Source organism: Erigeron canadensis, chromosome 3 (assembly GCF_010389155.1).
Source record: "Erigeron canadensis isolate Cc75 chromosome 3, C_canadensis_v1, whole genome shotgun sequence".
Taxonomy (NCBI): Eukaryota; Viridiplantae; Streptophyta; class Magnoliopsida; order Asterales; family Asteraceae; genus Erigeron; species Erigeron canadensis.
This window is the reverse complement of record NC_057763.1, coordinates 12,861,728-12,922,675: the sequence shown is the minus strand read 5'-3', so window position 1 is coordinate 12,922,675 and position 60,948 is coordinate 12,861,728. Positions and strand designations below refer to the sequence as shown.

The 60,948-nt window shown below is 37.0% G+C and overlaps 1 protein-coding gene across 1 annotated transcript; it reads left to right on the top strand.

Annotated features, from left to right (window-relative positions):
- Positions 1-1,901: 1,901 nt before the first annotated feature.
- On the top strand, positions 1,902-16,512 carry LOC122593599 (WD repeat-containing protein 11-like). The gene is made up of 20 exons (XM_043766029.1): positions 1,902-2,929; positions 3,121-3,589; positions 3,697-3,784; positions 3,906-4,087; positions 4,248-4,384; positions 4,483-4,549; positions 5,159-5,306; positions 5,410-5,509; positions 5,598-5,673; positions 5,767-5,949; positions 6,192-6,352; positions 6,637-6,739; positions 7,742-7,949; positions 8,057-8,343; positions 8,560-8,681; positions 8,772-8,916; positions 9,006-9,098; positions 9,855-9,928; positions 10,651-10,704; positions 16,089-16,512. The coding sequence occupies exons 1-20, from the start codon at positions 1,902-1,904 to the stop codon at positions 16,384-16,386; spliced, it is 4,023 nt and encodes a 1,340-aa protein (XP_043621964.1). The 3' UTR covers positions 16,387-16,512.
- The last annotated feature ends 44,436 nt before the right edge of the window (positions 16,513-60,948 follow it).

Here is a 60,948-nt window from a genome sequence, read left to right as displayed (position 1 = left end):
TAACTTTGTTTTCTTTACTTTTGCCAACCAGTAAATTTTTGACTCTTTCTATTTTCATCACGAAATTTTTTTAACTTTTTAAATTTTATCACTTAACTTTAATTCTTTTACTTTAAGCACGAAAGTTTTATCCTTTTAATTTTTTATCACATAAAATCTTTAATAACCATGAGTTGTAAATTTTACGTGTTGTTATCTTTTCTGGGGCAACGCCCGGGTTTAAAAACTAGTTTATATAAAATAAGAACATCCAAATATTAGAAAAATTAAAGTTGGGATTGGACTGGGATTAGATTTATATATTCTTATTTATTTTTAAAACTACCGTAATAATATATTATTTATTTAATGCTATATATAATTATATGGTAAGTTGAATATTTATCTTTAATAACTACTAAAAGAGAACCATTAATTCAAGACCTTTTATTAAATTTATTTCTTATTTTTTCATCCTTAGATCAAGATGATGACATCATCATTAACTTAATCTTTAATTAAATACTTTTTTAGTACTTCAAGTATGGATTAAACGTTCCAACAATACATACTATTAATTAATATTCTTCTAATCATGTCAAAATTAATATGTCTAGGTTTTTTATACCCTTTATATTCACATCATCATCAATTTTTTATTTTTTTTATTTTGATGATCCATCTTCCATTATAGTTTATTTTTCGTATTTGATTTTCTTACAAATAATTAATAACAAATAAATTTGTATTGGATTATGTTTAAATTAACCTTATGTTATAAAGTATACCTATACACACTTAATTATATATGATTAAGGTTGAAAAATAGGGTTGTTATTGTTTATAGTGTATCATTTGAATAAGCTCATGCAAGATATTGTGACAAAGAGTCATTATCGTGATATGAAAAATGTGTAAATATTATACATCAACTACGCATTAGCATAAAAAAATACATATTTGCTTCCATATCACTATAAACAATATCATGGCAGGTCAAGTTGTGTTCGCTAGAATGACTGACATCGATGCATCCAAGGAATCTTAGAACATCCGGGTTAAAGTTTTCTTTCTTTGGAAGCAAATGCATAAGTACAACCTAAAAATTGTCCCATTCGAGTGTCTCTTTAATGAAGGGGGCGTTTAGGGAAATCAATAACTTCGTTATGACTTCAATAAAGGAGATGAAAATTACATGCTTGTGGATCATAGGGCTTCTACAAAACCAATACTATTTGTGTATCAAATTATTTTGTGGATACCGTGAAATCCTTATAACTTGTTATACTATACGTATTTAATTGGGAAAAAGCGTACGTTGTAATCTTCAAAAATATAATCATTTGTGATACTTCATAAAACTAAAAAACACTTGTCAGGTGGATGAGAAATCACTACCAAACCTTAGTCTTTTAAATATTATTTATACCATGGTTGATTTATGAAAAAAACAACTGGTTTATTTTCATTATTCTTATTTCATTTATTATTCTGTCATATTTAATAGCTTTTAAGTATTTATTATATCACTGTGCTAGCTTTTTATACGTACATGTGTAATTTTTTTATAGGTTTTTTCCACGTTTCACGCGGGTTATAATCTAGTTTGATATTATATAGGTAATATAGAAATTGATACATGGAACTGAGAAGTCCGAATTGTATGTTTTTTCGATTTTCATGGTTCGGTTTTTCTCACCCCTTATATTAGGCTCACTCAAGCTGATTCAATATATCCTAGGGAGTGTCTAGAGTCTAGATCGATTATTCAATATATCTTCTGGAATCATAACCTTTTTCCTTCTTTAACTTAACCCTTTTCTAATAAATTCCTCCAGCCCACATTCACAATTATCACTTGATCATCACGTACTACCGGCCTGGGGATTAAAAAAAACAACCTAGCTTCACGTATATACACAATGTCATTAACCCAACGTCCACCCCCTGATCATCCCTCCGACTTCATGCTTCCAGGACCACCGTCCCGCAACAACGGTGGATCCGCGGACCTCATTTCAACCGGCCTCTTAGCCTACGCAGCCGGCAGCACTGTCCCAATCGTCGATACTCGTTCCATGCAGCTCGTATCCATCTTCCCTATCCCACCTCCTACCTCCACATCCAACACCATCACAACATCCTCATTATCACCTTTCATTACATCCGTCCGTTGGTGCCCAACGGCCCTTCGTCTAGACCTTCTTTCGCACGATCCTGCCGCGTCTCACTCTCACCTTCTTCTCGCTGCAGGTGACCGTCAAGGCCGTATTTGCCTTCTCGATCTTCGTCTTCTATCGACAACCCCAACGTTTTTAGAAACTGATCAGAATCTAAAACTTGGTATACAAGATCTTTGTTGGATACAATCTAGATCCGATTCGTGGGTGCTTGCTGCATTAGCCGGTCCTTCCGCATTGTCTTTGTATAATATATATACAAAACGTTGTTTCTATAGATACGACGCAGGACCTGAGATATTATCATGCATTCAACGTGATCCTTTTGATTCCCGCCATTTTTGTGTCTTGAGTTTGAAAGGGTATTTGTTATCAATCAAAGTCCATGGTGACGTTTCGGAATCTGATGTTGTATTGGAAGAATTGAGAATTAGTACCGATGTTTCGGAATTGACAAAGCTGGAGAGGGAAATTGGTTCCGGTTTGGGTCCTGGTTCCGGTTCTGGTTCTACGGTTAACAATACTCCGGCTTCAGCGTTGTTTCCAAGTTACGCGGTGAAAATAGCGTTTTCTCCTCATTGGAGGCATATTTTATATGTTGTTTTCCCAAGGGAATTGGTTGTGTTTGATTTGCAGTATGAAACGGCTTTGTCTCATGGTAAGTTACCAAGGAGGTGTGGCAAGTTTTTAGATGTGTTGCCGGATCCGAGCATGGTGCTTGTTTATTGTGCTCATTTTGATGGCAAGCTCACCGCTTGGCGGTATAAGGAGTAAGTAAATATTCTAAAACATGAATCATACACATGTGATTTGCTTATTTAATTCTGCCATTTTGTTAATTTGGGTTACTTAATTGGTATTCCCAAATTTCCCATACGAACAAACTAAGAATAAAACATGTTTTTGCCCTTTGACATTAAGTTGTATAAATATAAATGTTCTGTTATATACCTCATCGCAGAGGAGAACAGGTGCACGAGATGTGTATGATAGAAGAACTGGTGCCCTCAATTGATACGTCTGTGCCTTGTCCGTCGCTTCTATCAGTTGTAATCTCTCACTCAGATTCCACTCTACAGAATGTTGGCAGACATTTTACTGATGGACATGACAGTTCATCTGCTGACAAAGACTTCGATATGGATTTTGACAATCCTTTTGATTTTCGTGATGAATCAAACATCATTTCTAAAACGCATCTATTGTCCATCTCTGATGATGGAAAAATATGGAATTGGCGTTTAACTTCTGAAGGCCCGAAAGATAATCCAAAAGATACAACAAGTGTCACAGAAGTTAGCAAATCTAACACAGAAGTCCTTTCTTCACATGATTCTATGAAGGACGTGGCTAAACGAATTGATGATGTGAAAATTAGCAAGGGATTTGCATCAACCTCCAATGTTAGCCCAGACAAGATAAAACTTAAGGTTGATAGTCATAGTCTAGTATGGTTGTTCGAAACTTAGGTATAAACTAGTTTTGGGTTAATTCATCTGTTTACTCATGCATTTTGTCGATTGAAATCTTGACACAGATCAGCCTTATTGGGCAGCTTCAACTGCTTTCTTCAACGGTGACAATATTGGCTGTACCATCTCCTTCTTTGACAGCTACTTTGGCAAGTGAGTTGTGTGTTCTGTAACATTCTCTTTGAATCCATAATTCACAGTTCAGATTACTGCTTTTCTCATTAGATGCTAAGTATCAAATTCCTCATTTAGTCGCTGCAATCTTGTTGTGAAGGTGGGGGAAACCGTCCTGCTGTGGCTGTTCCACTTGTTGCTTTGGGAACTCAAAATGGTTCAATTGACGTTGTTGATGTTTCTGCAAATGCTATAGCTGCAAGTTTTTCTGTACATTGTAGTGTTGTAAGAGGGTTAAGGTGGCTTGGAAATACTAGACTTGTCTCGTTCTCATACACTCCGGTACCAAGCATACCCAAACCTGTCAATTCATCTTTAAATTTTTATATATTTCGGATGTCCTTATATTTTCATTTCTGTTCTAGGTCACACATTTATAATTTCTGCAAAATTACTTACAGTTTAATTAAGTTCTCAGCTAACGTCTATGTAATTAATACAGGGAACTGAGAAGTCTGGAGGATTTGTCAATAGGCTTGTTGTTACCTGCCTTAGGAGTGGCCATAATCGAAAATTCAGGGTCTTACAAAAGCCTGAGCGTGCCCCAATTAGAGCTCTTCGTGTGTCATCTTCTGGAAGGTTGTACAAGTTATGATGGAAGTGATAGTGGTTCTTTTTTTATAGACTGCATTTTTGCAGGAACTTATAGTGATACAGGCCCTTTAATTTATCTTCAGATATCTTTTGATCATGTTTCGTGATGCACCTGTGGAGGTTTGGGCAATGACAAAAACTCCAATTATGGTAAATTTGGCTGGTTATATTTCTTTGCTATCGTCATATGTTACTTTTGTGATTACATTCAATCTTAAAGGTGTTTTGGGGTTTGTATATCATCATGAGGTTGCAAGACTTCTCACCAAATATTTTGTACTTGAAATGGCACGATGTATTTGCAGAATAGTGAGTGCTTTTGTGCTGTGGCGAAGATACTAGCCAATTTTCAATACTGTTCTGTCATTCTGTTCTTAGTCAAATGTGAAGCATATGCATTTTTGAAAATCTTGGAAAACAAAAATCTGTCCAATTTTCATTTTCTGTCCATTTTACTTTTGGTCATAATTCTCACATTCTGCTGGAAGATTAACCATAACAAAGCCGACTGCAAAGTAATCTATGGTTGAAAATGCAACGATCTAAGTTATCAACTCATATATGTATACGTGTTCAGGACAAGTAAATGACCTTTCTAGCCGTAGTTAATTATACACTTTTCATTGTGTTAATACAAAGATTGCATTGCAATTCAACAAAAAGACCTATTTTGACTATTGTACTAGTAGCATGGTTGCAGAAAAAATATTTGAAGTTTCCCACCATTGTTCACTCCAGCATAGATTTTTCTTTTTTCAGCTTAGGTCATTAGCTCTTCCATTCACAGTTTTGGAGTGGACTCTTCCTACGGTTCCAAGACCGAGTCATAGTGGAGCATCTAAGCAACCTGCGGCTAATTCCCAAGATCACACATCTGTGGCATCTGATGAGGCCTCTACAGACTCTAGTGAGTATTTTTTTGGCAAGATTTTCGCTTCTTCATCTCTTGGTACTTTATCCCTTGTGTCTTTTGATGTAACAAGGTTTTCATGCACAAAAGTAACTTGCAGATGGAGCTCAAGAAGATTTGACGGAGAGTTTTTCATTTGCTCTTGTAAACGGTGCACTTGGGGTGTTTGAGGTTCATGGACGAAGGATCCGAGATTTCAGGTACATTGTCGCTTATGAAAGTTTATCATAGTTTTCACATATATGCTTATATTGTATAAGTTCTTGATAAGTATATTCTTTTATGCAGACCAAAGTGGCCTGATGCGTCATTTATTTCTTCCGAAGGACTGATTACAGCGATGTCTTATCGTACACCTCATGTGGTTAGTTTCTTTTCTAAGGTACCTTCAATAATAATTGTAACGGTTATACGGCTCTACATCTGAATTCTTAATTACAGAAATTATATGTGTCAGGTTATGGGGGACAAGTCAGGTAATGTTCGATGGTGGGATGTAGTAACCGGGCAATCTTCATCTTTCAACACTCACAGGGAAGGAATTAGAAGAATTAAATTCTCTCCTGTGGTCCCAGGAGATCGTAGCCTTGGACGTATTGCTGTATTGTTTAACGACAATACATTTTCTGTGTTTGATCTAGTAAGTGAGAAACTATTTGTATCAAGTCAAGCTGGTAACAGGATATGCAGAGTCTAAGGTATAGCAAAATCAGACATCTATGGTCTGCATTAAGCTTTTAAAATTGCAAACTTATTGCATTATCTGTTACCAATAAAAATCTCATTTTGACTACATATGAACCAACTTTGACATGCCTCCTGGGTCTTGGTCTGAAATAATAGTTGACCAAACATATTAAACTCCAATCTTTTGTTTTTCAGGATTCACAGGATCCATTAGCAAATTCCTTATTGCAGACTCAGTATCCAGGAACCCTTGTGCTGGAGCTTGACTGGTTACCTGTGCGAACGGATAAGAATGATCCTTTGGTATTATGTATTGCTGGAGCAGATAGTAGCTTTCGCCTTATTCAGGTTAACATGTATGCATCATACTTCAACGAGCTATCTAAATAATTTGCTCTGATTTTAAGGTTCTGTTTCAACATTTTGAAACTTCTAGAGGTCATTTGCTGTGCTTTCAATATAATTTTACAGTCTAATTAACCTCCCAAAGTCAACGTATCTAACATATACTGTACAAATATAGTTCATCTTGTAATGTAGGCGTACAAAAACAATTTTACTAGGTAAATACATTTGGCATGTTATAGAGTTTAGCAACGTTCTATTACATAGTCCCACTAATACTAATCCTTTCATTCAGTGATAAAAGAACTGGTTATGGAAGTCATCTTGGATGTGTGAAGGAACGATTTCGGCCAATGCCATTATGCGCTCCTGTATTGCTTCCGACATCACATGCCTTGGTTAGATTGGCTTTACACTTTCATTCTGAACTTTGAAATCACTAGTTTTAGTTGAACTCTAATTTTTTTAGCTTTTTTAAGAGGGATAAGTATCCTGAAATGTAAAAAACTTTAGACGAATGTCTATAGGAGAAATAACTAAAGTTTTGTGTATTGTATGTAAACAACTTTAAAAAATGTTTATTGTATGTAAGAAAACATACGTGACAACCATATAGAGGTGTCACTTGTCTGATTTTAATTGGTTAAATACATTTTCTTACACATAATAAACATTATTTTCGAGTTGTTTACATAAAATACATACAACTTTAGTTATTTCCTACTACCGACATTCGTTCAAAGTTTGTTACATTACAAGATACTTATACCTTTTTAAGATGTAGATAAACTCATTGCTCGTATAAAAAAAGGGTAAATGGAAGGAACCCTAGCCCCGATACCACAATTTGATACCCATCGACTCACTCTGTATGAGTCATATGATGCTGGTATAATACCTCCATCCTAATCCCTACATGATCGGGGCACCCCGAAGGATCGAACCCGCGTCTTTAAAACTTCACATGTGGGTCTAGGCTTCATTGGTAACAGGTACCTTAAAATAATTGTTTTTGTGCCAAGTGGGGATCGAACTTGGGACCTTAAGGTCACCAAGTGTTTCCCTAACAACTAGGCTAACTCCTTGTTCATTACTCATTATTGATATCGGATTATAATAATATTGAATGTGTTCATTGCAAAGTTAAGAGGTTTTGAAAATTAATATACATGCTAATTCATTGTCAATACCCAATCCCGTGATTGGCAGGGTATGGGGGAGGTGAAATGTAGACAATCATATCAGTTTTCTTGTTCTATGGCAGATAGTACTGTTATTATAATATAGTTTTCTGTTTTAACTAAAGTCCTTGGGTCTGCATTTCTTGTTACTGACATAAAAATTTGATACTATGTCATGAAAAAGTTTGAAAATGAAATTTCTTATTTTTTGGACAACAGGCATTGCGAATGATCTTGCAATATGGGGTAAAGCCTTCATGGTTTAACACAAGTAGTGCGATTCCAGATATTAAGGGGAATTCCCAGATATCACGAAGTTTATCATCGGTTGGAGATCTTCGTAACTATTTGATTGATGTATCACCTATTGGTGACTCTGTAGTACCAGAGTTACTTCTTAAAGCATTAGAGCCTTACAGAAGAGAAGGTAAAGGATTCATTGTATTGCATAGAGTTCTTTCTAGTGTGTATTCTTGAGAAATGTTCCTTTTATCTCGTTTTTCGTTCTCCTTTCTCTTGTGTGTTTTTGATCAGGTAGCGTACTTGATAATGAGAGGGTGCGACTCTATGCTACCATATTCAATAGAGGTTCTGCGGCAAGGTTTTCTTTTGCAGCTGCAATATTTGGTGAAACCTTAGAGGCTTCCTTTTGGTTGCAATTGCCTCGGGCATTGAGGCACTTGTTGAACATGTTGGCAAACAAGTCGCAGCAAAAAGCGCCTGTCAAATTGTCATCTACATCAATTGATGATACGGCTATATTAAGTAGGATGTTCTCCAAAGGAAGATCAACTACACGGTCATCAAGCACAAATTTAGTGGTAAGCTGTTGGTGTTTATGTATATGACACACACGAGTGCATGTTTTGAGCACGACATTATATACCATTAACTGAATATACTGTCTCCTTTTGCTTTAAATTTAGTGGTAAGTCGTTAGGATACTTCGTTTTCTTAGGAATGAAGATACAAATTTATGAAACAATAGTGCTAAGACAAGGGTTCACAATATTAATATCGGTATCTTTAATTGCCAGAATGATGGTCAACTTAGGATGATGGCTTTTGAGCAAGAAGAGTTGTGGGGTAATGCTAAAGAACGTATTAGATGGCATGAAATGTTGGAGGGTGAACAAGCCATTGAGAACCGCATACATGAGTGAGTTTCTCTATTTGTTCTATATTTGACTCGTAGTTAGTCTACCTGTCCACATCTTCTAATATTTAAATGATAATCAATGATAATCAGGCTTGTCACAGTTGGTAATTTGAATACTGCTGTCCATTTACTGCTTTCTACTCCTCCAGAGAGCTCGTTCTTCTATCCGAATGCTTTGCGTGCAGTTGCTCTTTCATCTGCAGTGTCAAGATCTCTAAATGAACTGGCAGTAAAGGTACGTAGCGCAAGGGTTCGTCACTTCTTTAACATCAAAGTTTCTCGCATTTAGAGTATTTTGATCTGGTTATTTGTTCTTTATTTTAGGTGGTTGCAGCTAATATGGTAAGGACTGACAGGTCTTTGTCCGGCACACATCTGTTATGCGCTGTAGGAAGATACCAAGAAGCTTGTTCACAGGTAGTGTTCTATTCTCCACTGGAATTTGTAATAAATTGCGAGTGACGTGGTTGTAGTTGGATTTTCACACAAAGTAACATAAAAATGACAAAAAGGCAATTGTCTAAACTTGATGCTTATTTTGTATTTTGGCACTTTTACCTGAATTATGGTTTACGTGCAACAAAACCTACCTGAATTAGTCTGTGTGGAGTTTTTGGCCTTATTAGTAATAGTAAGTTAAGAGGGTATATCTTGATCGATACTGAGGTGGAAATTCCTACCCTTTTACATCAAATTGGTCGATACGGTTGATGTTTCATCTTCAAGTGAGTTATACTAAAAAATAAAGTGGTCAAATAGGTTGTGGGGGTCAAATGGGTTGAAACTCATCCAAGTGTGTTAGTCCTCCTAGAGCTCTTTATTAAAAGATAAACTAACATTAAGTGTAATAATATAGTTTTCATATGTGTTTATGGATCAGCCCAACCCAAACCGATGTGACCGACACTAAATATAACCTATTTTGAAACGAGACACAACCCTCGACTACATTTTATACACATAACTTAAGTATATTAGTCTTATCATCTAGAGGTTAGCTGGTTTTGTAAGACCGGGTAATGTTCATATGTATAGGATGCAGAGTATGATTTAACAATAGTTTACTTCAACACAGACTATCTTAGGAAATTGATCAACATTTTTTACATGATAATTAGATTACACCTGTAAAAGTCAATCTTATTAAATAATTATATGTACGTATGTATTCAGCTTCAAGACGCAGGGTGTTGGACAGACGCTGCAACCTTGGCAGCAACACATTTGAAAGGAACTGATTATGCAAGGTACACCGTACAGATCTTCTTTTCACTACTTCATCTATTTGTTGAAGTGATTTAATGTTTTCTTTGTCTTTCTGCAATTGTTGGTATAAATTATAGTACCTGCTAGTCTGTATTTTATTTTGAAGGTGGTTGACTTGCATAGATTTATGGATAAGTTGTCTTATTTTTTACGCCTCTATCCGCCTCCTTAATCACATTGGTTAGAGGATACTCCCAAAGTAATTGATCAATTTTTGTGAGGCACATAAGATGTGCTTGAAAAATCTATTGGTATTAACTGATACATTCTTCCAGAATTAACAAGTGCACATCTGAAACTTTTATTGATAAAAACAATCAATTTTATTGGACAATGAAATCAACTAAATGATACAACCGAAATGAATAGCTGACTGAAAAACAAGAACACTTCTGGTATTTAAAGACTGGCTGAGTGATTAGGAAAGTTGTTAAAAGCTAACTGCTTTTCCCACCCATATGTGTGTCAATAACTACCAGACGTGTTACACTCCTGACTCTTTTTAACCACCAGACATGCGTCTCTAAAAATTCGTAACAACTAACCCAAAAAAGACGTGTGTGTGATTTAAGGCAACATTCCAATTAACATAATTTCTTTTACACAATACTGTTCTAATCAATTCGCTCAAAATGCGTATCCAACTTTTCATAAAATTGCCATATCTGGTTGGACATGTCTCAATTACTGTTATCTTCTATAGGGTACTGCAAAGATGGGCAGGACATGTCTTGCATAAGGAACATAACCTCTGGAGGTATGTTCAGTTCAAACCAATTACTAATTTTTTTTTTTTTCATATTCATCAAGTTGACCTGTTATAGATAAAACACAACCCATCTGAACCCATTCATCAGTAAATGGGTCAGAATAGTTAGAAAGTGTAGGGTTTGGAGAAGGACTAAGGGGGGTGAAGATTTCAGTGTTTGGATATCTTATAAATCGTGTAATGATCACTTTCCAAAACCATAATCTGGCCCAATAGTTTGTTATAGGTTTACGCAGGAGATTAAGGTGTTATATATATATATATACACATAGAGGAAAGTTATTTTTAGTAAGGTTTAAAAAAAGTACAAAAAGTACAAGGTATTTCCTTCTTTTTCTTCCTTCTTCCTTCCATCTCCGACCACCACCACCACCATGATCATCTCCGACCACCACCATGATCCTCCGGCGACGGCGACCATCTCCGGTGAGAGTTACACATGTGTATCTAACTTACACATGTGTAAGTACAACTTTTTTTTTAGCATTTTAGGGTCTAAAATTTCTAGATTTTTTCGTTCGCAAGACAACCACCACCAGCCACCATCATCTCCGACCACCCCAACCACGGCGCCGGCGCCGGCATCAAGGGCTTCGCCCGTACCGTAGCAAACCGTCACCATCTCTTGGATCGCCGCCCATCAAATCCATACGATTCCCATATGCGTCCCTTGACAGTCAACTTAGAACGGATGAGGGCCTCTGGCTCGTACCGTATCCACCCGAAAACGAACCTGATTCTCGCCGGAAAGTTAACTTACACATGTGTAAGTTGTAGTTACACATGTGTAAGTCTCGCTGGAGATGGTAGCCGTCGCCGGAGAATCATGGTGGTGGTCGGAGATGATCATGGTGGTGGTGGTCGGAGATGGAAGGAACAAGCATGTGTAAGTTAACTTAGACATGTACTTTTTATACTTTTTTAAATGTTTGTACTATAAATAACCTACCCCTATATATATATATATATATGAGGATGTAAAACAAGGCTGTTAGGTACCTAAGCTTAGGTGCCGGACACTCACATATGAATTTTTTAAACCATAAAAATCATGGGGGCCCGGACATTTATTCATTAAACAATAAATAATAAAATATTAGTATGTAAGGGGTTCCACACCTAAGTTTAAGTATCGGACAACCTTATATTTCCTATTTCCCTTTTCTATATATATATAATATATATATATATACCATTGTAGGATTCATAACGTGTTATATTAAAACCACTAAGTGTTTTTTTAATTATATTCATTAGAAAAATTATTTGGTAAATTTTTTATTATAATCACATCTATCATATTTAAACTAGGATACGTATAACTTAATATGTATTTGTAATAATGATCGTGTTTTACAAATCCTAAATTTTTTAGGAATCTTTATTATATTAAAACAAAGTTGCTCTAATAGCTTATTAACCAATTGAATCTTTCGATTTTCTTAAATTTTCAATCTTGACTTTTTTTTGACTTTTTATTAAATACAAATACAAATAAATATATATAACTACATATAGTCGACCACATCTAAACTAAAGATATTACATTAGATAAATATAAATTATAACTACAATTACGATCTATCCATTCCTAAAATATAAATCCACTTAATTTCTATTTGTATTGAACTACAATTATAGTTTATTCTATATTATATATTCTATAAGTATAAAAGATTTTTTATAATTAGTCAGTATGCTCCTAAAACTATAACTTATGAACAATCATGTCAAGCAAGCTTATGGTACGGTGAAACCCAATTTACATATGTCAAGCAAGCTTATGGTATGAAGAAGCCATTAGAGACAATGTTGGAATTAATCTTGCTATATTGATAAACATATCACAAGTATGAATATATAAACATTGTATTGAATTGATACTTGCAATTGTTGTTCATACAAACGAGACTTCCATCGGGTATATACCCTTTGGTCGTACACACACACACACACACTAGACAAACGACATACACATATATAGTTTTCCAACGGTGCTCTTGAACGGTTGTGACTGTTGTGAAGGGCTGCCGCCTTTGTTGACAGTTATCCAACTGCCACTGCCTAATTTTCGCTTCACAACCCTTACTTATCAATAATACATACTAGACTTTAACGTACTTTCGGACTTGACATATTTAACCCAAAGTTTAGGTTAATAATCAACACTCCCCCTTAAACTAAACTTTGGTTAAAGGCAGGTCTTCAACTTTCTTTGTCTTGCTCTTTACAACAAGGTTGGTTCTTCATCGCCATCAATGAGACTAGACTCATCTTTCTTGTTTTTCTTCTTGTCTTTCCACTACGAACATTCCTTTGTTGTCATGCTTGTTTCTTACTTGCCCTTTCTTACTTGTGCTACACATGTTTCAATTCTTGCACCACACAATTCGTCTTTCTTTCTTGCTTTTCCACGAAGGTCTTTCTTTCTTTGCCACATAAGTCTTCTTTCATGTTTTGCCACGAAGGTCTTGCTTGCTTTGCCACGAAGATCTTCTTGCTTGAAACGAATTGTTTCTCTTAATTGCTTGGTTAGAATCAAAGTTTGATTCTAACTTCTTGTTTTTGATCCTAAGATCAAATTCCTTGCTGTTTGGGCTACTTGCTACCCAATAAACTTGCTTTCTGGGCTACTTGCTACCCAGTACGAATGTTGACCAACTTGCTAATCAACAATCGCGCTTTAACCAAGTTGGTAATTAGGGCTTAACTTGCTTTGACCAAAAATATGGCCTTTGAACGCACCACACAGGCTTGTTCCTTGCTATGAACCGCAAAGGGTTCGGTTTAATGTACTATGAAACACAAAGGTTTCTCTTACTTTGATCAAAGTTGGTCTTTCTTACGTACTACGAAACACTAAAGTGTCTCTTTGACCAACAATGATCTTTCTTACTTACTTTGCAACAATAGTGTTTTTCTGACTTACTTACTTTGGAAACACTAGAGTTTTTCTTATTTACTTTGAAACGCGGGGTTTCGTTAAAACACTAGGTTTCATAAAACGATAGGTTTCATCTTACTTTGTGAACCACAAGGTTCGGTCTTACTCTGTGAACCAAAAAGGTTCGGTCTTACTTTGTGAACCACGAAGGTTCAGTCTTACTTCTTTGAACGAATTATTTAAAATCTGTTCGACTTGCTTTGAATCTCAAAAGATTCGATCTTCTTACTTTAATCAATCGGGAATTTTATCTTAAAAATACAAGGATGAAAATGAATCTGTATCTTGCAAAAATATAATTTTGATCTTTCCAAACTTTTGTATTGAAAAACTTATTAACAAATTACTTTATTTGTTATTCTACAAAGGATCAAAAATTAAAGAATTTTTTAATTTTTCTTATCTAGTTGTCATGATATTTTGCAATATAAAAGTGTACCACTTCCTTTGTTTGTGTGGTTGGAAATCGACAAGATGCAGTCTGCCTTTTTTTTTACTGGAAATCCAAACAAGCATCGTCTTCTACTCTTTCTTCTTATCCCCTTTCTCTTTCTAATCGATCAAAACAACTAATGATCCTTACTTTCCCTATTGATTGACGGTTATCTCTTCCTGTTATTATCGTCACCGAAAGAAAAAAGAAACCCCCAAATCCCTTTATTCTATCTGCGATTAGGGTAGACTTTCAATTCCCTCTTCCTGTTCTTACTGCAATCGATGGATTGTGGTTCATGTTTCTTTCTTTTCCGGCGACGGGGTGTGGTGTCTGGTTCACATACACGGCGGTGGTGGTTCTATTTTCTTCTTCTTATCGTTGATGATGAAGAATGAATCACACCCGCTTCTTTCTTTTCTTCATGCGGTTAATTCCCGGAATCGGCTTCGCTTTTCAATCGATGTTTTCCCCTGGATCGATTAACGTGCTCTGATGCCAATTGTTGGAATTAATCTTGCTATATTGATAAACATATCACAAGTATGAATATATAAACATTGTATTGAATTGATACTTGCAATTGTTGGTCATACAAACGAGACTTCCATCGGGTATATACCCTTTGGTCGTACACACACACACTAGACAAACGACATACACATATATAGTTTTCCAACGGTGCTCTTGAACGGTTGTGACTGTTTTGTTGACAGTTATCCAACTGCCACTGCCTAATTTTCGCTTCACAACCCTTACTTATCAATAATACATACTAGACTTTAACGTACTTTCGGACTTGACATATTTAACCCAAAGTTTAGGTTAATAATCAACAGACAACACAAACTTAAAAAATTATCATATTCATTATGTTGTTAGATGAGAAAAGGTCAACTACTCAAACTCAAATCAACCATCCCGTATGTTACAACTGTTCATTTACTACATTATTTTTGTTTTTATCATTGAGGTAAAACCTTAGTTGTATCACGGTCCTCCCATGAGGGTCTTGGGCCTAGAGAGACCCAAGTTCGAATCCTGATGGGGTAAGGTATACTCTTATTTATCGTCGTGTCATTTGACGGATTAATAGGAGGCTTTCCCTCTGTGATTTCCTGAAAATTCGAATAACATCTTGCCGGAAAGACGTAAGGCTCTGACCATTCGAACGTTAAAAAAAAGCATTATTTTGTTTTTTATTTCATAACATCCTTGATATTTGAATTGAAGTTATTCTTATGTATAATTTTAACTTTGAAATTAGAAGCTTTTATGACTTTAATGTAGGAATATCTAATATTAATAATATCGTCCCTGGACACAGGTCTAAAATCTAGTGTATATATATATATGGGATAAGTATCTTGTAATGTAACAAACTTTGAACGAATGTCTATAGTAGGAAATAACTAAAGTTGTGTGTATTGTATGTAAACAACTCAAAATGGGATAAGTATCTTGTAATGTTTATTGTATGTAACAAAATGTATTCAACCAATTAAATTCAGACAAGTGACATCTCTATATGGTTGCCACATATGTTTTCTTACATACAATAAACATTTTTTAAAGTTGTTTACATACAATACACAAAATTTTAGTTATTTCTTACTATAGACATTCGTCCAAAGTTTGTTACATTCCAGGATACTTATCCCTATATATATATATATATATATAGATTACCCAAAGTCTATAAGATATCGACAATTAAAAATAATGATTATAAGCAACTAAACCCCAGGGGAGTCAGAAGTCTGCCGATCAATAAGTATCATTCAACAGCCAACTTGCACTTGCTAGCTTGGGTCAGCGTACTACACTTGTTGACTGGAGTCAACAATGTCTCCGCTTGCTTAAACTGGCATTTTCCTTTTACTTTAGGGGTGCTGCAACTGAATTACCAATATAAAATGGCTCCCTCTTGACAATGAATTATTCTGTCTTTTCATGCTAAATCGCTACTAATGGGGACTTGAAGGCCAAATGCAGGGCCCTAATAATGTATGTAGCAGCTGGTTCATTGCAAGATGCAGTTGCAGCATTACGTGAAGCTCAGCAACCAGATACAGCTGCCATGTTCGTCATTGCTTGTCGAGAAGTTCATGCTGAATTTATAGACACCTTAGATCCTAATGAGGAGTCCTCTGTTGCAATCAAGGAGAAGTTGCAGGTTTTACGTGGATTAAACCCACAAAGTGAAGAAGTTATAGCAGTCAGTGAATTATACACAAAGTACCAACAGAAACTAGTTCATCTCTGCATGGACTCGCCACCATTTTCCGATTAAATCAAGTTGTTTTGAATAACTGAACCTTGGGGACAAATATTAAAGCTTCAGATAGATAACGACATACTACAGCAATGACACTATGCAAAGAAAAGTGTAATAAAGTTTGTTCAAGGTTCTGTAAAAACCGCCACAACATATATAAAATTCTCGTGTAAAGATTCAAAACAACCTTGTTTAATTATTCATTTGGATGGATTACAAAAAAAGTGATCATTTTATTCAACATGGTAAACTAACTAATGTACATGCTAAACATGTAAAGTAACTATAAATTAAGTACCATATATAAATTATTAATAAACATTTAAATAAGTATTTACAAAGAAAAGGAATGGCCCACTACCGTCTTTCACGGGTTTTTGGCCCCAATACCTTAACGGTGTATGAGGAAGGTTAAGATGTAGACAGACCTTACCTCTACTAATTAGGTAGAGAGGTTGCTTCCAGAGTCTACCTAAATGGTAGAAAAAAGACCTCCATTTTTTGCATGGGATGAGGATCAAACCTTTGACTTTTGTCTTTAGAGGTCTTACCACTTAGTCAAACCATTCAGTTTTTACAAGCTGGAATCTCAAAGTTGCCAACATTAGTCTGATAAATAAATGAGGTTGAGACCTTGAGCTAAGTAAGTGGAACCTCAATACTGTGTGAGTTATTTATTTATTTATTATTTATATATTTTTTTGATTAGTAATTTGGCAGTTTGTAGTCTTGTACAAAGTTGCAGGTACTGAAAGAACATTCGGTTTTTGTAACAACTTCGAAATGATCTATAGTTGATAAACACAATCTTTTTGTTGGGATCAGAATCTATGTCTCAGCTTCACATACAGAAACCGACTTGCAGAAAGCATGTGAATCATTGAAGAATGTCACAACTTCGAAATTAGTTTATTTCACCATTTCTCAACATGCTCGTTAGATTTTATTCATATACTTTGTTATGTGAGCTTTGAAATTTCAGTTTAAATATTACTGTTATGAGCTTTTGCTTTAGTACTTCATGTATTAATCTAATCTATGTGCTAAAGATCAAAATGAACCATCTGCTTCTTGAAGTTGCCGGTTTGTTAACAAATATATATATTCCTCCATGTGATTTTTCGAGCAGTTGTTCAGATTTCCTGGTCGGTTTCTTAACAAATATATATTCTACCACCTGATGTGTTTCGATTATGAATGCAGTGAAATTCAAGGTTAAGACACTATATAATAGAAAACTTTCTTTTATATTGTGTAATTTACATAAAAGAGCATCATGCATAAGATGCCTAAAAGAGCATATAAAGTAGGCAGACCATCATGCATAATAATAGCCTAAAAGAGCATAATAACTTTATTAACGCATATAAAGTAGACAGACCATCATGCATAATAATAGCCTGTTCCATATCCCATACCATTATAAGCAGCAGTTCCAGCACTAATCTTACTGAATGCCCCTTGGCCTTGCATTCCGTTGCTTCCATATTGTTGCCATACCTGCTGTTCCTGCATGAGCAAATTTTGCTTCTTCTCCATATCTGCCATCTGCACATATGTGGGTGGCGAAATTGCGAGGGATGCAGCAAAAGGGTCATATGGACCAACTGATTGTATTGTTCCATCAGGTGCAGGCAATGCTAACATGGGTGTTGTGGTTCTAGCCAATCCGGGCATGACGACACTACTGGAACTCCCACTGCCCAGCTGGTTATTGCTTACATGTTGTCTTATAGCCCCTTTAAGAGTAAGGAATCTAGACCACCTGCCATATCAGCCTTCTGTTTGGACAGATTACTACCAGATTCCACCAGTGCCAGTTCCCCGTCAGCTGAACCGATATCTGCAAGTGGTGTTTGCCAAGCAGATGTGACTTCCGGCTCTCCATTTGAAGAAAAAACTTCCCATGAGCCATTTGTATTGACGTTTCTAGGTGCAGAGAACAAAGCAAGTGCTAGTTTATTTCCATAAGCGTCTGCTGACATAACATCATCCTTCAGATTCAACACATTCAGTTGGCGGGGGTGCAGGCACTGTAGTCAGATGCATAAGTGATGGTGGTGGCGGTGGGTTGTGACTTTCCGATGGCGGAAGTGTCTTTATTTCCTATGTAGCACCAAAACGGATACGGCAAAGCGGCACGGGAACGATACTGTTTGTGCACCGAATCTGAGGTTAGAGTGGTGGATGATTTGAGGTGAATAAGGTTATTTATTGGCGGTTCCCAAATGGAAGAGTTTTGCCTGTTTACGCCAAGTGAGCTTATTCGTGATTTGTATGTGTTCTCCCATGTCTCTAGCGAGCTTCGTAGCCTTCTTTTTATAGGGGAAGACATTCTTGGAGGACAAGTAGACGACTTAGGGTTTCCTAAGTCTTAGGCAGGAATATAATTTCCTTAGTTATTGATTGGAAATGATAAGACCAAATCCCGATTTTGTAGGAGGGTGATCCTTATCGCATTATGTTATTTGTAAGATCCTTCGTGACGAATGTCCCTTCGTATCATAGAGTCAGGTCCTGCGTACCGCTGGGAAGGTACGTCATCAAGCCTCCCAGTCCAAGATGATGACGTGCGCCACACAGTTGTTGCGTTGGACTAAATATGTCCTTCGTCGTATTTTGCAGGGGTATTTCGTGTAAAATCATTAAACCGCCTTTAATTTATTTGATTTGAAAGGCAATTAAAGGGGTAGATGAGCGCGCATCCCTAGAAGACTGATGGACGGTTGCGATCTTCATGCAGTCTTATATATAAATCCAATTTTCGTCCTTTTCTGGCTTCCAAAAAATATCTTCTCTCTCTCCTAGGGTTTTCGATTTTTTCCTCTTCCGATTAACACAGTAGGTACGTGATTTTCTCCCTCTTTTTCCTTCATCTTTGTGTTTCTTTTTTTGATCATCATATTCCAATGTCAAAAGGAGGCATCGAGACGACTGAATCGACCGTAATATGGTCGCGATTGAACAAGTTTGTCGATAGGTTTTTTCCTGGAAAAATATCATCTTTCCTGATTCCCTCCAATGGTGATACTGTTCTTACTCCCCCTGATGGGTTTGTTGGTTTCTATATTAAGACCATGACTGAGGGTAATGTTAGGTACCCCTTTTCACCCTTTATGCTTTATGTACTTGATTTCTTTGATATCCACATTTCCACAATAACACCGCTAGGCTTGTCAAAAATAGTTGCATTTGAAGTAATGTGTAGGGCATATGGCAGTGAACCGTCGTTAGAGCTGTTTAGGTATTTTATCCAAACTTGTCCCTCTGGTGATTGGGTCACAGTGGGTAACCGTTCAAAAGCTGTGTGTTTTAAAAGGGGTGGTTTGGATATCCGTGATTGGAAAAGTGATTTTCTGTTTATGAAGGCATCTTTGTTTCCAATTGGCTATGAATCCGTGACTGATAGGAAGTTACTGTGTAAACATGAAAAATATGAAAATCCCTTTCCTGAATATGTGATTGATGATCTGTGTCGTGAAATTCAATTGCACCCTATTCAAGTCGTTTTATATCCTGATGTTGTGTTGTACAAAGCAAAGTTGATTGGTACATTGCCTGGTGGTGTAGATATTGTTGATGCATGTTGATGTGACAACAGCAACTTAGATTTGATATGTTGTTTAGATTAAGACATTATGTTAATTTATGTCGTATCTATATATGTAATTGATAGATTATGGACTTTATGTTATGGTAATGATCGATTACATGTTTTGGTGTTATATATATGTGTGTTATGTATGATGTTTGTTGTGTAATATACAAGTACAAACATAATATGTGTTAGGATTCCTTAAGATGAAATACTTAGGAATATAACTAAGTCTTGTATCTAACGAAGATAAGGTATATCTTCGTTAGAGGCAAACGAAGATAAACTTCGTTTGGTACAAACGAAGATTAACTTCGTTACATGGGCTGGGCAGCTAAGTTCGTAAGAACAAAGCCCAGCAAGCCCAGTTCGACTCAAAACATATATATACGAATGAATACTCTAAAATAAGGATCACGTTCGACATACAAGTACACCAGACACCTAAGTTCGTTCTATATCTTATAGAAACGAAGATAGCATAATACGGCTGATTATTTACTTGATAATTAGCGATATACCAGTTTACTAATCAAACTAGTTATCTCGTGAGGATTCCGCACTCACGACATAATCATAGACGATCTCGAGAGCGATCTATAGCTATCGAGGGACTCACAGATATAGATGGTAAGGATCTGGCATTTCGTTTTTGGTAGCCTTTGCTAATTTATTGACTCTGATCATTGTGTTTGTCATGTTTATGTAGATATGACTTTTAGGAAATTCGTCAGGTAAGGTGTAAAGGAGGTAACTGAGGTTCCTCGTATTGAAAGGCAGGGCAGTCTTGTTGGTGATGCTGGTTCTTCAGGTGTTCAGAATGATAACCCCGAGGTGTCAAGTGCTGTGGATCCCCCTATTCTTAATATTGACATGTCTGAAGTTGAAATTACTGGTGCTTCTGCTGCTAAAAGAAAGAAGACAGAAATCCCTCTCCCTCATTCTGTTGCTGGTCGTATGAAAAGAAGGAAATCTGGTGATGTTCCGAAAGAGCCTAAATTCCGTAAGCCCTCTGCTTCAAAGACAGGTGTGATCTTTAATGAGCACTTTATTATGTTTAGCATCCTGCTATATTGATATATATTTTTTCGTGTTGTCCTGCAGACCTTCATGATCAAGAGATCCTCACATGGCTGAGTGGTGAAGACATGAATGTTGAGGATGTTAAGAAGATTGACAACATGGACAATGAAACTTTTCTTCGTGTCTTCAAGAAGGATCGTCAGTTCCATACCTATCTGGATGCTGTGATTGCCAGGCGTTTTTCCAGGATGTCCATTGATCTAAGATCCAAGAATCTAGAGGTGCAGTCTCTGGTTTCCACCATTGAAGATTTGAAGGCTATTGATCCCTAAACCCTATTGATCCCTAGTGAACATTTGAGGCCTGCATGCCTTTGGCTTGGCGAATGTGCCTTTTCAGACTTATGTGAACAACTTGATATGCTGTTTTGAACAATTTTCTTTTTATGTCTGTAAATTTCTGGATAATGCTTCTTTTGGTGTTCTCTTTTGTCCACAATTTCCTAATTGTGGCTTATGGATATATTGCACTACTGCTTAATGCTTTATGCGCATCTTTTGAATATTGTGCAATTTTGTTTTTCGAATTATGTTGTTTGCTGTGGATGGATCCATGGATGTTTATTTCGACTATAGGTCCTTATATACATTTTAAATTCCATGACATGGGCGTCCCCATTTTGGAATAACTTTTGTGTATCACTTGCGCTCATGTGCCTCTTTTTTCTAGAGGAGGTATGAAAAAGGAAAAAAGGGAAGAAGCCTTTATTAGTAATAATGAGGCTACATACCATATCCTCTAGGCTTTGAAAAAGAAAATTGAATAATAATAAAAAAGAAAAAGGACTAATTTATTCTTCCAGATTTGCCTTGCCTCTGGACGCATCGTCATCCATGCAGATGTCCATAGTAAGGTCCTTCACTCCATGAGAGGTAGTGAGGACCATCTTGGCCTTCTCTAGACAGTTTGCTTTCCTTTGTAACCAAGGTCCCTATTCCTCCATTTGACTCATACTTGATCATTTCGTGTGCTACGGAGGGTATCATGCCAAAATTTTGGATTCCAGGTCTTCCTATAATGGCTTCGAAAGGCGATATTCCCTCTGTTACCAGAAAAGTAACCCTCTCTTTTCGTTCCCAACGCCCTTCTCCTATTGTCATTTGTATTGCTAGCTTTCCTAGTGGTTTATCTTTGTTCCCTGAGTACCCTTGGACTGAAGCTTCTGTCCTTTTAAAATTCATCCGTGCCACTGGGTGCAGTTTTCACAAATTACATGAGTGCATAATGTATCAAATCAAAGCCTTAATCAAGGTTCAATTCGTTTCTTACACACAATTGTAACCGAAATTGCACAATCAACAATCAAAGACATGATTCGCTTTGCTTTTGATAAGAACCGAAAGAGTAAACATATATATACATATAAAAACGAATTGGAGAGACTAAGAACAGAACTTACACAAGTTTTTGATGAAGATAATGATAATATTCACTTGCTTCTTGATCAAAGATTGAAGCCTTGATTGATTGAAAGCGTTTAGAACCAAAATCGAGAGAATGATTTAAGAGAGGATTTGAAAGACAAACTCTTTTCTCTTCTTGTCTATGAAATCTGGATTTTTGTGATGAAAAAGTGTTTTTCAAAGATAACCTTAGAGAGAAATCTTATGTATGTAAAACCTTTTTGATGGAATGAAATAACAAACTATATATAGGCATGAATATGGTGGAATTCAACCATGGGCGAACTCAACCAGGTCTAGCTCGACCAAGTCTACCTCAACCAGGTTGAGCTCGAACCATATCTGTAAAGTAGACTCTTTCACGAAATTGTGGCCGCTTCAATCGTCAAAAACGGAGTTACGGTTAAAAAGTTATGACAAAAACAAAATCAGTACGTTTTTCAGTTGCCGACTTGTTTAATTAATTACATATACCATTTTTTTGTAGGAACGACACAATTTAAAGCATGGTAAATGATATCCATTGATTCGCTTAATGTTTTGAAAGTTCATTTTAACTTTATTTGGCATTTCTATGAGGCAACTAGTCTTCTTCAATCATTTGCTCCAAGTCTAAAAAAGTTAAAAGCACTAGTACTCAATAAACATGTCTTGTCTTATTCATACTCTAATCCATATAGCCACACATCTAAAGACTTAAATTGATAGTTAATGACCTTCTATAAACAGAAAAGTATAGTCAGACGAACGCTCAGGTGACGGTTGTGACAGCATTACCCCGTTGAAAGAATTTCGTCCCGAAATTCAACTCGTACCCATCCCATTAAACAACTGGGGGGTAATTTGCCATGAAACAATCTTAACGTTCCCAAGTATACTTAGGTCCTCACTTTGAATTCCAACGAACCTTGACGAGTGTGTACTTGGTTTTCTTTAGTTTTCGCACATTGCGATCCACAATCTCTAACGGTTCTTCAACGAAATTCAACTTATCGTCAATCCTGATTTCGTCCATAGGTACATGACGATCTTCTTCAGCTAGACATTTTCAAAGATGCGACACATGAAACACGTCGTGAACTCCCTTAAGCTCTTCCGAAAGTCTCAACCGATAAGCTACCTCGCCAACTCTTTCTAGTATCTCAAAGGTCCAATAAAACTAGGTCCGAGTTTTCCACTATTGTCAAATCTAACCACTCCTTTCCAAGACGAAACCTTTAGGAGTACTCGATCCCCGACATTGAATTCCAAAGGTCTATTCCTGACGTCAACATATTTCTTTTGTCGTTCTTGTACTACTCTAAGTCGCTCTTTAATCTGGATTATTTTCTCGGCAATCTCCTTAATAAGTTCAGGCCCAACCAACTGGCTATCGCCATAGTCAGACCACGCAACAAGTGATCTACATTTCCGTCCATACAATGCATTAAAAGGAGCCATATTAATACTCGTGGTATAACTATTGTTGTAAGAGAATTCTATCAAATGTAGTGATCATCCCAGTTACCACCAAAGCATAAGACACACGCTCTCGACATGTCTTCTAAAGTCTTAATCGAACACTCGCTTTGACCAACGGTCTGAGGATGGTACGCCGTACTCATGTCTATCCTAATTCCGAAAGACCTCTGAAATCTTTGCCTAAAATGAGAATTGAAACGAGTATCATGTCTGAAATGATCGGAACTGGTATACCATGCTTCGACATGATTTCCTTTACATACTTCTTCACCAATTCCTCTGTGGAGACTTTTTCATGAATGACCAAGAAATGAGCAGACTTTATCAGTCTATCGACAATCACCCAAATCATATCCTGACCTTCCTTCGTCCTAGAAAATTTGGTAATAAAATTCATAGTCACATACTTCCACTTCCATTCAGGAATCTCTGGTTGTCCGAGTAACCCAACAGGCTTCCGGTGTTCCGCTTACACTCGTAAGTACGTCAAGCATTGCCTTACAAACACAACAACATCCTTTCTCATGCCAGTCCAACAATACAACTCACGTATGTCATGGTACATCTTGTAACTATCCGAATGTACCGAATACATTGAATTATATGCTTCATTCATAATTAATGACCGCATTTCACTAGTGAAAGGAACCCATAGTTTGTCCACAAAACACAAGCCGCCATCGTCTCTTTTTTCCAACCCATACCTCGTAATTCCTTCTTAACAAGTTCTTCATCATTAACAACCACTGACTGTGCTTCTATGATCTGATCTCTAGCACTCCTCTGCATACTCGTAACACGTACTCGTCTAGGCTTAACTCTTTCCTTACGTCTTAAAGCGTCGGCCACAACATTAGCTTTCCCCAGATGGTAACGAATGTTACAATCATAATCACTGAGTAACTCAAGCCATCTACGTTGTCTTATATTCAAATCTTGTTGTAGACTTTTGTGTTCATTATAAATTACATACTTGGTTCCATACAAATAATGTCTCTAGCACTTTAATGCAACAACCACTGCTCCTAAGTTTAATTCAGGAGTTGTGTAGTTTTTCTCATGGACCTGCAGTTGTCATGAGACGTATACAATCACCTTGCCTCTTTGCATGAGTACACAACCTAATCCTTTACATGATGCATCGCAGTATACTACAAAATCATCTGATACTTCAGGCAGACTCAAAATCTGTGCATTACACAACCTATCTTCCAAAATATGAACGCGTTTTCTTGTTTCTTGCCCCAAACATACGGTCTGTCTTTCTATATCAATTGCGTTAGCGGTAGCGTAATCTTAGAAAAATTTTCAATGAACTTCTATAATAGCCCGCCAGACCAAGGAACTGTCAAACCTCAGTCGGCGTCTCAGGCGTTCTCCAATTCTTAACTGAATGAACCTTGCTAGGATCTATATGTATTCCCTCCTTGCTCACAACATGTCTCAAAAGTGTACCTCATTCAGCCAGAATTCACATTTAGAGAACTTTCCATACAGTTTTTCTATCCTCAACAATTCCAGTACATTTCTCAAGTGTTCAGTATGTTCCTCTTTTGTCTTTGAGTAGTTCAAAATGTCGTCAATAAACACGATAACGAACTTGTCCAAATACAGTCAGCACACGTTGTTCTTCAAGTTTATGCACACTGCCGAAGTGATAGTTAATGCAAAGGGCATCACTGTAATTTCGAATTGTCTGTATCTTGTCCTAAAAGCGGTTTTTGGTATGTCATCCTCATGTACACGTAATTGGTGATACCCTGAACGTAAGTCAATCTTTGAGAAACACTTTGCACTTTGGAGCTGGTCGAATAGATCATCAATCCTAGGAAGGGGATAACAATTCTTCACTGTTAATACATTCAACTCACGATAGTCGATACACATACAAAATGAACCATCCTTCCCTTTGACGAATAAAACACGTGCTCTCCATGGTGACTGTCTAGGTCTAATAAATCCCTTGTCTTTAAGTTCTTTTAGTTGCACGACAAACTCTTGTGATTCAGTAATTGGTAGTCTATAAGGGGATTATTGCTACAGGAACTGTGTTAGGAACAAGGCTAATACAAGAATCAAATTGTCAAGATGGAGGTAAGCCAGGTAGCTCATCAGGGAAAACATCCTGATAGTCACGAACGACGGGGACATTAGTCAAGTTACCCTCTTTAACAGGCGCACTCATGATATGCCCCTCAAAAGGCTCAAACCACTCACACTGAACTTCTAGTATCTCGCCATTAGGTAGGAAAAGTGGGTTATTGTTAGGTCCAGATTTACTGGACTCGCTCCAGACGTAACTACTGGATCCCTCTGAAGATTTGTCCAAAAATTATGTGAAGACCAGTGAACAACTTACTTGTATAGAAATCTGGATTCCACCAGATTTGTTCACTGGACTTCACTCCAGTCAAGATCTCTCCACTGAAGAACATTCTCACTGAATTCGAAGACTGAAGTCTGAAGAAAGAAGTCTGAAAAATAGCGGAGCTCACTAGAAGACTTACCAGATCTTCTGACTGGAGTCCTTGTCAGTGTTCTAGACCTTACAAGTCTGAACACTGATTACGAGGAATTGACTTTATGCCTTTACATGCCTTTAACCGGAAAATCCATTTGTCTTTTGTTAAAAGCCTTACACGCATGTAAAGGTGGTTGGTTAGTTAGAAGACAAGTCACTATCATGTGACTTTATTCTTGTACCTTAATCAATGCTTTTAAGGAATTAATGTAATTTCCTTAAATGCATGTAACCATATTTGTACGGCAAAAAGAATATTATATTTATTCTTTTTGCTTATAAATATCAAGTCACTTCCTCTTCCAAATTATATACTTTTGCAATTTGGTGCTTTTGTTCAAATACTCTCGATCTAAACAGTCATACTTCACAACTTTAAGTATTTCGATCAAAGAGTTTATTTAGCAAAGATTAGATCACTTGTATTTCATAGGTTGTTTAGATACTTACTTTGTAATGTCTTGTTCCGCAACAACCTTGTATTTTATTTAACATCAATAAATAAAATACACTTGAAAATTACATTGTGTCTCACCATTTACTTATTTGTTTATCTTTATATTGCTTAAGTACGTATTACGTTATATATATTCTTACATTTATATTAATCGTAATACTAGTCCAATCTAGTGCTTACTTGACATTTAATACTAGTCATCTCTAGTGATTACTTGACTTGTTATTCAACACTTGTGGGTTAAACCATCGAGTGAGGGACTCCACAATTGGTATCAAAGCAGAAGGCTAACATACTTGCCTAGATCTGCATTCTCTCGATGGCCAACCCAGAGAATACACAAGGAAACCCTTTAAATGTTGGACCTCCACCCATAAATGAATTTGAACAAACCAATGACCATGCTAACAATAATCCACCACCACCACCTCCTATTACTGCTTCTCCACGCGTGCATGTGCACTACTCGAATACTCCTGTTCCCGAATTCATTGGGAATGGTGATGAATTTGGCACGTGGAAGGCTAGGATGTTATTACATGTTACTGGTATTGAGAGGAATATGCTTAAAATTTTAAATGAAGGACCCTATATTCCTAGAAGTCCTCTCAATCCACTTCTTGATCCAACTGGAGCAAGATCTGGGAGGGAAAAGAGAGAGGAACATTGGTCTGAAGAGGAAAGGAGACTTGTCAATATTGACACTACTTTAAAAGTCATGATCCTCGGGGCCGTTCCTGAAGCTCTAATTCCTACACTAGTGCTTTATCCGAGTGCCAAAAGCATGTGGGATGAACTAGTGAACCAGTATGAAGGCGGTGATGATACTATTGTTACCAGGAAAGTGACTTTAAATAAGAAGTACGAGTCATTTTTTGCCCTACCCAATGAATCATTAACTGGTACCTACACCAGATTTATGTCTATCATAAACCAGTTAAGAGGGCTTGGGGTAGAGAAGGACAAGGACATACTTCTTGAAAAATTTTGTGATATTCTTCCTTCAAAATGGTCTCATATGATCGTGGTCTTGAGACAAGGTAAAACCTTGCGTTCCCATACTCTCTCATCTTTGTATGGAGCCTTTAGATTCACTGAAGAGAATCAAGCCCAGAGAATTGAGGCAGAAAAAGATGCTATTAATCATGCTTCCAGTAGTTCCCCAGTGGTTAGTCATACTGAACCACCATGTGCAGTATTAATGTCTTCCAAGAATGTATTTTCTATGAAGAAGATGATGTCTGAATTAATGGATTCTAGAGTCATGAATAACATCTCTCCAGATTATGATGAAACTGACAGTGATGATCTAATGGCTATGATGGCTAAAACGTTTAACCGTTCCAAAGCCAGAGGTAACAGACCCACTGGATACAATACACCCAGTTCTTCCACTGATAAGACCAATTTCACATGCTTTAAGTGTGGCAGAAAAGGTCATTTCATGAAAGAGTGCAAGTCCAATCAGTTTGTCTCATAATCTGGTCCATCAACTTCTTAAGGCTCAAATTGCTCTCATGTCTGCAGAAAAAGATAATAATAAATGCATGGTGGCAAAAGAAGAATGGGTTCCCTCTGATGACTCATCAGCTGATGATGTAGAGGAAAGAGATTGTTGTTACATGGCTCTAGCTGATGAAGAGCATCTGCTGAAAGAAGATGTCACATCTGGAAGATGGGTGGACATTGTCATTAAAAAGGGCGATCGAAAGAAATATATTTGGAGTTCGAAGTTTCAGACGGACCCTCCATTACTTTTGGAAATGATGGTTCTGGAAAGACTGAGGGATATGGTGTTCTGAACAATGGTCAAGTCAAATTCAGACGAGTGGCTTATGTAATGGGTTGAGTATAATCTCATAAGTGTGAGCCAGTTGTGTGATGATGGCTACCAGGTTTTATTCAACATCTCTCAAGGCATCGTATTTAATAAGGATTGGAAGGTAGTATTGATTGCTCCCAGAAAAGGGATTGTGTACATAATGGATATGGAAAGCTCTCCTTCAGAGCAGTGTTTCTATACCAAGGCTGATGAAGACACAAACTGGCTATGGCATAAAAGGTTGTCCCATTTAAATTTCAAAAATATCAACAAGTTGTCCAGAAAACAACTTGCAGATGGGATACCTTCTGTGTCATTCAAAAAGGAAAGGCCATGTCCAGGATGTGAGATGGAGAAGTAGAAACACACCGGTTTCAAGACAAAACAAAATTTTAGCATATCTGAACCTCTTCATATGCTTCATATGGACCTCTTTGGTCCTGTGAATGTTCAGACTCGTGCTGGTAAGAAATATACCCTGGTAGTTGTTGATGAATACTCCATGTATTGATGGGTAATATTTCTTAGATCAAATAATGAAATTCCTGCTGAAATCATCGCTCTTATCAAGCAAATTGAACTCAAATACAAGCGAAAAGGGTGTCAGTTAAGAAGTGATAATGGAACAGAATTCCAGAATGCAACTCTGGAGAAATTCTGCACTGACACTGGCATCTCCCAGAATTTCTCATTAGCACATACACCAGAACAGAATGGAGTTGTAGAAAGAAAGAACAGAATGCTAATAGAAGCTGCCAGGAGTATGCTTGCTAAATCTGGTCTTCCTAAAATGTACTGGGCTCGCAGTTAAAATGTGGTCCGAATCAAACACCTACATCCGTTGCACTAGCGGTGTATGTATACAGGGTGTACCCGCGGCTAACCCTCCACACCCCTAGTACATCTAATGCAAGCTCCGATCGCGGTACTGGTATGCTCTCTAGTTATTGGTTCGGTATGTATACACCCTACCGTTGGCGGAAACATGAGGTGTCATGAAAAGTACAGCACGACATGGACTTACATAGATACTGCTATATGAAATAGAATATAATGAATATATTCCCAAAACATGAGTTCAAAGTCATGACAATGCTAGGAAAGATTATTACAAGTACATCCATAAAAGGAATAAACCAAGGCATGCAACCTTAAAGTCTGACAAAAGTAAAGGAGCTCTAGTCTCCAAAGTCCAGTCCTAGCATGAAAGTCCTTATCCCTGAATAGCTTGAGCACCTGAAAATTATACTAAAGCGTGTCAACACAAAGGTTGGTGAGTTCGTAGGTTTTTGTCAAAAAGTCTAGTCTAAGAAATAAGTCTTTTGTCGATTCTTTTAAGTCAAATAAGTATTTGTTCAATATATAATGAGTAGAGTTACGCCATATAAATCAAAGTACTCAAGTCTCAAGTCTCAAGTCTCAAAGTCTCAAGTCTCAAAGTCACAAGTCTCAAAGTCTTAGAGACCTCAAAGTCTCAATGTCTTAAAGTCTCAATGTCCCAAAGTCCGTCCTTACAGTACCTGCGTTAGTCCAAGTCTCAAGTCTCATGTCTAAGTTTCAAACTCATACAATAAGCACGTCCAAACCATAAATCACAACAACAAACACATAAAACACACACATATAAACAAAATCAAGCACGTCAAATAGCACAAGTAACTCTATACGCACAGGCTCCATATTGAACATAAACAGAAATCGACAAAACTGTTTGAAAAATAAGTATACTTTCCACCCCAAAAGTTGTAAAAAGATGGGCTACGAAACTCACCTGAAAAGTGTTATGAAAGTATAACGGACGAGCACGACAAGCATAATCAAAGTCCACGACAATCAACAACTACCAATAATACATGACAAGTCACAATGAAAGTCTTTGGTATTAATTCTTAGCCTATTAGAAATGCCTTTAAGTGCACATGTCTTTATTTAACTTCTAAAACGACGTTTGACAAAATTCGAATAGAGGTTTTAACTGAAAAGTTTTACTCGAATTTTAATCAAAACTAGACGAAACCGGAGATTTTAACTGAAAAGCTTACGAAACTGAAACGAGTAGAGGTTGAGCTCGACCAACTAAAGACCAAATATGTTATTTTAAAATCTTTTATTCATATGTTAGCCAATTGGACCAAAACTACACTTTTTGGAGAAAACTAGTCAAGTTTAAGAACCGATTAAGCGTGTATGGACACGAAAGGCCAAAGAAATCGATTATACGAGTAGGGAAGTGGTTGGAATCAACCATGACAGGTGTAGTTTGACCTGGAAAGATGTCAAAATGATTCTTTTCTAAGTCTTAAAGGTCCGAGAGTTAAAACAAGTCATTTTGGGTCAACCTAGGAACCTTACGAGTCGTTTAAGCGACAAAAGTCAACAGAGGGTCAACCTAGACCACCAGAGGTCGAGCTTGACCAGGTAGAGGTCGAGCTAGACCAGCCTAGGTCGAGCTAGTCCTGACCGGGGTCGGATTCACAAGCGATTTAAGCAAAAACGAACGATTTTGATGCGATTTTGTTAAAATAACGAGATCTAAGGCTAGCCAATTCATACCCATGAGTCTTGATTGCACAAAAGTGTCACAAATCAGTACAAAAAGGGTGGAGTTCAACCGATTTCATACATTATGTGATCGACAATAGCACAACCTTAATCTTGGATACAGAATCGACTAGTTTTAGAGTCTTTTAGCCAAGTAAAGGATATCTTCAATTTTTGTAGTTGAACAAAATCCAAATTACATGAGTGTATAATGTATCAAATCAAAGCCTTAATCAAGGTTCAATTCGTTACTTACACACAATTGTAACCGAAATTGCACAATCAACAATCAAAGACATGATTCGCTTAGCTTTTGATAAGAACCGAAAGAGCAAACATATATATACACATAAAAACAAATTGGAGAGATTAAGAACAGAACTTACACAAGTTTTTGATGAAGAGAATGATAATATTCACTTGTTTCTTGATCAAAGATTGAAGCCTTGATTGATAGAAAGCGTTTAGAACCGAAATCGAGAGAATGATTTAAGAGAGGATTTGAAAGACAAACTCTTTTCTCTTCTTGTCTATGAAATCTGGATTTTTGTGATAAAAAAGTGTTTTTCAAAGATAACCTTAGAGAGAAATCTTATGTGTGTAGAACCTTTTTGATGGAATGAAAGAACAAACTATATGTAGGCATGAATATGGTGGAATTCAACCACGGTCGAACTCAACCAGGTCTAACTCAACCAAGTCGACCTCAACCAGGTCGAGCTCGACCCATATCTGTAAAGTAGACTTTTACGAAATTGTGGCCGCTTCAATCGTCAAAAACGGAGTTACGGTTAAAAAGTTATGACAAAAACAAAATCAGTACGTTTTTCAGTTGCCGACTTGTTTAATTAATTACATATACCATTTTTTTGTAGGAACGACACAATTTAAAGCATGGCAAATGATATCCATTGATTCACTTGATGATTTGAAAGTTCATTTTAACTTTATTTGGCATTTCTATGAGGCAGCTAGTCTTCCTCAATCATTTGCTCTAATCCATATAGCCAGGTGACGGTTATCAATAAACATGTCTTGTCTTATTTATACTCTAATCCATATAGCCACACGTCTAAAAACTTAAATTGATAGTTAATGACTGTCTACAAACTGAAAAGTATAGTCAGACGAATGCTCAGGTGACGGTTGTCACAGCATTACCCCGTTAAAAGAATTTCGTCCCGGAATTCAACTCGTACCCATCCCATTAAACAACTGCGGGTATTTTGCCATGAAATGATCTTAACGTTACCAAGTATACTCAGGTACTCGCTTTGAATTCCAACGAATCTTGACGAGTGTGTACTTGGTTTTCTTTATATAATTAACATATATGATATAGTATTATGTAGATCAGTTATCAAATGCCTACTACAAGAAATATGGTTTTTTGCGACGAAATTTTTCGTCGCGAAATCTACCATTTTCGTCACGAAAAATCAATTGCGACGAAATTTTCGTCGCAAAAAATGCGTCGCGAAAAAGTGGACGTAAAAACATTTTGCGACGAATTTTACAACGAAGTTTTGTGGGTCCCATTTTTTACAAGAAAATGGAAAATAAAATGAACATGTTTTTCGCCACGAAAGTTTTTCTTTGCAAATTCTTTTTCGGGATGAAAAGTTTTGTCGCAAAAACTATGTACAAAGACTAAAATATTATATTATTATTTTTTTTTCAAAATTTTGGTTTGAATTTTTCATATAAAAAATGGAGGGAAACTAAAATAATCGGAGGGAATCAAAAAAATGAAATCAAGATACCAAAATAGTATTAAAAAAACAAAAATCAACAATTTTTATTAAAAAATAATTATTTATTTCAATAATTCAATTATCCAACAATTCCACAAAGATCTAACAAATTTACAATCAAATAATTTTACATCAAATCAAACATTCATGATACCATAAACACATTAACAAAAATTGAAGAACAAATAATAAATCTGATAAATTATACAACAATGAAATAAAAAATCTCCACATTTTTGCTCCTCCAACAAATCTGAAATATCCAAAAAATTCAATCATTATTAAATTTGAAAAAAACTATAGATCTGAAATATATTTATAATTATAAATAATAAAAAAAAAGTAAATAATGGCTGTGGTTGGTGGTTCGGTGTCTGGTGGTGCGTCACGGTGGCGAAAGTGGTGGTCCGGTGGTGACAGTGGTGCATCACGGTGGTGAGAGTGGTGCGTCACGGTGGTGAGTAGCGGTGGCTACAAAACTGAAATCAAAAGATAAAGGGAAACAAAACTGAAATCAAACAAAAGGAAAAAGAAAATCGAGAGAAAAGAAAGCAAAAGAAATACCGACAGTGGCAAGAAGTTTTCGGCGGTGGTCAACTTTTTCCAGCAGTCGACTTTTCCTGCAAGATCGAAAATCACTCTTTATAAACATCGTAAACAATGCATATAAGAAATCTAGAAATAATTAACTAATATATATATAAACTTAGTTGTGGGATTTTTCCGGTAGGTGGGTGGCCGGCGGTTGTATAGGAGTGGAGGGAAAAAGTTAATATGTTTGTAACTAAGATGGAGATGGTGAGGTAGTGGTGGATGTCACTGGTTTTGGCGGCTGACTTCCGTTTTCAGCGCCTGACGTCGGTTTCCGGCGACGGTTGGCCGGATTCTTCAAGAGTGAGAATGAGAGAGAGAGAGAGAGAGAGATGTAGGTGGGTGTTTGTTTTTTATGTATGTGTAATAAGAAAACAAAGGGTTTAGGTGTTTATATAGTCTAGGGTTTTATTTGGGTTTGGGCTAGTGATTTGGACCGAATTTTATGGACCTTTTTTTCTTATTTTTTTTTTTTTAAATTTTAGCCTTTTATTAAAGTAACATAGTAAGAATTATATATTTATATTTTATTTATTATTTATTTATTTATGTTTATAAAAATAAAATAATGGTTTTTTATGTTTCAATTATATATATCTGTATATATATATATGTTTATAAATATCAAAATCTATAAATGTATGTATACTGGTTAAAGAACCCGGTTTAAACTCGGGTTGTTCAATAAGATTTTGAAATGAGAAAATTAATGATGGTTATATATATATTCATGAAATAATAAAATATAAATTGATTGATTTCAATTTGCCATGTTGATCGAAAAATATATACTTTAAAAATATGCCTAAAGATATTTATTAAACTATATGATAAGAATTGAAAAAGTATATAAAAAATTAAGTAATTTAGTTTTAATGTTAAAATGATGTCATAATATATTTAGTAAAAAAGAAAACTTTTTTTTTAAATTTAGAGTTGCCAAGTAAGATATTTAGACAAATGATGATGTAATGACAATTGTTTTTTATTATATATAGGGATATGTATGTATAAATTTAGAGTTACCAAGTAAGATATTTACACAAAACGATGATGATATGTATGTATGAATGTATGTATGAATGTATGTATATATGTATGTATGTACGGATATATGTATGTCTCTATTCGCTTTTAAAAGCTTCAATTTAGTGTTCATTTAATCATTGGGCCTAATAGGCCCAATATGTTTCTAGATCATTTGTTTGGGCCTAGTCGACCAGTATGTATATAGGTCGTGTATTTTAGGCCCGTCAGGACAACGCTTAATACTTAATGAGCTTAATGGCCCCAGTATATTTCTCACCCATTCATCTGGATCTAATAAGACAAGTCTGTATATTAGTGATTACCAAGGGTAACTATTAACTCAGAAGATGATATCAACGAAACTACAAGTTTGAATGTGTGTATGTATGTATAGATGGATGGATGTTCGGATGAATGTATATATCTCAATCATTTGTTTGGGCAGATATGTATCTCAATCAAAGATTTGGTTCCACTATGTATGTATGTATGTATGTATGTATGCACGCCATGTTTATATGTATATACGTACCACATGATTAATCGACTAATATGAATGTATGGATATATGTATGTCTTTCTTAGCTTTCAAAAGCTTCATTTTAGTGTTCGTTTAATCATTTGGGCCTAATGGTCCCAATATGTTTCTCGATCATTCGTTTGGGACTAATCGGCTAGTATGTATATAGCTCATGTATTTTAAGCCAGTTGGGCCAAAGTTTAATACTTAACGGGCCTAATGGGCCCAATATATTTTTCAATCATTCATCTAGATCTAACGGGACAAGTCAGACATATATATATATGTATTAGGTATGATAAAGTTATTAAGTACTTATTTACGTGACAATGTGCTAGAAAGTTATTATCAAAAAGAAATCATATGGAACTTTCATGTGTTAATGTATGTATGTATGTATGTATGTATGTATGTATGTATATCAATAAGGTATATGACATGTATGTATTATATACTTACTATTAACTACTTTGTTATTTTTACAAATATTTAAATAATTATTATTTGTTATTTATTAACTTTAAATGAGTATAAGTTATTAATTTATTGAAATTATGATAATTAATTATTTTATTAACAAAATTATAAATTTTTATAATAATATTATTTTTTTTTGAATGAAATTATAATAACTAATTATTTTATTAGTACTTATTAGGTTAATGTTAATATTTTTTTAACAAAATTGTAATAACTAGTTATTTTATTAATCCTTATTATTATTATGTTTATAATTATTTAAGTTTATAGGTATTTAAATAACTATTATTTTTTATTTATGAACTTTAAATAAATATTAGTTATTAAATTATTTTCTATAATAATTCACTAATTTTCAATGAAACTATAATTATTAGTTATTGTAAATAAATATTTAGATAATTATAGATACTTATTACTAAATAAAAATTTAAATAATGTTAAAATACGTGGAGGGAAGTTTGAAAAATCCAAAATTAAAAGTATTGTTGCAATAAACTATTTCGTCGCAAAAAACATGGCGGGAGTTATATTGTCGGCGGGAAAAATAAAAATCAAAAGATGTTTAAAAAAATCAAAAATATAATTATTTCGTCGCAATAAACAATTTCGTCGCAAAAAATGCGTCGCAGAAACATGACGGGAAATTTTTTTTCGCCCAGCGGGAAAAATAAAAGTAAAAAACTGTTTAGAAAATACATTGCGACAACAAATTTTCGTCGCAATAAACATTTTTTTTTAAAAAAATCAAAAATATAATTATTTCGTCGCAGTGGGTATTTTTTAAAAAAGTCAAAAAGTAAACTTTTTTGTCGTTTAGTGGGTTTTTTGTCAAGAAAAACCATTTCGTCGCAATAAAGTTCGTCGTAAAAAACCAGATTTCTTGTAGTGAAAATGTAAACATTCTTATATTCCATATGGATATAAACTTTTTAAACCATATATTTCGCACTTGGTGTTAGTTATTCTAACCATCGTGGTTTAACGTTTATTTGAACTTAACCGCCGATTGATTTACACACTCTAATAACAGCACATGTTGAACCCATGATCAATCAATATATACTAATTTAAGAAATCGTAAAAGTAAAGACCACTACTATATATGATTTTTGTTGTCTAATGTATGTATTAGTTAATTATCTTATAACTACTTTTCTTTTTAGAATAACAAAGACATATGAAAGTGAATGGCCTCTTTAGGAAGATTGTCTTGAAGATTGTCTTGTAATTATGGCACCAGATAATCAAAAATAGCGTTTAACACCAAAAATCGATCTAAGATTTCTTAAAGAGACAAGATTTAAAGGTAAATTTTTGTAAACACTTCACAAGTGACGTCGATTGATATACCAATTTTACCTAAAATTAACACCACAATATTAAACCTGATACAGCTGATCTCTCTACTATATATATACATACATAATTACATATATATATATATATATATTCTTTAAATATCAAAAGTGATGAAACTAATAGTTACTATAAATCAAATTCTTCTAATAATTTGTTGCAAACACAGTGATACCAAAGTCGAAAATACATAAAGTTTAATATATATATATATATATATAATTTTGAAAAGTTATTTTAATAATTAATCCTAAAAGCTTAGGAACCTTTAGGATTTTTCCGACTAAAGCTATTATTTTAGCTCAACCCTTAAATCCTCAGACCGGCCCTTGATAATAATATAATTACCGATCAGAATCTTAATGGATTAAAATTGAGATGATTCATGACTACACCATGCAAGGATTAATTAACCTAATACAAGGATTAATGATTATTAGTATTAGATATATATATACATGTACATACAATCTATACATACATATAATATACTATCATATATACATAAAATATAAAGAGAGAATCGGAAGCTTGATAACGGCAGCGAGTAAGACTAACTAACCGAGCGACTGTTTTTATTCTTGAAACCTCCGATGAATCTCTCCCCATCCCATGCACCTAAATATATGTACTTCCATGCCCGGAGTAAAGGGTGTGCAACAAGTTGAAGTGAACAGGGCCTACACAAACTAAAGGGCCCAATAATTTTTAGCTTACATAATTACTAAAACACATGGCCCTATTCCTTCTAGTTAAGTAATGTAATTATGCTAAATGTCTTAATAACATTGGAACGAAATTTATTTTGGATACATAGTACAAAATACAGATGAGATCATGCTTTCTTTGAAATCTGATAATATTTTACATGGTTATACATAAACTTATAATGAATCTATATTGAGTTTCTTCATATTAGCTATAAATAATTGTGTTGAAACTAAGTTAATCAATAAAAACTTCAATAGTTTAATTAACCAATGAAAACATAATTTATTTAAAGGTAAACTCTTCTAATTATGAAATCAATTAAACTTTTTTATTTATTTAATATAAACTTAATATACAAAAGAAAATTAGACATTAATTTTGTGATGTAACTAAATATATAACTTAGAAACCTTTTGACAACCGTTGTTTTAATCTTCTTCTATAGTTATTGATTTGTTAATGTTAATGACGTTTTTAAACATATATGTATTTTTAATATATGACACAAGGCCTCCAAAATTCACGGGATGGCTCTTTATACTTTGTTTTGATACAGGCTTTAATATAGTTGTTGAGTCTTGAATTCGCTGACAAGACTTGCTCACTGACGTATGTCGTCAGCGAGTATTCAGCGACTCCAGTGACTCTCTTCAGTGGTTGGATGCTGACCAAATGTTTGGCATGGCGGGAAGTTTTCAAATCATATGAAGACAAGAGTCACATGGTGGTTCTTCCAACTGTAACATACCTCATATTACTAAGGTACAGTTGGGACCAATTCAAGGGTTCTCTCTCATACACGATTTGGTAAAGAAGACAAGGACTCCTGCATGAAAGTACAGAGAGCCAATGGAATGTCGACAACCACCATCTATCACCATCAAAGGAAGGCTGTGTTGCCCTAATTCTTCCTCTATATAAAGCAACACAGCCGCATTGTATCAAGTGTGTTAGTCACCTTGAAAGTGTGTGTCACTTGTAATTGTTCAAGTTTATAGTGTGTCTAGACTTAGCAATTACCTTGTTCATTTGTATTCTTGTAAGTGAAGTTTGTAATATCGATCATGTTTTCATCGTTTAATCAATGATACATATGATTATACTTGCATTGATTTATTACAATTGAACTTGTCATTGTTTTTGTTGTTTATCTTCTTATTTACTTTCTTGTCTAGCTTTAATATAACACAAGTTGTGCATTCATGGACTGTCAAGTGGTATCAGAGCCACAATTCCTAAATCATTGGAACAAGATCTGTTTGCCTTCTTGTGTTTACATTAATTTTCTGTCCTTTTCTTTTCTTAAAATTTTCTCTTTAAAACAAGAACATGTCATCTATGGTGTAAACATACTTGACTTTGGTTATGTGTCTACACCTCCTAAATTTGAGCCCAAAGATTTTGGGTCTTGGAAGGAGAGAATGCTTCTTCACATCGCTGGTGTGGAGCCCTATTTAATGGCAATATTAACTGAGGGTCCATAAATACCGATGTACGTCCAAAGAACTCCAAGAGCAACACCTGAAGCTCCTGAGATTGTGACTGACCTGGTTAAACCAGAGGTCTAGTGGACGGATGAAGAGCGTAAGCTGGTAAATCTTGATGGCAGGCTCAAAAACATGATTATTGTCACTCTTCCCACTGAAATCATGAAGCTTGTCATCAAGTATCCCTCTTCAAAAGAAGTATGGGATAGACTAGTCAGCACCTATGAAGGATCTGTTGACCTTATTAAAATCAAGAAAATTGATTTAAAACGTGCTTATGAAAACTTCTTCTCTCTTCCTGATGAAAGTCTTGAGGGCACCTATACTCGCTTTAAAGGGTTGCTCAATGATATGACTAATGTTGGCATTATTCATGATAATTTTGAAGTATGTCACAAATTCATCGACTCTCTTCCTCTTAAGTGGCAAAACTTAAGACAAACTCTTCGTACAACGAAGAAAATTCAAGATTTTGATCTGAAGAACTCTTTGGTACTCTTCATTTTGAATAGAGAGCATTGGCTCAAAACATTCAAGCCTCTGCTGACGCCAGAATACATGCTGGCACTTCTTCTTCTTCTGTCAGCATGTCCTCCCATCCTATTTCTAATCCTCTGGCTCTTGTTTCTATTGAGACCATCGATCTCTATGATGGCACCAGTATTTCAAATCTTCCAGCACCCATTCAAACTCTCGTTGATGAGCTGGATGACGAAGAGAAACAAGATATGTTTAATGATTTTATGGGCTTTGCCCTAGTTGCTGGTAGAAAATACTCTAGAAGGTGGAACAACCGTAAAACGGTTGCTCCCTTCAAACCTACTGTTGATAAATCACAGGAAGAATGTTGGAGGTGTGGCAGAAAAAGCCACTACCAAAATGAGTGCAGGGTCTCTATTCCCACTCCAGCAGCTCCTAAACCTAATTCTTCTAAATCTGCTAATGAATACACGAATAAATACTATCAGCTTAAGGCAAAGATGACTGAAACAAAAGAGGCCAAAAATTCCAGCAAAAGGACTAGTTGCTGAAGAACATCATTGGGCTGACTCAGATGAGTCAGATGATGATGATTATGTTGATACCATGTGCCTTATGGCACTTGCTGACGGTGATACTCTGACAAAGGATCAAGTCTCCTCTAGTCAGTGGTTAAACATCACTGTTAAAAAGGTACACTCTCTTCTTCTGAAAATGACAAGCCCAAAATTATTGAGTCTTTGTCCTGTGATCTTCAGTTCGTAGAAAGTCTACGTGTTGAACTTCATTTTAAACTTAACACTGTTAGAGTAGAGTTAAGTGAAAAATCTGAAAAACTTATGAAATTGAAAAATGTTCATGTCGAACTTCAATCTCATGAGTTAATGACTCAGAAACTCCAACTTGAGAATGAAACTCTCAAGGCTGAAGTTTCTAATCTGAAAAAGATTGTGACCTCTTGATCAAAGGCTTCCAAGTTTCATCATCAATGCTTGAGTGAGCAAGTTCCTGCTCAAGTACAAGCAGTGATTAATGGCAATTTTGATGTTGCTGCCTCACTTGCTGACTCATTTAAAGATGATGTAAAGCCTGAAATCTCTATTCCTCCACCTTCTTCAGCTTCCATCTCTCTTGAGGAGATGAAAAAGTGGTACTTTGTCAAGGGACAAAATGACTACCATGCTGAGATGGATGCTAGTGCTACTACTTCCACCAGTGTGCCCTCTTCCTCTACTGTTAAAAGTACTAGTCCTTCAACCAGTACTTATAACATGTTTTCTCATCTTCCCATTGTTGGCATGAAGCCACATGAAGGAAGAATTCAACATTCTCCACCTAGAACTTTTAAAGGGGATAATTCAAGTGATGGATTTATACCCATTGCTCCTCAGCAACTATCTGTAAAAGGTGCTGAGCCCTTTAAAAGAAGCACTATTGCTGCTCCCTACGACTATGGTACTCCTTAGCGAGTTGAACATGTCGTTCAGCAACATTCTATTGCTCAATCTTCTTCTCATCAGGAACCTACTCATGCTAATCCCATGAATGACAACATGATCGTCTAATGAATAGACGAGTTAGGTTTGCTGATGCAAGACATCAGCAAGTACTTCCCACAAAGGCTGTACCTGCTGATGTTCAATCTCATATGGCATCTTAACCCTATGCCTGTAAGATCCAATCTAAGGCATAACACTCCTCAAAGGGGAAGATTGCCCTCACAAAATAGGTCTACTACTCCTCAGCGAGGACACTTGCCACATCAGCAACTGAGACCCACTTGCCACTCCTCAGGATGCTGACTCATTCGTTGATGCTTCTTGCTCACTGCCTCTTGTTAATCAGCAACTCACTGAGGACAGTTCAGCAGAACCTGAACTAGAGCAAGTTGCTACTCATATCTATACGATTGAGCCAGTTGAGCCTATTGTAAGATCAATCCATGCTGCATCAGCCAAACCTAGACCACTGGCTAGTGATGTGCAAGTTGATGACTCTGCTGATGAAGAGTTTCATGATGCTTCAGCTAATGCTGAAGATATGGAGTCTGCTGATGACCCCATCATTGATGATAACTGATGTGACTAATTTATACCCATTACCCACATCGTTATTGGCCATTTTACTATATGTTTTAAGTCGTTTTTGTATGCAGTTGGCGCGTTTATGGTGTTTGTTAGCGTTTACAGGCTCTAAACAGGATACGCGTTCATTTCGTACATTTTTGGATGATTATTGGCCCGGAAGTGCATTATGATGATGAGAGTTGATTTGAGTGTAAGAGACGGCAGAGTTTGGAAAGTAATCGAGATCGAAATAAGTTGGCTTTGTACAAGCTTGTGACTGCGCCGCAGTGGAGGTTGCCATGCCCACTGCGCCCCAGTCCTGATCAACGGAAAAAAATGGAAAACACCCCACTGCGCCGCAGTCAGGAAGGGAAGAAAGGAAGCCGTGGAAACGTACTGCGCCGCAGTGGTGGTTTGCTCAGCCACTGCGCCGCAGTCAGCGGGAAGTCAAGTCAAACCAAGATCACTGCACCGCAGTAAGGGAAAGATTAACCCCACTGCGCCGCAATGGGTGCACGGGAGAACAGGAGTTTCCTTGTTTTTGCATCAGATTTTGAAGGATATAAATAGGAAAACCCTAGGTCGAATTCAATTATCAAAAATCTTTCTAGGAGCTGTTATACAAGGGTTCTTCTTCCTTCAATCAAGATTATTTCTTAGGCGGATTCGTTGAAGATTTACGGGCACCCATCTAAATCGTATCTACTTATTGTCTTGCAATTTATTTTTCATCAAACGATTGGTACATCATGTTTCTCTTCTATTTTATCTATTATTGTGGATTGATCATGAGTGGCTAAACATTAATTATCCACCTTGATGAAACGAGACGGATAATGTGATTGCAATATTTTTAATTCAAAAGGGTTTATTTAATTATCGTTGTTTTGTGATCTTGATGATGCTAATTCTTTTATTTAATTAATTTTGATATTGGTTGCATATAATTCTTCGTTGGTGGTACCAGTTGAATGTGTATGTGATTTTAAAACAGTTACTTGTCTATAAGTAATTATCACTAGTTCATGGTATGATAGTGAATATCATTTTAAGAAAAGATTAATTTTGTCAACGTGATTGATATCGGTTGGTGGTATCACGTTATTGTCACATAGGTTCAACTGATAATTTGATAGTCAATAAAACTGATTGTTAGAAGAATTCTCTTAGTTTTGGTGGTACCGGCTTGGGTAATTTAACTAACAGTTAGGTGATTCGGTATTTTGTTCATGGTTGGTGGTACCACGTGAGTATCTTAATCTTGTCACGATTATCTTTAAACTCTAGAGAATTTGTTCTTGATTAAATGCAATCACATTTGAAGTTGAGGGAAGTCAAGGTGGATGACTTTTATATATATTGTCTGAAGTATTTTTAAGTTTATGCAATTATTTTGCAAACCGATTTACTTTAATTGTCAAGAGGAATTTCAAAGCATCACCCGTTTTTCAAACCATTTCATCAGCAACTAATCATTTCCAATCCCTGAGAACGAACTTAGACTTATCTCTTAACTATATTACAAACGATCGGGTCCGCTGCCCGTGAGTGCGTAGTAGTGAGTTTTTAGGTAGTTTTAGTTTTATAAATTTAAAGCTCGATTTTGCACATTAAGTTTTTGGCGCCGCTGCCGGGGATTGTGTGCCGATTTAGTTGTGAACTTAGTGGTTTGATCCTTCCTCATGCGTGAGGGAGTTATTTGCTTTATTAGTTTAGATTTGTTTTCTTGAATTATCACATGTGCATTTGACGTGTGGTGTTAGTTGTGTTTTGCAGGATTCTTTAATAGTTGATGATTTTGCGTTCTTCAGGGTGACCTCTTTTTAGTCCATTGAAAACTCCACCAAGACGCAGGATCAACTTCACAGCACCACCAGATTCAGACGAAGAAGGCTTCTATCCAGATGATTTCTTTGAGCTTGCACTTGTGAAAGACGAAATGGATGACAATCCAACAAGAGATCCAAACGACATCTGGTACGTTGACCGAACCCGAACTATTCCTACGGCTCGTGGTTCCTCCATTAGACCACCGGGTATTGATCAAAATTTAACTTAAAGCCGAACCATCTCAAGAGTATTGAAGAACAGAAATTTGATGGTAAAAAGAAGTGGGATCCTTATAAGCACTTAGAGAGGTTTGAAAAGTTAGCTAGGCTTTATCAGTATGGCCAAAACCAAATGAGTGTCGTCAAACTTGAAAGCTTTCCTATTACTCTCGCCGGAGATGCCGAGGATTGGTTCAATGATCTTCCCGAGAATTCAATTACTACTTGGGATCAACTCAAAGAAGCTTTTATTGGAGAGTTTTATTCGGTTAGAACTCAAAGGCAATTGGAGAACTTGATAAGGTCCTTTGTGCAAGAAGATGGGGAAGATGTTGTTGATGCATGGATCCGATTCAAGGAGATGTTGAGAAATTTTCTGGGACATGAGTTGACTAAGGAGAAGTATGTTGAACTATTCTTTGATGGTTTGAATAAGAGTTTTGAAAGAGAGATGGGGTATGCTTTCGGTGGAAGTTTTAGCAAGATCACTCCAAATGAAGGTTATGACATTTTGGAGCGTATGGTGAAAGATAATGTGGCCATGGATGATAAAAGATTTTTGAAGAACGAGAGCTGATTTAAGCAAAGTAAGGTTGCAAGAGCAGATGGAAGCAACAGTTCTAATGTCATTGATGAGATATAAGCTTTGTCTGCACGAATAGATAAAGGTTTTGCTAATCAAGAATCTCGGTTTGGATATCTTGAACGTGATGTGAAGGTGCTTGTTGATGGGTGTGATCATTGTGGAAAGACACACTATTCTGAAGAGTGTCCCAACCGGGGACCTGAAGATGTTAATTTTGTTCAGATCAGCATGGAGGTTTTTAGAGAAACACCGGTTTTCAGAACCGGTCATCAGGTAACAATTCTTATAACTCTTCTTTTCCTGCTAATACTTCTCGTTTTTCCTGTAACAGGTGGCAAAGTAACAATTATCAAAGTCAGCCACAACAGCAGGAGACTCAACAAAGCCAAGGATCGGGCTCTTCTTCTTCTACTACCAATCCTAATGCCGAGTTGAGAGAAATGATTAAGCAGATGATGAGCAATCAGATGGAGACAAACACAAGTATCCAGAATATAAGGGAGGATACTAGGCAGTTGAGTGAGAAGCTGGATCAGATTAATGATAAGGTGGAGATGAATGCCAAAAATCAGGATATTAATTTTAAGGATCTTGAAAGTAGAATGGCTGCCATCACTAGGCCCCAGGGTGCTTTGCCTAGTAACACTTAGCAGAATCTGAAGCAGAATCAAGGGTCTAACAATGGTCAGAAGTACACTCCACCGCCTGTTCGTCAGGAGTAAGCGAAGGCCATTACTACTCGTACAGGTAGATCTCATGCCTCTCCTCCTAATCCTAATGATATTGTTTCAGATGTGCAGGATACAGGAACTGAAGAAGCGGAAGATGTTGATAAGGAGATTGTGATGGAAGATCAACTAACTATGAAGACTCCGGTTACTCCACCAAAACCGGCCGTGACACCCGAGGCTAAGCCATATAAGCCTAAAGTTCTGTTTCCACAACGGTTCAGGAAATCTAAGCTAAAGGAACAGTATGATAAGTTTGTCAATATGATTAAAAATGTTCACATTAATGCTCCTTTAGTTGATTTGATCCAGGGAATGCCAAACTATGCCATGCTTATTAAGTAACTTGTGACGGATAAAGGAAAGATGGATGAGGTGAATGCTGCTTATTTGAATGCCGAGTGTTCTGCTATCTTGCAGAATCAACAGATTCCACCCAAGCTTGAGGATCCAGGGAGTTTCCTTATCACTTGTTCTATTCGTTCTTTGACTTGTAAGGCACTTGCCGATTTAGGTGATAGTATAAACTTGATGCCTTACTCGGTATGGAGTAAGTTGGCTTCGGGGATTTTGAGACCTACTCGCATGAGTATTTGTTCAGTATCCCATTGGGATTGCTGAAAACATGACTGTCCAAGTAGGTCATATTGTTTTTCTTGTTGATTTTGTGATCCTTGAAATGGAGGAAGATACTAAGATACCCTTGATTTTAGGTAGACCATTCCTTAACACCGCGGATGCTATCATCTGGGTGAAAGATAAGGAAATCTCTTTGGGTGTGGGTACTGATAGAATTGTGTTTAATGTTGAAAGATCTATTAAGCATTCTTATTCTAATGATGAGTTTTGTTTTAGGATTGATGTCATTGATGATGCTTTGGATCAGGAATTTTAAGAATTGATGGAGATTGAGGTTGACGAAGAGCTCACTTGTTTAGGAGCTAGTTATATTGATGAGCATTGAGTTTGGATGAGACACCTCCAGAAGATGAGAGCTTTGAAAAAGTAGTTGCTGATGGAAGCTCAACGGTACCAAATTCTGTTGATGTACCCCCTACTGACTTGGAGCTTAAGCCATTGCCTACCTACTTGGAGTATACTTACTTGGCAGGTAAATCCTCTCTACCAGTTGTTATCTCGTCTTCACTCTCGAGTGACGAGAAAAATCTTCTTTTGGCCGTGCTCAAAGCTCATAAGCGGGCTTTTGCTTGGAAGACTACCGACATTCCAGGTATTAGTCCTGATTTTTGCATGCATAAGATAGATTTTGTTGATGATGTTAAGCCCGTTGTCCAGAGACAAATGAGGCTTAATCCTAATATGAAGGAGGTTGTGAAAAAAGAAGTAATTAAACTGCTAGATGCAGGTATCATTTTCCCGATTGCCGATAGTTCTTGGGTAAGTCCCGTCCACTGCGTTCCCAAAAAGGTGGGCATGACTGTAATTGAAAATGAAAACAATGAACTTTTCACTACTAGAACTGTTACGGGTTGGTGGGTTTGTATTGATTACCGTAAACTTAATGATGCCACCCGTAAGGATCATTTTCCCCTCACTTTCACATGCCCCTTTGGTACTTTCGCCTACCGGCGAATGCCTTTTGGCTTGTGTAATGCCCCGGGCACCTTCCAAAGGTGCATGGTAGCTATTTTCTAGGACATGCTTGAAACCTCAATGGAGGTTTTCATGGATGATTTCTCGGTATTCGGGGATTCTTTTAGGTCTTGCTTACATAATTTAGATAAGATGTTGACTAGGTGTGAAAGGGCCCGTCTTGTTTTGAATTGGGAGAAGTGTCACTTCATGGTGACCGAGGGGATTGTTCTAGGTCATAAAGTGTCTAGGGCCGGGATAGAAGTTGATAGGGCTAAAATTGATGTAATAGCTAAGTTACCCCCGCCTTCCAATGTGAAAGGGGTACGTAGTTTCCTTGGCCATGCCGGTTTCTACCGTAGATTCATTAAGGACTTCTCTAAGATTACTCGTCCGATGACCTACTTGTTGGAAAAGGATGTTCCTTTTGTTTTTGATGAATCTTGTTTAAGTGCTTTTCAGGTGTTAAAGGAGAAGTTGACTAATTCTCCCATTATGGTTGGACCGGATTGGAATTTGCCTTTTGAGTTGATGTGCGATGCAAGTGACTATGCCGTTGGAGCCGTGCTTGGGCAAAGGGATGATAAGCATTTCAAACCAATTTACTATGCTAGTAAAACCTTGAATCCCGCCCAGCAAAATTACACTACTACAGAGAAGGAGTTGCTTGCGGTAGTCTTTGCATTTGATAAGTTTAGGTCATATCTAGTATTGAGTAAAACTGTTGTTTTCACTGACCATTCTGCTTTGAAGTATTTGTTTTCTAAGCAAGATGCAAAGCCTAGACTTATTCGATGGATTTTGTTGTTGCAAGAGTTTGATATCGAAATCAAAGATAAGAAAGGTACCGAGAACTTAGCAGCCGATCACTTGGGCCGGTTGGAGGACCCAAACCGGGAGGAGCTTCAAGATGGGGAGATTAAGGATAACTTCCCCGATGAATATTTAAATGTCATTTCTAACTCTGACGAAGGTCTTTGGTTTGCTGATATTGCTAATTATTTGGTTGCAGGTGAAATATCAAATGATTTCTCGGGTCAACAGAAGAAGAAGCTCATATCGGATGCTAAGCACTATTTCTGGGATAACCCATATCTGTTTCGTACTTGTGCAGATGATATGGTGAGACGATGTGTCGCGGGAGCTGAAACTAGGGAGATATTGGATGCTTGTCATTACGGGCCAACTGGAGGTCACTATGGTCCGTCGGTTACAGGTAAAAAGGTGTTTGATGTAGGTTTCTATTGGCCTACAATTTTCAAAGAGGCTCAAACGTTGGTCGAAACCTGTGACATTTGCCAACGCCAAGGAAGCATCACAAGACGGGATGAAATGTCACAACAAGGAATTCAGGTATGTGAAGTTTTCGATATTTGGGGCATAGACTTCATGGGACCATTCCCACCGTCTAACAAGTTTCAGTATATTCTAGATGCTGTTGACTACGTGTCTAAGTGGGCCGAAGCCAAGGCTTTGCCTACAAACGACGCGAGGGTAGTCATTGAGTTTTTGAAGCAGTTGTTTAGTAGATTTGGTTGCCCTAGAGCCTTAATTAGTGATCGTGGAACACATTTTGGTAATCATCAACTAGATAAGGTTCTTAAGAAGTATGGTGTTTGTCATTATTTTTCAACCTCTTATCACCCACAGACCAGTGGTCAAGTAGAGAACACCAACTGGGCATTGAAAAGAATTTTAGAGAAAACAGTCAGGGATAACCCCAAGGTTTGGTCAAAAAAGCTAGACGACCCCTTGTGGGCATTTAGAACCGCGTTTAAGACGCCGATTGGCACTACGCCATACAAGTTGCTTTATGGTAAGACTTGTCATTTACCAATTGAATTAGAGCATAAGGTGTATTGGGCGTTGAGAAATTTGAACCTACACATGATGGAGGCCGGTGAACTTAGGTTATTGCAACTTCATGAGCTCGATGAGCTTAGGTTAGGTGCATATGAAAATTCAAGACTTTATAAAGAGAAAACCAAGGTTTACCATGACAAAAGGATTCGTAGAAAGGAGTTTAAGGTTGGATCAAAAGTTTAGCTATTTTTATCGAAATTTAAAATTAAACAACCAAAGTTAACTTCTAGGTGGATAGGGCCTTTTGTGATCAAACATGTGTATCCGTCCGGTTATGTTGAACTTTTTAAAAGGGATGGAAATGGGTCTTTCATTGTCAATGGTCATAGGCTTAAGTTGTATTTGGAAGAAGAGCAGGAGGATGGGATGGTTGAAGAAATCCCCATTTTTTATTCAGAAACTTGAATATGATGATCGAGTCTAGCTCACGACTTGTAAATAAATTAAGCGCTTCTCGGGAGGCAACCCGTGTTTAATTTTGTTTTGTCAAATTTGAATTTTATTTTGTTGGATAGTTTTACTTTGTTTTGTCAAGAATGTGCAGGTTCAAATGTGGTGTGAAGCATATTAAGGTAAGTTTGTGTTTCAAACCGAAAAAACAAAAAAAAATTAAATTCTAGAAAAGTCCCCCACTGCGCCGCAGTGGGGGTGGTCACCTTGACTGCGCCGCAGTCCAATTCCTCGTCAATTTTTGACATTTACTCCACTGCACCGCAGTGGGGGTGTGAGGAGAAGACTACGCCGCAGTCCAAAAGCTCGGCCTCTATTGAAATAAGCCCCATTGCGCCGCAGTAGGGGGAGACCGAAGCCCACTGCGCCGCAATGGGCGTATTGACTAGTCAAGAGGGGGAGTGGGGGTTTAAAGTAAAAAAGGAAAGAGGGAGTTGTTTTCACCACATACACATATTCAAACTCTCTTATCCTTTCTCTCAAAAGGCAAAAAACGGATTTCCTTCAAAAACCTCCAAGAACTCCGAAAATTACCCTCTAATCCACCAACATCCTGCACTTTTCTTTCTCTATTCTCTTAGCTTTTCATCTCTGAATCATTAACATGGGAAAGAATGATGCTTCAAGAACTGATAAGAGGAAGCAGGTTGAAGAGGGCCAAGGAAGCGGGTCGGCTCAAAAGCAGGCCAAAGCAACAAGGTAGGCGGTTGAGGCGCCTACGCTTAAGTTCTGGCACGGACAATTAAACGAGAAACACACGTGGCTGGAGTTCAGCAGGGTGAAACAACCCCACAAGAACAACTTCCTCAACGAGTTGTACTCCATCCATAAGGAGGTGGTTTGCCCTCCCAGGTATCTTGCTCCTACTGCAGCTCAGTATTTCGGCATTCAAGCCGATATTAATGGATGGTTCAAAATAGAGGCTCAAGTTGGTGATAGGTTGGTTGTTAGTGACATGTGGCATAATGTGTTCAATAACCGGGAGCCTTTGTATAGGGAGCTATGTCTAGAGTTCTATTCAACTCTGAAGGTTACAAAAGAGTTGAATAAAGTGAAGGATATTTTTGAGGAGCGATGTGTTACCTTCTGGTATAGCCCAGTTCGGCTGTTATACTGGTATGTACACTCTAGATCAGCTGAAGAGTAGTGAGTTTAGAAGTTTGTTGAGGCAGGGGTTTTATGTTAAGCAGGCTTTTGATGGTGAGTCCGTTCCGCAATATTGGACTCGTATTACTGGTGGTGAAGCTTGGCTGTCTGGGGGGTCGGGTAGTGTTTTTAAGATCAGGATTGTTCGGTTGAGGATGCTCCGTCGTATGATTGTCACATTTCTGGTACAGCGGTCCACTCACTGTGACAAAGCGTACCAGACTGATCTTTGGTTGATTAAGCTGTTTTCGGAGGGGGCTCCTAGGAGGTTTGCTTTGGCCCCCATTGTTGTTCTTGATCGGATGTGGAACCACTCCGACTCGGAGTTGGTATTGGGGCATTTTGTTACGATGATTTATCGGCGTATCGGCATCTTTGATACAGACGAGTTGGTTAGGGCCAAGATTGTTAAGAAGATGACGCAGACGGAGAACTCTAGACTGCTGGATGACATTGGGTTTATTGCACCGCCTCCTGTTATTAAAAGGAGGTTCCACTTCACCATAACCCAACCCATTCTTCACTTTTTTGTTAGGTAATGGTTCAAAAGCATCTATCCTCTTTTGTTTCAAATGAAGATCATCTATTTTAAGTTTTAAAGCAGTAATTTGAGCATTCGCCTCAACTAATTCCTTTTGAGCTGTGCTCAATTCTTTAACTTTGTTTTCAAAAGTTGTTGTAGCCAGATCAATGATTTGACCCTGCTCACAAAATTTAGCTTTCAAAACAGTATGATCTTTTTCATCTTCTCTCATTTTCGACTTTAAATCTTTAATTCTTTCTCGAAAAATAGAGTTTTCTTCTTGTAAATTATGAATAGCTTGCATTCCCAAAGCATATTCATCATTGAGTCTTATCAAGCCCTCATTTCTTTTAGACAAATTAACATACATGGCACAGATATCAGCAATAAAGTTAAAGTTGAAAGATACCTTTTGGTCTTCTGGAGTAGAAACACGAGCCATATAGCCAATGGCTTCTTCAATTTTTAGTCCTTCAACAATATTGAGCTTAAAGACTTCTCCTCCACCATTCTTTTCACTAGTACTTTTAATAACTTTATTTTCAGAAGAGGATTCTGACTCTGGCGACTTAGGTGCCTCTTTTTCAGCTGATGTCACATGATCAACAATTTCGGCCATAAAAGCGTTGGCTGAGTTTCCCGATTCATCTACGAAAGTACTCCAATCAAATTTCTCAGCTTTTTCTTGCGCAACCAAAGCTTTAGATCCAGTAGAGGACCCAGAATTTTGATTTCCAGTTATTTGATTTGGTTTCGAGAAACTAGTGGTTTCCTCTTGTTTCGGTCGATGACATTCTCTAGCAAAGTGACAGAATCCATTGCAATTATAGCATTTAACATTAGTTTTATCAAACCTTACTTTTCCATTTGTCAAGTCTCTTCCAGTACGCCCCATAAATCTTCTAGCTCTACGAGCAACCATTGCCAGTTGCCATTTGAGATCCATTTCTTCAAGATCATCAGGATCCAATTGCTTATACTCTAGATCAGCCAATTCCGGGTCTATCAGATTTCCAGAAACCAATGCCTCGTAGGATGTCATAAAAGCAGCCAATAAACTAACATGACTTTCAGCGGATTTGACACTTAGAGGCATAGACTGTAGAGTCCTTTGAGAACTGCCGACTAAGTCTGATGAACCGTGATTTTTCTCCGTCGAAGCAGCGACGAAGCAATAACTATTCTCATCTCCCAACATCTCAGTTTGCTCAACAGAATTGGAAAAGAAAGCACTTGCTCTTGACCCCGATGGTTCAACTGTATTTGGCTTCTTTGCTCGATAAATCTCCGGATTTTGTATGACATCAGTTTGAGTTTCACGTTTCTTAATATTCAACTCAAACCCCCTCAAGTGCGCTATCACTGTATCGAGAGTCATTTGAGCATATGTAGGATCACGCTTGATCAAAACCGAATAAAAGTCCCACTGTGATGGTAGGGCATCCAGGAATTTCTCATTCTTTTCAGCGTTGGTTAGATACACTGTATGATTTCTCATCTCCGTCATGAGATGGTAATACCTATTTACCAACTCATCAAGTGTCTCATTCTTCATCGCCTTGAAAACTAAGTGCTGAGCTTTCAGAAGTTCTTGTTTGCCCTTTTTTACCACGTCATCTCCTTCATACCTATTAGCCAAGGCATCCCAAAGTTCCTTTGACGTAGAGTATGATTCTTGCTCAAAAGTGTGCAAAATATCCTCTGGCAGACACATAGTAATAGAACCATATGCCTTGTGCTCGGCCTCGAACATCCTTTTGTCATCATCCCAAAAGAGCAGTCCATTTAGCTTTTTCTTTAACATCTGCAAAACTTACAGTTGCTTGATTGAAGCCATCCTTAATGCAGATCAGCATTCGAACATTCGTCCATCTTAAATAGTTCTTAAATCGAGTTTTCCAAGATGGATATTCCTCAATCCTTAACGGTTTCGGAGGAGATGTGGATTTACCCACAACATGTTCCATCTCCATTAAACGACTCAACAACTTTTGATCCATATTAGAGATTAATGAACCTAAAATTGCTCAAGTTTTCAGATCCAAAGATTGCATTACAGAAATTGAAGCAAAACTTCAAAAAAGTTTTCAAGTTCAAAGATCAAACGATTTCAGACCAAAATTTAAACAAGATTACAAGTTCAGAAAATCGTATGCAAGAACCAAAGATTACCCAAGCTTACAAGTTCAAAACCTTGATTAATAGAAACCAAACTTAAACTCAAGAGAGTCACAAGTTCAATATTCAGACAAGTTTCAAACCAAAACCTAAACAAAATTTTAAGTTCTTGAAAAAAACAATGAGTAAAAGATAAGAATCCAAACTTGATCACGATTACAAGTCCAGAACTTGTACAACCGAAATCAAACTTAAACTCAACAGAGTTATGTGTTCAAACTTCCGCCAATTCCAGACTTAAAAGTAAGTAAGTTGCAAAATTCTCGAAAAAAGTTCCTTTTCTCAAACAAATGTAGCTTATATTTATACTTGTACCTTCGAACAACTTAGGTCGAGATCGTGGTGAGGTCGAGCTCGACCTGGTCGAGGTCGAGCTTGGAGGACGAGCTAGGAGGTCGAGCTAGGAGGTCGAGCTAGGAGGGTCGAGCCCAAGCTAGGAGCCAAGTCGAGGTGGAGGTCGAGCTAAGGGGAAGGTCGAGCTCGACCTGGTCGAGCTCAGCTTGTTTGGTCGAGCTTGGCTTGATCTGGACGAGTTTGACAGTAATGTATGAAGCTTGATGTTCCGAATACTCAATTATGGTTGAAACCTTAATCCCGAACCAATAGAATACCTCCAGTGGCTTTGATACCACTTGTAAGTCCCTTTGCCACCGGATCTAACAAGATTAAATATCTAATGTTTAGTGCGGAAGATCTTATACAAAAGCAATCAACAACAATATATCAAAACGAACACGAATATGAATAAACTGGAACCGTATATTACTTCAGTAAATGCAATTACAAGTAAATACCAAGTTCCTAAATGCAAGAATATGAAAGAAATCAAAGCTAGATGATTAACCTTAAACATAAGGTTAATCTCTATTTATACTAAACATAATAGAGTTAAACGGACCTATAACTAGATGGGCCTTAGCCTAGACTTGACCTTGACCTCGACCTGGTCAATGGTCGAGCATGACTTGTTCAACAGTCAAGGTTGACTTTATTAAACACATGATTAACATTAGACTTTTACATAAACTAACGATTCAAACTACTTTTCACGAATGCTGTTGTCACTAGGAAATGCACCAACAGATCCCACCCTAAAACAATCAAAGACCCCTTATCACACAAACTAGCACTAGATGCCCAATTTCATCTAGGAAACACTTTAGAACACATAGCATGAAGCCGATCTGAAATCACATGTGACTCCAAGATGGCACAAACACACAACTTATTTTCAGGAATAATTTGTCGAACCTCAGTTTGTTTAGGGGAGCGGTTCAATCCCCTTATATTCCAAGAAGCAATGTTATACATTGGGAACCTTGTCAGCAGGAGTGCTTGCCCCTGTATTTAACTTTTGTCCCCCGAATTCATCAAATATAGTTTCAACTTCATCGTCATCACTCATATCATCATATGGTGTTACCTTCCTAGCATTTCCGTCATAAGTCTTGGTAAAAATACCACTTGGTTCATTCAGTTCATCCTGGTCTAGAATCCCATACGAATTGCTACTAGGTATATCTTGCTTTAGCAAATGCCCACTGCCACCAGAAGTGTTGGTTGTACTATATGATGCAACATTATGTGCCCCATTGGCATTACTAGATGATGCAACATTCTGCTTGGGTGGTATAGCTTTATATATAAAATGTGGCTTCGGCTTGCTAAGCTTAACCCCTTCAATTTGTGTCTCCTGGTATACAACCTTACCTTTCTTCTTTTTCCTTGAAACCATACAGTGAACCCCTCCTCGTCCTGAGGAGTCTCAACTTGATTAATCGTTTTAGGTAGTTTAGGGCAATGGTCACTTTCATGATTGAACACCTTGCATGTAGAGCAACGTGGGGGTTTCCATTGATACTCAATTTGTATATTTGCTTCGAAAAACCATCTCCAACCATATTAGGGATGCCAACATTAAGTTCAGTTTTTATATCATTTTCAGCATCCAATTCAATTAAAGCCAGTGCAAAACTACTACGTCCTCAAGATTCAGTGCACATGGAGCTCGTATAATCATCCAAAGCAATTGGTCTACCCAGTTTAGTTGCCAACATACTAAGACCATCTTCTGTGAAGATAACAAGTGGAACATTATGTAACTTAACCCATATAGGCACCTTCTTAACATCAGGAATAATGAAATCCGGCATCCAAACATTTAAGAAAAGAGGCACTGAACGGATTAATCAAGGTCCTAGTTTCAACACTTCATCCATCCCCGATTTCTCCTCAAATTTAAAGAAAAATAAACCAACTGAGTTCATCATAATACGCTTAAACCCGTATTTAGCCCAAGCAATCTTCACATAATTTTCAACAACGGGTAAAGCAAGACGTTTTCCAAGAAAATAACCAACTAAGGTGTTAGCATATTTGCTATTAGCTGAAATAATAGTCTCTTTTGGAATAAGCAAATCAATACCTTCAATGTTTGAGTCTACGTTCAACGTACGAAAATTAACCTTCTTCTTTTTAGTAGGCTCGGGTTGCTTAGATTGCACAGCTTTTGCATACGATACAGGCTTCTCTTTCTTAGCTCCTTCAGACAAGTTACTTGATTCGGCAAGATTAGGCTGATTAGTCTTACTATGTTCCATAGCTTTGTCAGCCACGTGAGAGCTATTAGTCGTATGAACTTGTGATGCCATAGGAATAGATTTTTCCTCTACAATCACAGAATTATGTTGCCCTTCACAAGGATACCCCTGAGCTAGATAATCTTCTTCCAGAATTATGCTGAAAATGATATAAAAACTGAACTTAATGTTGGCATCCCTAATATGGTTGGAGATGGTTTTTCGAAGCAAATTATACAAATTGAGTATCAATGGAAACCCCCACGTTGCTCTACATGCAAGGTGTTCAATCATGAAAGTAACCATTGCCCTAAATTACCTAAAACGATTAATCAAGTTGAGACTCCTCACGACGAGGAGGGGTTCACAGTGGTTTCAAGGAAAAAGAAGAAAGGTAAGGTTGTATACCAGGAGAGACAAATTGAAGGGGTTAAGCTTAGCAAGCCGAAGCCACATTTTATTTATAAAGCTATACCACCCAAGCAGAATGTTGCATCATCTAGTAATGCCAATGGGGCACATAATGTTGCATCATCTAGTACAGCTAACACTTTTGGTGGCAGTGGGCATTTGCAAAAGCAGGATATACCTACTAGCAATTCGTATGGGATTCTAGACCAGGATGAACTGATTGAACCAAGTCGTATTTTTACCAAGACTTATGATGGAAATGCTAGGAAGGTAACACCATATGATGATATGAGTGATGACGATAAAGTTGAAACTATATTTGATGAATTTGGGGGACAAAAATTAAATACAGGGGCAAGCACTCCTGTTGACAAGGTTCCCAATGTATAACATTGCTTCTTGGAATATAAGGGGATTGAACCGCTCCCCTAAACAAACTGAGGTTCGACAGATTATTGTTGAAAATAAGTTGTGTGTTTGTGCCATCTTGGAGTCACATGTGATTTCAGATCGGCTTCATGCTATGTGTTATAAAGTGTTTTCTAGATGGAATTGGGCATCTAATGCTAGTTTGTGTGATAAGGGGTATAAGATTGTTTTGGGGTGGGATCCTAACATTGTTGATATTATGATTTTGTCCCAAAACTGATCAAATTATTAATGCTCAAGTTATGTTGAAGGATGATAAGGAAATGGTCATGTGTTCCTTTGTTTATGCTGATAATCAATATATTCAACGTCGTGCTCTTTAGAACAGTTTGGGGATGCAAAAAGCGTTTGTTCACAATCACCCTTGGTGTATTCTTGGAGATTTTAATGCGGCTCTGAATTTAGAGGATAAATCAACGGGTAGTTCGAGTATGGATATTGCTATGAGGGAATTTAGAGAATGAATTGAGCAAATCAAAGTTTCTGATGTGAATAAAGTGGGCCTACATTTTACTTGGAATCAGAAACCTAGGGGTGCTTCTGGGCTATTAAAAAAGATAGATCGAATTATGGCGAATTCTGAGTTTACTAATGTTTTTGTTGGTGCAGTGGCGGTTTTTCAACCTTATCGCAATTCGGATCATGCACCCGCTATTCTAAGACTCCCCATGAAATCAAAAATTTAAGCCCAAACCGTTTAAATTTTCTAATGTTTTGATTCATAATGCAGATTTTAAGCAGGTGGTTTCTTCTAATTGGTCTCTTGATGTTTGATAGGTGTATGTTTTTATTTATTTCCTAGTCTTTAAAATTTATGTTGTACAGGTAACTATCTAAACTAACACACACTTTAACGAGCAGCGAACCCGGTCAGTTGAGTATAGCCTAGTGGTAAATTACAGGATCGTTCGCAGGGACGCGTTGCGTTACCTAATCTAGTAGTACGTGTAATTCTAGTTTGTTTGGGGGTTTGTCACTAACTCCTAATAAACTAATTTTTAGCAATTAAATAAAAAAATATAACCAAATTCTTTGCAGCAAAAAGCTACTCTGAAAATAGTTTTGAAAGGACGAATACCAGTAATTAAATTAAAATACTTGTTTGGCATCTCCGATCTCATGGTACAACCAAATACTATCCTACTGGTTTGTTAGCCTGTTGGAAACTTAATCACGGTTCAGATTCTCGTTAGATTCACTTTACCTAAGTAGTAGTGCTGTCGCTAGACTCACACTACCCTTTAAAACAAATTCTCGCTAGATTCATTATTTTAAGTATTATGACCTAAAGTTTGTGTTAGTAATTCATCTTTTAATTACCCGACTCTTAAGCCATGACCAGATATAATTCCCTCCGGTGACCACAGTGCTCATTTCCAAGTCAAAGGATCGCGTCTGGTATTGTTAAGCTTGATGTTCAATTCACCCTAGTTACTATGGTTCTGGATCCCTCGGTTACAAGTGAATCACTTTTTACTTCTAGTTATAGACCGACTAGTTGTTTTCTGTCCTAGCATATTAGTCCTAGTACATGATCATAGACAATCATCAGAATTAAACTAATATGTTCAGATATAAAACCAATAGCAACATCAATTACTAATAAACATGGATCTACGATAAACAGTAAAGCACACTCCAACAGAATCTAAACAAACACTGTAAAACAATAAGCGTCTACATGATCACATTGATCCAAACAAGTATTCAGCCTACTAGCCTAGCATTATTAAAGGAATAACAAAGTCTGAGAATATAAAAGACATAGTTCAAAGACAAAGAGTAAATAAAGATGAAAGATTTAGACCAAGAGTGAAGATCGGAAGGTGTTTAGATGCTCCAAAACCTCTTTGAAATCTGCAATTTCGATCTAGGGTTATTCCTAGGCGGCTAGGGCTGCTGAATCGGCTCTCTCTTAGGGTTTTGAGGGTTAGTTTGACTTAAATAGGTGTTTAAGTTGGTTACTGATCTGGGCCGACCAGCGGCGCTGGTGGGCCTGCCAGCGGCGCTGGCTAATGGGCTAGCGGCGCTGGTGATACTTCGAGCGGCCGCTGGTGAAGCTTCGAGCGGCGCTTGTGGTTTGGAGAGCGTTCGCCGGTGAGCACCAGCGGCGCTGGGTATGTGTCCAGCGGCGCTGGTGGCTGCTGTCTTGCACTTGAGTCTTCGTTTGGCTCCCGAACCACTTCCTTGTGTCTTGTAACTTCATAGGCTTCCTTCTTGAGTCAGTTGATGTCATTTACCCTCTCTCGCATCTTCCGGGAACCTGCACAAACATATCATTCATTAAGTATCGATAGTTCCGGAATATTAACTCATTTAAGCATAGAAATGAAGCCTTTCTTTAGGGGTTTTTATCACAAAATGGACGCTCATCAATTTTCCAGGTTTATATATGTATCGGGTGGTTAAAAAACTCAAGGACTTGAAAAAACCTCTTTGCAAGCTCATGTATGAGAAAGGGAACCTCCATTCAAATGTTAATGTCCTCGTGACAGAATTAGATGAAGTTCAAAAAGCTTTAAATTTGGATCCTTTCAACAATATCTTGAGAGATGAACATGCTGCCTACTTTCAAGCTTTCAATGATGCTTTAATTAACGAAGAACGATTGCTTAAACAAAAGGCAAAGGTTGAATGGCTGAGGGTATGGGATTCGAATTCTACTTATTTTCACACTATTGTGAAAAGTAAAGCAGCAAGGAGCCACATTGATATGGTGGCTGACTTAGAGGGTAATTTCATTAATGGCGAGAATGTGACTCATGCTTTTATTGCTCATTATACACAGTTTCTTGGCCAAGCTCACTCTATGGAGGGGCTTAATATTCTGGATCTTTTTACTCGAAGGTTATCTCAAGATAAAGCTATTGATATGATTCGAGATGTATCAAATGAGGAAGTGAAAGATGCTATGTTTTCCATGGGGGATGATAAATCTCTTGGACCGGATGGCTTTTTTGCTTGTTTTTTCAAGAATTCTTGGGATATTGTTGGACCGGATGTCATCAAGGCTGTTAAAGAGTTTTTCTACTCGGGAAACTTACTTAAGGAGTTGAATCATACGATTATTGCTTTAATCCCCAAGGTTCAATCTCCATCCAAGGTTACTGATTATCGTCCTATTGCTCTTTGTAATGTATTATTTAAATGCATTACAAAAATTTTATCTAATAGAATGAAGGATTGTTTGAATGTTCTTGTTTGTGATAATCAATCTGCTTTTATACCTGGGTGGAGGATTACTGATAATATCTTATTAACACAAGAGCTTTTGCACAACTATCATTTGGATAGAGGTACGCCAAGATGTGCTTTTAAGGTTGATATTCAGAAAGCTTATGATACTGTTAACAAGGATTTTCTGAGGAAAGTGTTACTTGGTTTTTGCTTCCATCCGCGTATGGTTTCTTGGATCATGGAGTGTGTTACTACTGCTTCGTTTTCTTTGAGTATTAATGGTTCTATTTATGGGTTTCAAGGGAAGAGAGGCCTTCAACAAGGTGACCCTTTATCGCCGTATCTGTTTACTTTGGTGATGGAGATTCTTACCCTCATTATTAAGAGGCAGGTTCGTCTTTTGAGTCATTTTGTTTATCATAAAGATTGTGAGCAGCAGCAAATTGTCAATTTATGTTTTGCTGATGACCTATTCATGTTTCTGCATGGTAATGTCGCCTCTACTAAATAGATTACTAGAGCTTTGAATGAATTTAAACAGGTTTCTGGTTTAACACCCAGTTTGCCAAAAAGTACAGCTTACTTCTGTAATGTCCTAAATCATGTTAAGCTGGAAATTTTAAGGGTTCTTCCTTTTATGGAAGGCACTTTCCCGGTAAAGTATTTATGAGTTCTTTTGGTGACTTCTAGGCTTCGATATCGGGATTGTAGTAAGCTGATTGATAGCATTCAAAATCGTCTGGAAAACTAGAGAAACAAGTTCTTATCTTTTGCAGGTCGTTTACAGCTTATTAATTCCGTGGTTGCTTCTATGCATGTTTATTGGTCGTCTGCTTTCATTCTTCCTGCTCGGGTCATTAATGAAACTGAAAGATTAATGAGAGTTTTTCTATGGAAGTCTGGAGAATGTGGAAAGGGTTAATCTAAGGTCGCATGGGAATCCGTTTGTCTTCCTAAAGAAGAGGGTGGTTTGGGAATTCAAAGTATTGAATCTTTTAATATTGCCTTTATTTCTACCCACATTTGGAGTATTGTTGCTAGGAAGGATACCCTTTGGGTTTGTTGGATTCATTCATACAAGCTGAAAGGCAAGACGCTATGGGAGATTCCTATCAGGGGATCATTTCTTGGTGCTGGAGGAAAATCCTACAGGTTAGAGATGTAATTCGTAATCATTTGTGGTTCTCTATTGGAAATGGTTTGACTGCGTCAGCTTGGTTTGATATTTGGTGCCCAAAGTGACAAACTACTTTGGCGAAATCGTAATGCCAATCTTCTGGAATTTTCGGTAGGTGTTGTTTGGGAAGATGTTATGCCCATGAATGTCAAAGTTCATTGGTACTCGATTGTGTGGTTTAATCAACATATTCCACGACATGCTTTCATTCTATGGCTGATCTTTAAACGAAAATTGAAGACATAAGACCTTTTATCTCAATGGGATGTGAATGGCTCCAATATTGCCCTAAGTTGCCATTTTTGCGACTCACAACCGGATTCACATGA

What these genes read in the sequence shown, in the direction of transcription:
- LOC122593599 (XM_043766029.1), top strand. Translation starts at nt 1,902, where the DNA reads ATGTCATTAACCCAACGTCCACCCCCTGATCATCCCTCCGACTTCATG. An exon ending in TGACAAAAACTCCAATTATG is followed by an intron (nt 4,550 to 5,158) that starts GTAAATTTGGCT and finishes TTCTTTTTTCAG; the next exon opens with CTTAGGTCATTAGCTCTTCC. An exon ending in CATTTTCTGTGTTTGATCTA is followed by an intron (nt 5,950 to 6,191) that starts GTAAGTGAGAAA and finishes TTTGTTTTTCAG; the next exon opens with GATTCACAGGATCCATTAGC.